Genomic DNA, 72089 nt, shown 5'->3' on the forward strand with positions numbered 1-72089 from the left:
TAGCTCAGACCTGGGACCCAGCGGGGAACTCTCCCCCCATTTGGCCGCCAAGTCCCTGGCGAAGGGCACTAGCAGCTGCTGTTTCCTCAAGATCTTGATGGTCTGCCTGAAGCCGATCTCTGCCAGACGTTCAGGCAGGCTGGGCACGGAGGCGAGTTTCTTCAGGACCTTGTAGAGCTTGCGTGGCTCTGTCTCCGTGCACAGGCGATCACACAGCTTCTGCAGGACTGCCTGGGAAGAGCCAGCCTCCATGTCCACGGCTGAGAACAGGTCTGGGCCCCACCGGGCAGACAGTACGTCGGACTGCTCTTTTCCTCTTCCTCTGGTGGTGGCTACCTGTGTCTCTGCAGCAGATTCTGGGCTAGGCTGCTGGGAGTCTTCCAGCCTGCTGCCTCTCTTTGCCTCACTGTGGAGGGGCGCATCCCTACCCTAGATATATATACAGGGGCTGGACCACGCCTTGGCTCAAATCTGCCCAGTCAGCGGCCGAGGCTGCTGGTTCTGGGCCCGCCCCTTCTGAGTTCTGCGTCCCTGTGCCACGCCCCGTCCACAGCTCAGGAAACATGTTCTCTGACGCCAGAGCCCACTCTGGCCAAATCCCGGGGGTTCACAGCCCTGACTTGCTTCCAGGCGAGCTCTGGCAAATGGGGGCTTCCTCAAGGTCTTTGCTGGGGCTCTCGGGATAGTCTGCTCCCCGCTGTAGCACGCCAGCTTCGGGAGCCTGCCAGAGACTGCACATGCTCACACAAAAGCAGAGGGAAGTAAAACCAAGTCAATCAATCAATCAATAAGGAAATAAGTAAGTAAGTAAGTAAATAAATAAATAAATAAAGCTGAGAATCCGCTCTGGGCTCCAATTTCGCACAGTGCATGCAGGGTGGATGGGAGACACATCCCTTTCACCCCAGCGAGTTGAGCCTGTCGGGGAAAGTGGATTTCTGCTCGGAGCCTGGAAATCCTGTCTTGCACACCTGCCACACCGCCTTGACGGCCTGGGCCCTTCTTTCCACCAACTAGGCTTTCACAGGTGATCACATTGGTGCAGATCCCAAAAGCCGGCCCACAGCTTTCCATTTCTCTTCTGATCCTGGGCAACTGGGTCTTAGCTTTCTGGGTTGCCAAAGGATCCCTTTTTCGCTCTGGTTTATTGCCCACTGCACTCTCTCTGTCTCTGCCTCTGCCTCTGTCTCTGTCTCTGTCTCTCTCTCTCTGGCTCTCTCTCTCTCTGTTTGTCTCAAACTCTCTCTCTCTCTCTCTCTCTCTCTCTCTCTCTCTCTCTCTCTCTCTCTCACACACACACACACATACACAGACCCATGCACACACATGCACACTCACACAGTGGCTATCAACTCTCTATGGCTATGCCTATGAATGACTCTCTCTTTCCAATCATATGTATATACACAGAAATGTTTATTCGTGAACATCTATGTATACAAAGGAGAGAAATGCACACAATATTCATTAGTGCTGAAGCTAACACACCTGACACTTATCCTAAGCAGTTCTCCCTCGGGCAGTTGTGTACCTTGGCGTGGGTGAAGCCCTAAGGCCTGGAAAACTAACTCTGGAAAGAAGATCTGTCCAAGCACTGGAGAAGTCGCAGTGGGAAGTGAGGTCAATGATTGCTTCAGCACAGCCCTCCAGAAGAGGGGGTGAGAATTCCAGGAAATCCATCCTTCCCTTCCAAATCACGCAGGTGTGCATCAGTGGGTCGGCGTGTCTGGCAGTGAGTCCGTTGGGGAGGTGAAGGCGTAGGTGTGAGTTGAGGTGTGGGTGCTGGTCTTTCTTCCTGAAGCCTAGACCTTGAGCCTTCGCCAGAGTAGTTAGGTAGTGGATGTCTGGTGGGCCGAAGCAGGACGGAGTGCTTGCTCTGGGAAGAAGGCTGCAGCCTAGGCTCTCACGGGTGGGTGGAACCCGCCCAAAGCGTGTGGAGATCAGGCCGAGAGGCCTCCAGAGAGTGTCTCCAGAGCTACAAGCGGGATCCCAGGTGCAAGCTCTGGAAAGCCTGGGTTTTCCGTGAGGGAAGAGTGGGTGTGTCCAGGGCCGCCGGGGTGTCCCACGACATGCCTGAGTAGAGAGTGTCCTTCTGGGGTTCACCTGTGAGAGAACCGGTTTTGATAATCTCGGAGAGCCTTGGCCATGAGGGGGCGGGTCTCTTCTTAGCCTGGGTCTTGGTGCAGAGAGCCCGCCGGGATGGGCCGTGGCCAGAGGCCTGGGGGAAGAGGTGCGCTTCGGAGGAGGGCCCCCGCGCAGGGTGTCCGGGCACCTCTGGCTGGCCTGGGCTCCTGGCCTGGGTGAAGAAGGTGACCCTCTTGGTTTGTCGGCGCCCTTGCAGCTTCTTGGCCTGTCTGCTCAGGATGCGGGCTGTGTGGGCTTGCAGCTTCATCTCTAGGTCTGCCTCCTCCATGTACTGCTCTGTCTTGTTCTCAGTCTGACTGTGGGTCTGAGTCTGGTCCCCGCGTGACGAGGTTCCTCCTCTTGGGCTGCTTGGGTTGTGTTGGCTTGAAAGGCGTCCTTGGCTTGGGAGATTCCTTGGAGAGCAGTTTGTTCGGCTTTATCAGCTTCATTCCCTGCAATGGTCTCCATGGCTATAGCCAAAGTTTGAGGTCTTGTTGCTGGTCTTTCTTACTGAAGCCTAGACCTTGAGCCTTTGCTAGATTTCTTGGGTATCGCCTGTCTGGTTGGACAATGCAAGATGGAGTACTTGCTTTGGAAAGATGTCTGCAGCCTAGGCTCTCACGGGTGGGGGGAATATATCCAATGGTGTTGAAATCAGGCAGAGAGGCTTCCAGAGAGTTTCTCTATAAAGGTCGCCCGTGAACAGGAAGTGGAATCTCAGGTGAAATTGTTGGAAAGCCATGCCTCCTCCATAACTCAGGAAGCCTGTTTCAGATCTCAGAGCCCACTCTAGCTGACTCCATGGGGTTCACAGCCCTTCCTTGCCTCCAAACGTTCTCTGGTCAAATGTGTTTTTCTGTATGATCTTTTTGGTACTCTTGGGTTAACCTGCCCACATCTGAGGGTCTCCAACTTTGGAGTCATGAGAGAACCTGGTCTCTTCTTACCCTGCTTCATGCTTTTGTGGCCTTCCCTATAGGGCAGACAGGGATCCATCTGGCATGTGCTGTGTGTAGAGGCTTCATGGAGGAAGTGCTTGTCAGAAGAGTCCCCACCTCTCGCCTGAGGTTCACTCTCCTCCACATCTTGTGACAGATTTTGTGGCAAAAAATAGACATTAAAATATTTAATGTCATTTTGTCTGTGAGTTTCAGTGGGTCTGGGTTTGCATGAATCCACAAGGGGACATGTGGGGCTACCAATCCATGGCAGAGCTTTTGATCTTATCCATTTGAGAGAGAGCTCTAGAGCATGGTCACTCTTTCTCACTATAGGAAATATCAGTAGGTGTTGGGTCAAAACCAACAATTTAGGAGTCACTTTGAGTTAATTTTGTGGTAGTTGTGGAGTTTGTCTATATTTTTTTTTCTTTATTCTTTTCTTACATATCCTGACTGAATGGTCCCCTTCCTCCTCTTTTTTTAAACCCCCAATCTTCTCAATCATGTCCATTGCTCCTCTATTTCCCTTCAGAAAAGAGCAAACCTCCATTGATATCAGCTGAACAAAGCATAACAAGATGCTATAAGAGTATGCATAAACCATCACATCAAGGCTGGACAAAGCACCAAAGTTGGAGGAAAAGAGTTCCATGAGCAGCCAAGAGTCAGAGATACTACCACCCCAACTCTTAGGAGTTCCACAAAAACACTCAAATCAAACAACCACAGCATGTACACACAGGGCCAAGCTCAGGCCCATGCAGGTTCCGTGATTGTTGCTTCAGTCTGTGTGAGTCCTTATGAGCCCTCCTTAGCTGACTCAGTGGTCCATGTTTTTATGGTGTCCTTGACCTTTCTGGCTTCAACAATCCTCCCTTCTCCTCTTTTCCCCGGGTTCCTGAGTTAGCCTAATGTTTGGGTGGATGACTGTGTCTGCTCCTTTCACTTCTGGGGCATCCCCCTCTGATAACTATTGGGCTAGGCAGCATCTATGAATACAGCAGGATATCATAAGATACTATTTCATTGACTTTTTAATTAATGTTAGTCTTATGTGGTTCAACCCTAGGTCTTTGAGGTATCCACCTTTAGGTTCCTGGTGATACAGGAAGTGTGAGGCATGGGCTCTCTCTCTCATGGTTTGGGCCTCAAGCTAGGCCAGTTTTTGTGGATTTAGGCCAGCTTGTGGGTTTTTCATACCCACAAGCTATGAGTCACCACTGCTGCAGCACATCTTGCAGAGGACAGGTTGAAGGTAGAAGGTTTTGTGGCTGAGTTGGTGTCCCAGTACCACCACTGGGAGCATAGCCTGTTTACAGAAGATAGTCTGTTCAGGTTCCATATCCTCTGTTGCTAGGAGACTTTGTTAGAGTCATCCTGATAGGTTCCCAGAAATTTCCCCTGCACCAGGATTCCATATCATCCTCTAAATGCTCAGCAACTCAAGTTGTTTCTGGTCATATTCTCTCTCTCTGCCTCTCCCTCCTCGATTTGGTTCACCCTATTCCTTTCCATTCTCTGTACCCTGCCACCTGTCTAATCCCCCCAAATTTATTTTATTTTCAATTTCCAGGGAGATCTTGCTATCCCACCTAAAACCCTTCTTTTTACGTACCTTCTCTGGTTTTGTGGATTGTAGTGTGATTATCCTACACTTAACAGCTAATGTCTTCTTGCAAGAGAGTACATACAATGTTTGCTTTTCTGGGTCTGGGTTACAACAATCAGGAAGATTTTTTTCAGTTCCATACATTTGCCTGAGAATTTCAGAATTTTTTTCTAACACCTGAGTAATACTCCATCTTAAAATATACATTTTATTTATCTGTTCTTCCACTGAGTGACATCCTGGTTGTTTCCAGATTCTGGCTATTATGAACAAAGATGTTATGAATCTGGTTGAGCAAGTGTCCTTGTGATAAGATGGAGTGTCTTTTGGGCATATGCCCAATAGTGATATAGCTGGCAGTTGAGTTCTCCATTCCCAACTTTCTGAGGAACCAGCAAATTGATTTACATTGTGGCTGTAAAATTATTCTCCCAACAAGAGCAAATTTCCTGTCACTTATTTTGTTGATCTTTTTTATTCTGACATTTGCAAGACAGAATTTCAAACTAGTTTTGATGTGCATTTCCCTGTTGGCTAAGGATATTCCACATTTCTTTAAGTGTTTCCTGGCCATTTGAGATTCACATACTGAGAATTATGTATTTCTGTGCCTCATTTTTTAATTGTTGGATTGTTTAGTTTGTGGATGACTAATTTGTTAAGTTCTTTTTTTGTTTGTTTGGCTTTTTTTAATTTTGAATGTTAACACTCTATTGGATGGGGATTTCATGAAAATCTTTTTCTTTGTTGTAGGCTGATATTTTGTCTTTTGATGGTGTTCGTTATATTTCACTATGCTGAGGTCCCATTTATTAAATGTTGTTATTAGTGCCTGCATGAATCTTATTCTGCTTAGGAAGTTGTCTCCTATGTCAGTGTGTTCAAGAGTGTTCCCTGTTTTTCTCTTCTGTAAGGTTCAGAGTTCTATGTTGAGATCTTTGACCCACTTGAACATAAGTTTGGAGCAGGATTGTAAATATTGGTGTGTTTGCATTCTTCTGCATTCATATATCCATAGCATTTCTTTTTTTTATTCAACTTCAAAATGTTTATTTTCCTAAATTTAAACATATTTAATATGCACAGGCAATTAAATCTTTAATATTATTTTTTCATGGGATGATTGTAATGAGTTTATTCTGTAGGAAAACAAATGGAAACGTTACAAACCAGTTCATTTCTGTTTATATGGCCTATAAAAAAGATTTATTTTCTGGGGTTATCAATCTGGCGCTTTCTCAGACAACTAGGAATAGCGCTTCCCCAAGATCCAGCCATACCACTCCTGGGCATATATCCAAAAGAGGCTCAAATACACAAAAAGGACATTTGCTCAACCATGTTTGTAGCAGCTTTATTTGTAATAGCCAGAAGCTGGAAACAACCCAGATGCCCCTCAACTGAAGAATGGATGCAGAAATTGTGGTACATCTACACAATGGAATATTACTGAGCAATGAAAAATAAGGAAATCATGAAATTTGCAGGTAAATGGTGGGATCTGGAAAGGATCATCCTGAGTGAGTTGTCCCAGAAGCAAAAAGACACACATGGTATATACTCACTCATATAGACATACAACATAGGACAAACCCACTAAAACCTGTGCCTCTAAAGAAACTAAGCAAGAGAGAGGACCAAAACTAAAATGTCCAATCCCCATCCGGAAAGGCAAAGAGGATGGACATCAGAAGAAGAAGAAAACAAGAAACAACCTAGGAACCTACCGCAGAGGGCCTAAGAAAGCCTCTGCCCTAAAGACTATCAAAGCAGATGCTGAGCCTGATGGGCAACTGTTGGGCAGATTGAATGGAATTTTATGTAAGAACTGGGAAATAGTAAGAGCTGGAGAGGACAGGGTCTCCACAAGGACAGCAACAGAACAAGAAAATTTGAACACAGGGAACTTCCCAGAGACTCATACTCCAACCAAGGACTATTCATGGAGATAACCCAGAACCCCTGTACAGATGTACCCCAGGGCAGTTCAGAGTCCAATTGGGTTACATAGTAATGTGAAGAGGGACTGCCTCTGACATAATCTGATTGGCCTGCTCTTTGATCACCTCCCCCTGAGGGGGGGAGCAGCCTTACCAGGCCACAGTAGAGGACAATGCAGACACTTTTGATGGGAACTGATAGACTAAGTTCAGAAAGGAGAGGAGAACCTCCCGTATCAGTGGACTTGGGGAGTGGCATGCATGCAGAGGGAGGAGGGAGGGTAGGATTGGGAGTGGAGGAGGGAGGGGCTTATGGGCGGATGCAGAATGAATAAAGTGTAATTGATGAAAAATTTAAAAAAAGATTTATTTGAGGAATTGCCTTCAGAGAATTGCTGAATGAGTTTCATTTGCAGTATAATATCAGAAAGATAATAGTAATAGTTATGTTCAAAGACCTTTTCTTGGGATAAGAGAATTCATAAATTTTTCCAGTTGGATCTTTTTTTCTTCATGAATTGGCAATGATCTGTGGAACACTATTGTTACTGTCATATTCTGTTAACTATATACCTAAATTTCTTTTCAGCCTAGCACAACCACTCTGGAAATCAATCTGGCCCTTTAATAGACAACTAGAAATAGCATATCGTCAAGATGCAGCCATACCACTTCTAGGCATATATTGAAAAGAGGCTCAAGTACACAATAAGGACATTTGCTCAACCATGTTTGTAGAAGCTTTGTTTGTAATAGCCAGAAGCTGGAAACAGCCCAAATGACCCTCAACTTAAGAATGGATGCAGAAATTGTGGTATATCTACACAATGGAGTATTACGCTGCAATGAAAAATAAGGAAATCATGAAATTTTCAGGTAAATGGTGGGACCTGGAAAGGATCATCCTGAGTGAGCTGTCCAAGAAGCAGACAGACTCATATAGACTTATAACAGGATAAACCTACTAAAATCTATACATCTAAAGAAACTAATCAAGAGAGAGGATCCTGACTAAAATGGTCAATCCACATCCCGAAAGGCAAAAAGGATGGACATCGGAAGAAGAAAACAGGAAACAACCTAGAAACTTGCTGCAGAGGGCCTCTGAAAAGCTCTGCCCTGCAGACTATCAAAGCAGACACTGAGACTCATGGCCAACTGTTGGGCAGAGTGCATGGAATCCATAGCATTTCTTAAAGAAGCATTCTTTTCTCTGTTGTGTCTTTTTACCTTCTTTATCAAAAATCAAATGGGCATAGGTGTGTGGATTTATATAAGGGTCTTTGATTTGATTATAATTGTGTGGAAATTTGAGAATTGTGTTAAATCCGTAGGTTGCTTTTGGTAGGATGGCCATTTTACTATATTAATTCTATCCATGAGTGAAATCTTTCTATTTTCTGGTATCTTCTTCACTTTAATGCTCTAAACAGTCTAGAAAGACCCTAAAAAAAAAAAAAAAAAAACTTCTTTAACATTCTTGCTGTACAAGTATTTCACTTTCTTGGTTAGAATTACCCCAAGATATTTTATATTAATTGTGGCTATTGTGAACTGTGTGGTTTTTTCATATCTTCCTCAGCTTGTTTGTCATTTGTATATAGGAGAGTTACTGTTTTTTTGTCTGTTTGTTTGTTTTTCTTTTTCTCTGTTTGGTTTTGTTTGTTTCAAGCAACTTTGTATCCAGCTTTTTTTTGAAAGGTATTTATCAGGTGTAGGAGTTCCCTGGTAGAATTCGTGGGATCTCTCATGGATACTATGGTATCATCTGCAATTAACGATACTTTAATTACTTCTTTTCTAGTTTGTATTTCCATGATCTTTTTCATTGCCCTCACTAGAAAGAATTTAAAGTATTCTGTTGGATAGATATGGGCAGAGGAAAGAAGCTTGTCTTCTTCCTGATTTTAGTGGAATTGCCTTGAGTTTTTCACCATTTAATTTGTTGTTGGCTGTAGGCTTGCTGTGAATTTCCCTTATTATATTTATGTATGTCTTGTATATTCCTACTCTCCACAAATGCTTTCTCATTACGTACGGGGTGTTGGATTTTGTTAAAGCCATTTTCAGCATCTAATGATCTCATAATGTGATTGTTTTTTCCTTTCAGTTTCTTTATATGGTAGAATACATTGACAGATTTTATATGTTATGTACTTCTGCTTTGTTGGACTACTCAGGGCTTGCTGTAGTAGGATAGCCAGTGGAATATATCGACCTGGCTGTTATAGATCGTATTCTTATTTATTTATTTATTTATTTATCTATCTAGCTGTTTATTTGTTTATTTATTTATTTGTATTTTAATAATTTATTCACGTTACATCCCAATTGTAGCCCCCTCCCACATCTCCTCCCAGTCCCATCTTCACCTTCTTTTCCACCTTACATCCTTCCTTAATCCACTAAAAATGGAAGTCCTCCTCCACTACCATCTGACCCTAGTCTATCAAGTCTCATCAGAACTGCCTGGATCCTCTTCTTCTGTGTCCCGGCAAGGCCACATTGCCAGAAGGGAGTGATCAAAGAGCAGGCAACAAAGTTTATATCAAAGATAATACCTGCTCCACTTATTGGGAACCCTCATGGAGACTGAGTGCCTATGGGCTGCTTCCTGGTAGGAGATCTAATTCTTCTCCATGTATGGGACTTGGTTGGCCCATCTGTCTTGGCAGGGCTCCTTGGATCAAGATTTTTAACTTTGTTGGTCTCCTTTAGAGCTTCTCACCCCCTTCTATTTCCCCATTCTCCCTTAAGACTCCCTGTGCTCTGCCCAGAGTTTGGCTGTAATTCTCAGCTTCTGCTTCCATCTTCTGCTGGGTGGAGACTTTCAGAGAACATCTGTGCTAGACTCTTGTCCTGTTCTCTCCTTCATACTTCTGGTGTCTATCCTGTTTGCCCTTCTTAATGGGAATTCATCCTCCTCCCTAGGGTCCTCCTTGTTCTTTACTTTCTTTAAGTCTTTGGATTTTAGTGTGGTTATCCTATATTAACTGGCTAATATTTGCTTATAAGTGAGTATGTGCCATGCATATCTTTCTAGTTCTGGCTACCTCACTCAGGATGATCTTTTCTAGTCCCATCCATTTGTCTGCAAGTTTCATGACTTCCTTGTTTTTATTAGCTGCATAGTATGCTGTTGTGTAATTGTATAAGAATTTCTGTATCCATTCTTTGCTTGAGAAAAATATAGGTTGATTCCAGATTCTGAATATTATGAATAAAGCTGCTGTGAATATAGTTGAGCAGATGTCCTTTATGTATGGTGGAGCATCTTTTGGGCATATGCCCAGAAGTAATATAGCTGGATCTTGAGGTAGTTATTCTGAATTTTCTGAGACAGCGCCATCTTGATTTCCAAAGTGGTTGTACATGTTTACATTTCCACCAGCAACGGAGGAGGGTTTCACTTTCCCTGCATCCTTGCTAGGATGTGTTGTCACTTGAATTATTGTTATTAGCCATTCTAATAGAATCTCAGAGTCATTTTCATTTGCATTTCCCAGACGACTAAGGACAGTGAGCCTTTTTTAAGTCTTTCCCTGACATTTAGTATTCCTCTGTTGAGAATACTCTGTTTAGCTCTGTATCCCAGTTTGGTGTTTAATTTCTTGAATCTATATAAATTTTGCATATTAGCCTTCTGTCAAATGTAGGGTTGGTGAAGATCTGTTTTCAGTCTGTAGGCTGTCATTTTGTTCTGATGACAGTGTCCTTTGCTTTACAGAAGCTTTTCAGTTCATGAGATACCATTTATTGATTGTTGATCTTAGAGCCTGTGTTTTTGGTGTTCTATTCAGGATCTTGTCTCTTGTGCCAATCAGTTCAAGGCTCTTCATTCCTTTCTCTTCTAACAGGTTCATTGTGTCTGGTTTTATGTTGAGGTCTTTGACCCACTTGAACTACAGTTTTTCTCAGAGTGATACATATGGGTCTTTTTGCATTTTTCTATATGGAGACATCCAACTAGGCCACTACCATTTGATGAAGATACTCTCTTTTTTTACACTGTTTGGTTTTGGCTTCTTTGTCAAAAATTAAATATCTGTAGGTGTCTGGGTTTATTTCTGGATTTCCCATTAATTACACTAATCCTCTATTCTGTTTCTATGAGAGTACCATGCCATTTTTATTACTGTTGTTCTGTAGTACCACTTGAGATCAGGGATGGAGATACTTCTAGAGGATCTTTGATTGTACAGGATTGTTTTAGCTATTTTTTTTCCACATGAATATGAGAATTGTTTTTTTATTTTTTTCAAAATCTTTAAAGAAGTCTGTTGGTATTTTCATGGGAATTGCATTGAATCTATATTCTTTTGGCTAGAATGGCCATTTTCACTATGTTAATCCTATTGATCCATGGGCATGGGAGATCTTTCTATCTTCTGATATCTTATTCGATTTCTTTCTTGAGAGACTTGAATTTTTTTTTCATACAAGTCTTTCACTTGCTTTGTTAGAATTATACCAAAATACATGATGGTTTTTTGTTTTGTTTTGTTTTGTTTTTGTTTTTTCTGTTGTGAAGGTTCTGTTTGCCTAATTTTCTTCTTTCCCCTTTTATCTTTTGTATACAGGAGGGCTTCGGAGTTTTCTGAGTTAATTTTTTATCCAGTCACTTTCCTGAAGGTGTTTATCAGCTGTAGGAATTCTCTTGTAGAATTTTTGGGGTTACTTATGTATACTATCATATCATCTCTGAATAGTGATACTTTGACTTCTTTTCGGATTTCTATCCCCTTGATGTCCTTTATATTTCTTATTGCTCTAGCTAGGACTTCAAGTAATATTTTCAAGAGATAGGGCAAGAGTGAACAGTCTTGCCTGTTTTATTTTAGTGGAATTGATTTAAGTTTCTCTCCGTTTAGCTTGATGTTGGCTATACCTTTTTGTATATTGCTTTTTCTATGTTTAGGTATGTGCCTTGTAGCCCTGATTTCTCCAAATTTTAAACATGAATGGGTATTGGATTTTGTCTAATGTTTTTTCAGCATCTAAGGTGATGATTATGTGTTTTTTGTCCTTCCATTTGTTTATATGCTCTATTACACAGACAGATTTCCATATATTGAACCACAGTGCATGCCTGGTATGAAGCACACTTGGTCATGATGTATACCTTTGATGTGTTTTATTGTATTTGGTTTGTAAGTATTCAGCATTTTTTGCATCAGTGTTCATTAGGAAAATTATTCTATTTTGTAGAATGGTTTGAAGAGTGTTGGTATTATCTCTTCCTTGAGTGTCTGGTAGAATTTTGCACTGAAACTATCTGGTGCTGGACATTTTTTGAATAGGAGAGTTTTGAAGACTGTTTCTATTTCTTTAGGGGACACAAGACTATTAAACTTGTTGATCTGATCTTAATTCTAATTTTGTAAGTGGAATCTATCAAGAAAATTGCCCATCTCATTTAGATTTCTAAATTATGTGGTATACATCCTTTTGAATTAAGACCTAATGTTTCTTTGAATTTCCTCAGTGTCTGTCATTATGTCCTCCTTTTCTTTTCTTTTCTTTTCTTATTTTGTTGATTTGGATAGTGTTTCTCTGCCTTTTCATTAGTTTTGCTAAGGATTTCTCTATCTTGTTGAATTTCCAAAGATTCAGCTCTTGGTTTCATTGATTCTTTGAATTGTTTTCTTTGTTCTAATTTATTGATTTCAGTCCTGAATTTGATTATTTCCAGCTGTCTGCTCTTCTTGGGTTCACCTGCTTCCATATTTTTCTGGTGTGCCATCAAGTTGCTTGTATGAGATGTCTCTAATTTCTTTATGAATGTACTTCATGCTATGAACTTTCTTTTTATCACTGATTTCATTGTTTTCCATAAGTGTGGATATGCTGTTCCTTCATTTTCATTGATTTGTAGAAAGTCTTTAATTTCTTTCTTCTTTCTTCCCTGACCCAGCTGTCATTGAGTGGAGAGTTGTTCAGTTTCTATGCTTATGTCGACTTTTTTCTATTTCTGTTGTTGTTGAGAGTCAGCTTAGTCCATGGTGGTCTGAGAGGTACAAGGGATTATTTCAGTCTTCTTGTATATGTTGATTATGTTGGTCTTTTTGTATCTGTTGAAGCTTGCTTTGTGACCAACTGTGTGATCTATTTTGGAGAAGGTTTTATGCAGTGCTGAGAAGAAGTGATATTCTTTTGTGTTTGCGCGAAAAGTTCTGTAGATGTCTGTTACATCCATCTGATTCATGACATTTGTTAGTGTTATTAATTCTCTGTTTAGTTTCTGTTTCCTTGACCTGTCCTTTGATGAGAGTGGGATGTTGAAGTCATCCACTATTAATGTATGGGGATTAATATGTGGTTCAAGTTTTATTAATGTTTCTTTTACAAATGTGGCTGCATTTGAATTTGGGGTATAGATGTTCAAAATTGAATTTTTTCTTGGCACAATTTTTCTCTTTTGAGTATGAAGTGTCTTTCTTCATTCATTTTGATTTATTTTGGTTGAAAGTATTTTATTAGATATTAGAATGGCTACTGCAGCTTGCTTCTTGTTGTCCATTTGTTTGGAGAACATTTACTCTCGGGTAATATCTGTCTTTGGTTGAGATGTGTTTGAGTTGTGTTTCTTATATGCAGCAGAAAGCTTGGTCACTCATCCATTCTTTTAGTCTGTGTCTTTTTATTGGAGAATTGACTCCATTGATATTTAAAGGTATTAATGACCAGTGACAGTAAGTTCCTTTCAGTTTGGTGTTGTTTGCAATAGTGTGTTTGTGTCCTTTTCTACTTTTGGTTTTGCTATAGTGAAGTTATTTATGTCCGTTTTTTGTTTGGTGGGGGGAGGGTATGGTTAACCTTGAGTGGTGGCTTTCCTTTTAGTATCATGTGTACTACTGGGTATTTGCATAGATATTATTTAAATTTTGTTCTGTTCTGTAATATCTTTTCTCCATGTATGTTTTCTCCATATATGTTGAAAGTTTTGCTGGGTATAGTAGTATGGACCACTATCCTTTATTTATTTATTTTTTCTGGGGGGTGGTGTTCAAGATATCTGCCCAGACACTTCTTTCATTTATGAGCTCTATAGAGAAGTCACTTGTGATTCTGATAAATTTGCCTTTTTTAAATTTTTTTTTCTGGGCCCTTTTCCCTTTCAGCATTCAATTTTCATTTTCTCTTCTGTTCATTTAGTGATTTAGCTGTTATGGGGCCAGATGATTTTCTCTTCTGGCCTAATTTATTGTAGGTCTCTTGTATCCTTGTAAGCATTGCTTTCTTAACATTGGGAAAATTTTCTTTTATAATTTGTTGGAAATGTTTTATGGTCCTTGGACCTGAGAATCTTTTCTTTCTTCTATTTATAATATTCTTAGGTTTGTCCTTTTCACAGTGTCCTTGATTTCTTTGATGTTTTGTGTCACAGATTTCTTAGGATTTAACATTTTTGGTTTGGATGATGCATCAATTTCTTTTTTTTTTTTAGATTTTTTTTAATTTTTTTAAATTTTTTATTTATTTTATCAGTTACATTTTATTAACTCTGTATCCCAGCCGTGTCCCGATCCCTCATTCCCTCCCTGTCCCTCCCTCCCTCATCTCCACCGTGCCCCTTTCCAAGTCCACTGATAGGGGGGACCTCCTCCCCATTCACCTGATCCTGTTTTACCAGGTATCTTCAGGACTGGCTGCAAAGCCCTCCTCTGTAGCCTAACAGGACTGCTCCTCCCTTCGGGGGTGGGGAGACCAAAAAGCCAGTCATTGAGTTCCTGTTAGAAATAGTCCCTGTTCCCCTCACTTTGGGAGCATCAATTTCTTTCATTGTGTCTTCTACACCGGAGGTTCTTTCCTCCATCTCTTGTATTCTGTTGTTAATGCTTACCTCTGTAATTCCTGCTTTCTTCCCTAAGTTCTCCCTCTCTAGGATTTCTTAAATTTGTGCTTTCTTTAATGTTGCCATTTCCATCTTCAGCTTTTGCACAGTATTGTTGATTTCCTACACCTGTTTGTTTGTATTTTCCTGTTTTTTTTTATTAGATGATCTGTCCAATATTCTTCATCTCTTTGAATTCTCCTGCTGATCTTTCAGTGATTAATTTATTTATATCTCTAAAGGTTTCAGACTTTTTGTCTCTATCTTCCTGTATTTCTTTATGGATTTTACTTGTTCCCTCTGTTATCATCTTCATAAGCATAGATTTAAGGTTATTTTCTTCTGTTACGTTTGTATTTGGGCATTCATGGTTACTTCCCTTTGGACCACTGGGTTCTGGGGAGGCCATATAGCTTTGGCTTTTGTTGATTGTGTTTTTATACTGACCTTCAGCCAACTGGCTGACTCTGGCATTGGACATTAGATCCTGTTGCCTACTGAAGTGCTCAGGGTTGTGGATATAATCCTGGACAAGAAACTGGGTATTCCTGCAGGAGCCCTTCTCAGTTTGGTGGAAATAACCTGAGACTGGTGGGTGGCTCTCAAGGAATTTCCAGTCAGAATCATCAGATGTTTGATTCTGGGGAACATGTGGACTCCTCAGGTACTCAAGGATCCTCCTCTCACAGGGAAGACCTGGAGTCAGTTACTCTACTACTGCCTTTATTTCGCTTAAGTTAGTGAGCCCAGTCACTGTGCTTAGACAATGTGCTTGCTGTATGTAACCTTTCTAGAGAACCTGTGAGCTCAGGGGTTCTGCTGGTCTCCATAGGAAGACTGAGTGTGGCTTGGAGCAGTGTCTTAGTTTCTTCTGTGGGTCCCAAGTGTCAGAAGGCCCATGGTTGGAGCCAGGTGCTCAGAATGGTGAGAGTGGTCCCTGAGTTTGGAGCTGGGTGTCCCTGGTACTGTAAGGTATCCCCTTTAAGGACACTGAGAGTAGGTACCTGAGTTTTGAGCCATAAACCAGAATACCCAGAAGGTATTTATGGGACAGTGAGAGTGTGCGTTCTGCTCTGGAGCCTCACCCAGGTACTGGAAGCAAGATATGTACTGCATGGTCAGTGAGAGTAAGCACCTGAAGTAAGAGCTGCAAACCACCAGTACCAGACAGTGAGCTAGGGCAGGAAGCCTATCACTTTGGCTGTGCCAGGCAGAAGCCTGGGAACTATTCCAGGGAATAGCAGGGTGGCCTGAAGGTGGGCCCTTGAGTTTCCCTGTGGGTTCTTCTCTCACCTGCAAAGAACAGATGTAAAGGTTTTGAGGGCCACAGTATTCCCTGCTGGTCACTGTGCTCTCACTCCTGAGCTGCTGTTCAGATCTCTGCATGGTTGGTGACACCATCAGCCATCATGGATCTCTTTATAGACTGTATTCTCGCACTGTTTTTTTTTTTTGTTTGTTTGTTTTTTGTATAAATGTTCCAGGTAATTATTGATTCAGGGCTTATTTCTGAGATTGTCTTACTTGGAGAAGTGTTTTGTTCCATGGCTTCTGTTTCTTCTCATGTGTTGTGAACTATAGTATGCATGCAATGAGCCATTTAAGGAGAAACTGGAAAATGAAAGTGTTGAGCTTAAGAAGATAGTGGTCACAGTGAGGAAGATTCAGTGGGGAAAAGACCACATTAACAATTAGACTAGAGACCATGTGGTTGGAATGGCCCAGATCTGCTCATATATTTGAACACTCAATTTTCAGTTAGTGGAACAGATTTGGAAATATCAATAGATATGCTGTGTTGGAGGAGCTCTTTCACTGAACGTGTTTTGAAACTTCAAAGTCACATGCCAGGATCAGAGTTTCTTTTTCTGCATGCTGCTTGCAGATCTAGATGTACCTTTTCAGCTCCATGTTGTTTTAATGATCAGAAAATCCCAGATGTTCGATTTTACCAATACAAACTCATGAGCTAGATGCTGGCTTGAGAACTCACTGGCTCAGTGAGGAAAGAGAAAGCAACTAGCTGACCTTCAGCTTACATCTCAGATGGCAAAGCCCAAAGCCGACAGCTAAAAACAAAAAGTCGAGACACACCATCAGCTGGTTACTTGGTCTGACTCTTGGTCTAGGGCTAACTGTATTTAATCCTGTTTACAGAAGGCTCTTGGATGAGGGGTGTGTGCTTTGGCTGAGCTGCTCCATGGGTAAGTATTTACAGAAGAAAGAAAGCCCTAGTATTAAAGTTTGAACCATACCACAATTAGAAACAGGGGTTTATACTTTCCAATATGGGGGTTCACAATGGAATCAAATATCCTGCAACAGCTCCTTGCTTGCCTACTGCCATTGTTTTTTCCCATGAGGATAATGAAGTATCCTCTGAAAGTATAAGCAAGCCTCCAATAAAAAGCTTTCTTGTAAGTGTTACTTTGCAATGGTGTCTCCTCACAGGAGAAAAACAGAAACCAAGAAAGGTCGTTTCTCTAATGTCTGTATTCTGCCTGTAATCTGTGTATATTCTGCCCATGTCCTGAGAAACAGAAAGGCAGAATTAAAAAATAAGGAGCTGACATTTTTGAGAAAACATTGAGTCAGTGATTGTGTTGAATAGTTTTATGTCAACTTCACATAAGCTGAAGTCATCTGAGAGGAAGGACTCTTAATAAAAGGCTTCCATAACATGTAGCTTTACGCAAGCATGCAGGGCACTTTATTAATTCGTGAATGATGAGGGAGTGCCAAGCCCAATGTGGGTGATGTAACCACTTTTACATAAACCAAAATGGGAACAGCTATAAACTTTCTGGTGTGACTGAGCCATCAGGATATTACCCCATTTCCACTAAGAAGGTAACACCAGATTTCCAGGGTGTATATATGCTATATTTTACTTTTGGTGGTTTGCTTTATGTGATAAACTTTCTGACTTTCACAGGTTACTAAGGAATTTTCTTAGTCATATGCCTCCAGTGATAGATAACAATCAAAGGATGCTGAAACTTAACCTGTTTTGACTAGGAAGGCTCATGGTAATTTGCATCAGCACAGAGCCAGTCTTGGGAAGCAAACATCCAACAGGAATCAAAATAATAGGTTGGTGGGTTTCAGACACTCTGTTGCCCCTGTAGCCATGACAGCTGGAGGCTGTAGCCTCAGGCAGTGCTGAGTCCTAATGTGCTGTCCCAGCCCCACCCTCCTCATGGAATCTCCTAACCTCTTTTTCTTTCAGATACTTGGGACTCCTTTGGTCCAGTTCACTGCCTACTAGTGTGTGCTGCAACAGGCCCTCCAAACCCATGCTCTTGCCTTCATCTCTAGTTGCTATGATATAAACATACTATAGAAAAAAGAACATGCTAATATCATTTCTTGCTCCATTATATTATGATTTTTCTGTGTCCTATGTCCTATGTCCTATAGGTACTTAGTCTAAGAAAGCATATGGTAAATTATGCCATGCATTCCCTAACCCAGGCAGCCTGACTTATAGAAATCCATCTCTAAAATTGGGAAGTTAACTTGAGTGCTGTCATACATGACTCATATCTAGATTAAAAAAATGTAACAGAGATTAACAGATTATGAATTTGGAGAAACGGGTCAAGGGAATATTTGCAAGAAATATTAGAAGTTTAGCCCACCAGGGGCCCCAAACTCTTCTAAGTTAGTTATTAAAAGTTTGCTGATTGCTTTGGCATGCTGTAGAGAAATATTAATGCAGCGAGATGACTACTGTGGCAAAGGATAATACTAAAAATCAAGGTAACTATTATCTGGATGGAATACAGCTATACCCTTAGTATATAATTTTAACCCATCTGGCTGGAATATACAACCTAAATCCTTCTGGCTGTGTCATTGACCATTAACATTTTCAGCTGGAATTTAGAATTCACCTTTAGTCCCAAACAACAGCATCAATTTAAGGGGCTAAGTGATGAATCGGAGAAGATTAGACAGAATGAGTGAAAGACTGAGTAAGCATAACTTTCAGGAGTGAAAGGCTATTTGAGAGTATTGCAGAGTAAGTGAGACAGTACAGTAGAGTGGAGTACAGTACAGTCCTATAATAGTGTTATTGGAGACAGACAAGTAGAGTTCAGGAGTACAGTACAGTTTAATGAAGTTTGGTTCAGTTGAGTCTGTACAGTCAGTTTGTGGAGTTCAGAGGCATTCTTTTCAAGCAGATCAATGTAGTGTGAAGCAGAGAGAATCCAATTTAAATCACTCAGCTTGGAGAGGAGTTTTGAGCCAGAGCAGCTGAGTTGAACCAGACGACCAGAGTTCAGAAAGAACTAGAAAGGGTGAAATTATTTAGCAGTAAGTCTCAGAAGCTGAAAACACTCTTGGCCTAGGTTAGAAGATGGAGCTGAAAACAGAAGCCATCAGGGTCAGGCTTGCAGAAGATTGGATTGTCTGGAAGCTGGAATCATTCAGGCCTTGACCCAGGCATAGTTCAATAGAAATGCTCTGGGTCCACCCAGGCTATGTATTCATAAAACTTGGAGTTTGACCTAACATCACCACTCCCTTTATTCCATTTAACCTTATAGAATGTTATTTCATCTGTTTATGTCCTTTAATGAAGAACTTAGTTCTATTACATTACCTTGGGTCCTCTTTTTCCTGGAACTGTATACTTTGTACTTTTCCTTGCTCAACCTTTTTCATTATAGATCTGCATAAGACTGGCCATTAACAATGCTGCAGTACACTCAATACTAGGTTGCTTTGAAATGTCCTCTGCTAATTCTATTAATCAAATTCTTGCCCTTGGGTCTTTAGTTTAGCCTCAGGCTGAGTTTTTAGACAATGGCAAAAATCAGCCACATCTTTTGCCAGAGTATTATAACAAGGGGCTCTAGGCCACATATTAATATTGTTACCCCTGAAACTGACCCTCATGGTTCACATCACCCTCAGCCCTACTGACTGCCATGTGCAAACTAGGATGGGCCATTAAGGCCCACATAAAATGTCCAATCTTTATCTAGTCCTGTGTTCCAACATGTTCTATATTCCTCAAAACCAAAGCATATTCAGACCTGTCAGAGCAATACCCCAGTTCCTGTCACCAACTTCTGAAGTCTTAGTCAGTCTTCTATTGATGTGAAGAGATACTGTGACCATTGATCTCTTGTACAAGAAAGCATTTAATTGGGGATTGCTTACAGTTTCAGATGTTTAGTCCATTGTTTTCATGGTGGAGACCATGGTGGCACAGAGTCAGAGATGTGGTTAATAAAAGCTGAGAGTTTTACATCCAGATATACAGGCAGCCGGTAGAGCTGCACTGATTAACTATGTAAACTATAATATTTAATATATATTAAATATTTTAAGATGAATACTTATACATAATTATTTATCTTTGGCTCATGAATCCTAGAATGGCAGTCATCCATAGAAGGGGAAGTTTCCAAGCAATATGATGTCAGTACTAGTGGAACTAATGAAGAGCATTCTCAACAAGGTTGCTTTCTCATGGCCATCTAGCCTTGTAAATCTCAGGTTTGCTTCTACCCTCAAGGGCACAGATTTATGGTATCTGTTCTAGAGATAATATCAGAACAAATTCTTACACAGTTTCTGTAGTTGAAAGAGGAACCATTTTCACCTTCTCAACTTCGACAAGACAATTCTGTTTTGGGTATCTCAGTTACTGTGAGGAAACCACCACAATCAAGGCAACTTAAAAAGGAAGCATTAAATTGGACTTATGTTCTAGAGAGTTGGAATTTCTGATGAGGCACTAAAGGTATGGCACCAAGAATAACTGATGGTTCAAATCCAAAGCTAAGCAGGAAGGATAGAGTACACTTGGGATAGTGCAGTCTTTGGAAACCTCAGAGCCTACTCATGTTATACAGATCCTTAAAGACAGCCATACCTCCAATGCTTCCACCTCATTGGAAAGAAGTATTCAAACAATTGAATCTAAGGGAGTCATTCTCTTTCAAACCACCACACATTTCTTTAATACTTTTCATCTGCACAAACCCTACCATACACTTAAGTGAGAATGTTATGCTTCCACCATACAATGCCACAGACTAAATATTGCCATTCCACAAAGAAAGAAACAGAGGTGTTCCCATTCCTGTGGCTCTGTCACTTGTAACACACAATGTCTTTCAGGCCAGTTCTACTGCACACCTGCTTCCTCAAAAAAAAAAATATCTGACTACAAGTGATGTAAGGAATTAAATTATATTTTAGCTTATAACTCCAGCAGAAATACTTCCTTATGGTGGGAAAGACATGAGGACAGTGTTGGGAGTATACCTCCAGAACTGGGTCTAATGCCAGGTTCAAAAGCAAATAGAAATTTCCAACAGCTGTAAAACCTCACATACTCCACAGTAATTCATTTCCTCCAAGGAGACTCCATTTCCTAGAGGTACTACAAACTGAAAAATAGCATCACCACCTTGAGATCCAATATTCAACAGAAATTTCAGGAGGATTTTTTTTACATTGAAAACATGACAGTTACAGGACCTAATATATGTGACCATAGTCTACCATAGTCTTGTAAGATACTATGATAACCCAAACTTCATGTTCCATATAATAGTCCCAAGAAGTTTTTTTTTTTTAACTTTTTCCTTTAAACTGCAGTAACAAAAGAAAGAATGTTATGAATCAGGATATCTAAAATAAATTATTTGATGCATTTCATAGGGGAGTTACATTAAAATTGAAAAGTATCTGTCATTGTGTTTAGATAGGACCTCATAACAATGTTAGTCTTTCCATGGGTGCCACCGATGAACACTAAGAATGGTAATATAATCCCTCTAAGTGTTATATGTCACTCAGGAAAAAAAATTAGCCAATGTAAGCATTTCATCATTAGGCATTGATTTCATCATTCCATTTGATCACTTTCCTTGGAGCATTTGTAAATGGAAAGGTCATGCTAGTGGGACAAATAATCTATACTAGTCAACATTGAAACATGTGCCTTGCATTTTAGGAAAAAAATCTAATACCAATATGATTTGATAATTAAGATAACATTCTAATTCGGTGGCCATAATTGTTTCTTGTTCGTATAGTGTCCAGAATATTTTCTAGAATAGGAAAGCACATTCACTTTAGTTTATTATGGTCAAATGGAGATTTTGGCAAAGTATAAGGGAAGTTTTCATGAAAATCTAAAAAAAAAAAAAAAAAAAAAAAAACGCAAAATCAAACAAAAAGCAATTTAAAAGACAAAGAAAGTAGATAAGTAGATGTACTTACAGGAAGAAGATTCCCTGTGAGTATTCCTGAGGATTCTGTGGACTCTACTATATGCTCAAAAAGCTCCTAATCCACAACTTGTCATGGTGTCCCCAGATGCTTTGTGCAAAATCCTTTTACTTCATTTGGAGCAGCCTCTACAGGTCACCTCCTATCATAAACATTGAGTATCTCAAGTTTGCTTGTCTAAACTAACAGACCTCATTGTTCCTGTACTTCCAATATATGAATTCAGTTCAAAATTTGTAAAATGATAATGTGCTATTGCCATTCCTTGTGGCAGCCAACATTCTAATTCACTTATTTATTTATTTACGCTGTTTCCAATAAGGCTTAAGAAAATAATAGCACATTCATATTACTGAGTAGCTCTACATCCCTTGTGTATGGATGTGGATGGGATGCTTGCATCTCTAGTAAATTTCACTGTGGAAAGAAAATTTAACACAAATGTTTTTACAACCATACAAATTTATCCCCCTACATAAACTACAGTATTATAAAAAGAAAAAAAAGAAACTCAGTTATTGTCCTTACACTAAGAACACTAATATAGTATAAAACATTTCATCATATATTGAGTAACATTTGCTTAATGTAAAGCATTATTACAAAAATGCAAGTTTAAGTAACCTTATTTGTGTGCCTGAACTGTGTTCTGTCCTGTACTGGTTAGTTGGTTAAGTTTTTGTTGTTGTTGTTGTTTGTTTGTTTGTTTGTTTTCCTTAACTTAAGCTACAAGCATGTGGAAAGAGAGAGTCGCCTTTGAGGAAGTGCCTCCACCAGATTAGTGTTTATGTAAATCTACCGGGTCATTCTCTTCAGCAATGTTTGGTGTTCATGGAATCAGCCCATTGTGTACAGTGCCACCTTTGAGCTGATGGTTCTGGGAGGCAAAAGGAAGAGGATGAAGTGTTTGAAAAGATTGAACACATACTATTTTTCCATAAGACCTTAGAGTAATACCTAGAACCTCATAAGGAAGCTTATAATAGAGCAGACAGTATCAGCCAATTTGTCCTAAGATACAAACTGCACATTGTGTTTCTCTGTCAAAGTCCTGCTTCAAAACCAAAGGGGTAAACTAAGTCAGAGTGTAGATCCCCAGTTGCTGCCTGGTTGGTAATCCAGTAGGCTTTTTCTGATGCTAATTTTTCAGGCTGCAACTGATGGTTACCAACCATGGCTTCCACTGACAGTGGCAAACTGAGGGGGCAGAATTAGATTACTGGTGTAGGCCAGGCCAGTGCTGGTAGCTTCCTAGCATGGTCTTACATCTACTGTGTAAGCATCGGAGATGGCTATTGGCTCTAGCATTGGTGCTCCACTGAAAGTGGCAAAGCATCGTCTTAAAAAGAAAAGGAAGGAGAGAAAAGACCACACACACATACACACTCACACATCTGATGAAGCAAGACAGACTCCAGCAGGTAGGTTTCAACAAGCTTTTCTATCTCCCAGTTTATACACCTAAGAAAATTCTTTTAAACAAAATAAAAATTACAATTTGATTACATGTTATTTTTCTTTAAGTGAATTACAATGAGTATATGCAAGAAAAATATATTCCCCAATACCTTCACATGATCAAGGGTTTTACATATTCTGAGTGAAAAACCAAAAAGCAAAAAAGTTATTTTCAAGAACCCATATACATTTGTAACTAAACAACTTGTTATAAATTAACAAGGTGAGCAAACAAGGTAATTTCTTAGCTACTTTTCTCTACTAGCAGGCTGCAATTTACAGTTACAAAGAAAGAATTAACTTACAAAGTAATCTCTCACAAAAGTCTTAAAAGAATCACAAATCTAAACTTTTATATGAAAACCAACCAGCCATCTCTACTTTAAATCTTTAAGGTGTGCATCTACACATTAATAATTTTGTATTAATTCACTATCAGGAAGCTGAGAGCAAAAGCAAGTATAAGGAAGTCAATTGTTTTGTTGAGAATGTCACCTCAGCCAGTGCTACCTTGGGCTATTGTTCTCACTCACCAACCTTTAAAAGTCCCTGGCTTTACTATTAAGGTGTACTTTCCTGAACTTCAGAATGTTCTCTAAGATAATTTACATCACAGCCATTAACAAAAATATCTTTACTTAACCTTGCTAAACACTCTGTTTTTTCCTAAAATTTTCTACATCATATCCACTGGCAAAAGCATCTTTTCCTAACCTTGCTAAATAAATCTATTTTTCCAAACTCATTGTAAAGTTAATGGCCATTGCTAACAATCTGCATCTGAAGGTTCTCCTCAAAGGTGGTAGTTAAAATTAAATCAGTAATGTCTCCAACAACCTTGCCTAAAAGAGATCAAGCATTCTTAATTTTAAGTGCCAGATACGCTGCATAGTCAGGGGCTGGAATTTCCATTAGAGTTTTCATATGATTCGTATATTAGGAGGATTATAAGGCTACAAGGGTAATAAGCAGAGCTATGGCTCCATAACAGCATGAAGGCTTAGAAATCGTACTTCCTTGTACTTCTGAGCTCTGCCACAAACTGAGACAAACCCATCATGGCTCTGCTAACTGGTTGATTGCATTCCATGCATTCTAGAGCTGTTTGCTATTCCTTTGGCACACACTCCAGCAATTGTCCTCTTGTCTTACGTTTTGTATACTCAAAATTGTCTCCATATTCCATAGTTCTTTGTAAATTCTCAATTCCCCCCAGACTTCGAGTTCAGCCTCAACAACCTCTGCCAAACTCAATGTCTTCTGGAATCAGCACTATACTCAGGACTCTTAACTAAGGTTTTCGTAGGTAGCAGGGAAGCAGATTTCTGCTTCTGTCAGACAAGTCAGCCTGCAAATTGCTTTTCCTCCATTACAGGAGGAATAAACTCTAGATTCATTCACCTTATCTGCCTGTGTCCTTGTGGCTCACCAACAGGGTTTTTCTTCCCATGAACTGGTTCACATAACAAAAAGCAGGCAGGAAGGCTTGAAATCAGAGAATCAACCCTTTGCAGCTTGTGATATAATTTGTGAATATTTAGTAACTGCCACTTTGATTGAGAAATATGTCACTAGGGGATGGGCTTTGAGTTTAAATCCTGACACCACTTCTAGTGACTAGTTGTCTGGCCTGAAGATGTGAGCTTTGAACTGCTTTAGCTGCTTTAGCTGACGCCTGTTTGATGGTGATTCCATGTCCTTCTGGAACCATAAAACAAATTAAACTCTTTGATAAGGTGCCCTAGATATTTTATTTTATCACATCAATGGAAAAGGCATTAATAGACATCCTGGGTGAGTTATTGCATATAAAAATAAAAGAAATGTGAAATCAGAATGAACTACCTCATCATGTAAATTTACAATGTTTTATCCACATGAGTTTGTAGGTACACATGAAGTAAAAATGGACATAGGCTTGAACAGATTACTGACACTTGTCAGATTCTTTTAAATACAGAATAAATAATCCCAAGTAACTAAAACTTAAGTGTGTTGGCTAACAATCTTACTAAATATTTTGTAGTCATAGATTCCCTTCAGTATGCATTATTTTATATAACATGGAAAGGCTTTAATACATTGATTACATTCATAGGGTTGCACTCCAGTTTGATTTTTTTTCACAATTTGGAAGACTATTCTGATGTATAAAAAGCTTTACCGTATTGACTATATTCATAGGATTTTTCTCCAGTCTGAATTCTTTCATGACTTTGAAGATGGCTGTGAAGTACAAAGTTTTTATCTCATTGGTTACATTCATAGGGTTTCTCTCCAAATGGATTCTTTTATGTTTTTGAAGAAAGGTGTGACATACAAAGGCTTTACCACATTGATAACATTTCAAGGATTTCTCTCTGGTATGAATTCTTTTATGAGTTTGAAGACTTGTATGATGTGCAAAGGCTTTACCATATCGACTACATTCATAGGGTTTCTCTCCAGTATGAATTCTCTCATGAATTTGGAGATAGCTGTGACATGCAAAGGCTTTACCACACTGACTACATTCATAGGGTTTCTCTCCAGTATGAATTCTTTCATGACATTGAAGATTACTATTAATGCTGAATACTTTACCACATTGTTTACATTCATAGGGTCTCTTTCCCATATGAACTCTTTCATGACTTTGAAGATGAGAGTGATGTGCCAAGGCTTTGCCACATTGACTGCATTCATAGGGTTTCTCTCCAGAATGAATTATTTCATGACTCTGAAGTTTACCATTACTAAAGAAGGCTTTACCACATTGACTACATTCATAAGGTTTCTTTCCAGAATGAATTATTTCGTGCCTGGAAAGATAAATAGAATGTGTAAACTTTTACCACATTGCTTAGACTGATGAATCTGTCTAACTGTGTAATTTCACAATTTTGTCTAATTGTAGAAAAGAAACAGACCTTAAGATTTTGTTACATTGTTTCATTTATGAAGTACCTACTTATTAGGTGTCTTTTGTGTGTCTGAAAATAAATTTGTGAAGAGTAGAGCGTTTTGTATGTGGTTCACATATACAGTATCCATTTTCCAAGCAGGTATTTTCACATCTTTGAAGAGAACTGGAAGAACTCACAGCTTTACCACAGTGATTGCATTCATAATGTTTTCCTATAATACGACTCAGACTATATTTGTATTTGGAACAACACAAATGGAAGAATTTTCATAATTTAATAACAGGGTTTTACTGCAGTGTGAGCTTGTTAATGTATTCCCAATAAAGTCTGAAACACGATTAATTTTATACATTTACAAAATCTTTCAGAGTGGTGACAATGTCATATCTTCTAATTGTTCTGGGAGAGAGAGTGGAATCTTGCCTTTCTCCATATCCCTAATGTTCATGTTGCTTGTACCTAATGTGACCTGTGATATACATATTAAAGCAAGAATAACAAATAAGTGCTATCCACATTGGATTAATACAGTTTAACTTATTACTCATCACAGACATATAATATAAAGATTAAGGTTTCTCCACAATAACAATTTTGCATCTCATAAACTGCCCATCTCAGTAAGCTTTCATAAGCCACTACAAGTACATGAGTAACATGGGACTCAGCATAAACTAATTGAACACTAGAAGGTTTTGTACATGTAATTTTTGTGTAGGTCTACTGCAATATCTGAGTAGCATCAAACTAAATGAATTGGCAGTTCTACAGAGTAGATCTTATGTTGTGATGATTACAATGTTGATAGCTCTTAAATCATTGATTCCTTGTCTTGTTCCTTGCAAACATGAATCAGCTACTTGACCCTGAGGTATATGAAATATTTACTACTCATCAATGTACTTAAAGCCGTGCTCCTTTACACTGTTGCTTTTCCTTAAAATTTCCAGAACACATTAAAATATCTTTATAAGCACATTTATGTCATCTTGCACATTAAACTCACCTTCCATGTATTTTAGAATTTTGACGGTGTTCTTCAATATCTTAGTCTTTCCATTTGTAACCTAAAATAAATTACCAGAAAATGAACACGACTGATAATTACATAAAATTTAAGTTACTATCCTCAGTAATCCTTAGAACTATGCCTGTTTTATTTACCACATTCTGCTTTTTTCACAATCAAAATTATAGAAGAGCATTGATAATCAAGAAAAACTTTCCCCCATATTTAAAAAGTAGAAGAAAATCAAAATCTTACCTATAGCAGTGAGGTTCCTGTAGGTCTCTAGCATGATATTTACATAGACACTCTTCTGGAAGGATTCAGCAAAGTCCAGTCTTCCAGAGTGAAGTTTATGTGCACATCATTATAGGTCATTACATCCTAAAATATCCCAAAGATGTGTCCAACAGAAAGCATAATTCAGACAATATCGTGAATATATACATCATTTACAACTAAGTTTAAATGATTCAGGTGATTTCCATACTTATTCTATGACATGAAATAGAAGAGGTGGTTCACTCCTGTCATTTCTGTGCCCTTTGAATAGGATAGTGCTTTGCAATGGAAGTTCCTCTTAACAGACATATAGACATAGAAAAAGAAAACCAAACCAACAGATCAATCATAATGAGTACACATCAGAGAAGTTGTATGAACAATTACTAACTACAAAAAAGCAAAACAAACAAAAAACATGGGCAAGCAGGTTATTTGGGCACATGCCTTTATCCCTAGCACTCAGGAGGTAGAGGCAGATGTATCTCATTGAGTTGGAGGAAGGCCTAAACTATGGAATGAGTTCAAGGACAACCTGAGGTGTATGTTAAGACCTTGTCCCTACTCATCCCCACCAAATAAACAAACAAACTAAGGAACAAACAAAAATTAACCAATCAACCAACTAAATAAATGAAAATGTTAGAGAAAAAATTAAAAAAATTGAAGGTCTCACTGAAGTCATTAAAAAGTTATGCATTCACTCTAGCTCTGCTTTTATCTCCCAGAAATATGAATACTCACAGTTTAAACTATTAATAAGATACTACTAAAAGAGAATGCATGTTTAACCAGTTTGAAATGGATAGATGAAAATAAAGCAATGTATATGTAGATCATGAAAAAAAAAAAACAGAAGAGAACCAAAGATATGTCTTGAGAATTAAACGTACTTGTTGGACTTCTAAAGCAGGTGAGTTCAATTGGCAGTACTTATAAGGCACTGAAGAAACTATGGAACAAATACATGTGTTGGTCTAAGAAAATGTTAAATCTAAAAAATTCCAATGACAAAAAATCCAGAAAATCTTAGATATCATGCAAAGACTATATCTAAGAATAATAGGAATACAGAAAGGAGAAGAATAGAAGCTCATTGGCACCAAAATGATTTTAACAAAATCATAGAAGAAAATTTGCATAACTAAAAAAGAAATATATAAATATACAAGAAGATATACAGATCACCAAATAGATTGAACCAGTAAGCAAAGTCTCCTCACAACCTAATAATCAAAATGTAGAAAGAACATTAAAACATGCAAGAGAAAAAAAAACTAACATCTGGAGACAGGCCTATGAAAATTACACCCAACTTCTCAACTGAAACAGTAACAGGCAGAAAGCCTTGGGCAAGATGTACTAAAGAATAAAGAGTCCACAGATACCGGCCAAGATTACTAAACCCAGCAAAACTTTCAATCACTAGAGATGGAGAAAATAAGATCTTCCACAATTAGAACAACATCTATCTACAAATCCAGCCCTACAGAAAGTGTCAGAAGAAAAACTCTAAACAAAGGAGGTTAACTATACATACAAAAAGATAGGAAATAAATAATCTCACACCAGCAAAACGTAAAAAAGGAAAACACACAAACACATGCACACACACACACACACACACACCTCAACTACTACCTGCAACAACAAAACTACAGGTATTAACAACCATTGGTCACAGATATCTCTCAATATAAAAGGCATTGATTCCCTAATAAAAACTTCAGACTATCAGAATGAATGTGAAAACAGGATCCATCCTTCTGGTGCATACAAGAAACACACGTCAATATATAAAAGGGATTGGAAAAAAGATTTTCCAACCAAGTGGACCTGAGAATTAAGCTGGTGTAACTTTACTAATATCTAACACAATACGCTTTAAACCAAAATTAACCAAAAGGAATTGGAAAAGACATTTCATATTCATCAAAAGAAAAATACAGCAAGCAGGTATCTCAGTTCTGAACATCTATGCTGCAAATGCAAGGATACCCATATCTGAAAACAAAAACAAAAACAAAATTATGACTTACCCTTAAACCATACATGTATCCTTACATACTGGTACTGGAAGACTTTAATACCCTAACTTCACCAACCAACACTCGAGCTAACATATATTAAAAACCAAATGGAGTTCCATAGAACATTGCACCTAAACACCAAAGAATATACCTTCTTCTCAGTACCTTGTGGAACTTCATTCAAAACTAATCACATATGCATTTGCTTAAGAAGATTCCACGGATAAAGGAAAATTGAAATATCCTCCAGTATCCAATTAGTCACCACATATTAAAGCTAGGTTTCAACAACAACAAAACAACAAAAGGCCTACAAACTCATGGGAACTGAACCACTCACTTCTTAATGAATATTGGGTCAACATTGAAATAAAGAAAGAAATTAAAGATTTCCTAGAATATAAAAATGACTGGACGACATACCCTACTTATAGGACCCAATGAAAGTAGTACAAAAAAGAAACTTAATATCACTAAGTGACTATGTAAAAAAAATAACAGCTCATCTGAAAAGTATAGAACAAAAGAAGCAAGCATACCCAAAGGAATAGGAAAAACAGAACATTATTTTTAAGAAAATCAAGGTAACAAGAACTTGGCTCTTTGAAAAAAAATCAAGAAGATGGACAAACCCTTATCCAAAGTAACTAAAAGACAAAGGGAGAATATACAAATTAACAAAATCAAAAATGAAAAGACATAACATACACTGAAGAAATCCATAAAATAATCAGATCAGACTTTAAAAAATTTTACACCATAAAATTGAAAAAATAAAAGAAATGGATAGATTTCCCAATAGATGCCATTTACCAAAGCTACGTCTCAATCACACACACACACACACGCACACACACATTATTTAAATAGATCTATAATCTGTAACAGAGGCAGTCATTAAAATCTGAACCCTTTGATTTTCCAAAACCCTAGTTTATTTAGGGTTTTTAAATTCTTCTACCTACCTTCTATCCCACTGATCATAGGAAGGGGAGAAAGAAAGTTATTAGAATAAAGGATTTTGTGGACCTTTTTCAGCAGTATTTCCTTGGGGCAAATACACTCTATGCTTTCCAGATACCAGCATTCCTATCCAATAGACAACACCCAACAACAACATGAATTGGCACAATTCAGCAAAGAAAACAAGACTCCCAAAAAAACAGGGTCAGCAAAATCTGCAAGACTCAGCTGGATTGCTAAAAGAAGTTGTCTGCTCTGCAGTGTTTCTCTTTGAAAAGTTTAGAAAAATGAAGACCAGCAATGAGTAGCAATACAAATGCATGTTTCCCTGTCTGTGGGCTTCTGTTTATCATAGCCCACACAAAGCTGTTTTACAACCTGAACATGCCATGCCCCTTGCACAGGACATCTTCTAGCAAAACATCACTGGCTCTCTCATGTGTCGGTTTTCAGCTGGCCAAGATCATGTGTCCCTTCATGAGTTTGTTTTTAACTGAGGATAAACTACAAACATTTCAACACAAAAAATTTCCAAACCCAGAGACTTGCACATTCACATAGTTTTAGTGCAGAATTTTATTAGACATTCAAAGAAGAGCCAATACCAACACTTCTCAAATTATTCCAAAATATTACAAATGTATATTTCCAAATTCTTTTATGAGGCCAGAGTCACCCTGATATTCAAACCACAAAGATTACACAAAGATTACATAAAGATTACATAAAGACAGAGGATTATAAAAAACTTCCCTTATAAATATACATGAAATATACTCAATAAAATAATTTCAAATCAATTTTACAAACACATCAAAAAAGATTATTCACCATATTCAAGTAGGTTTCATCCCAAAAATTCAGGAGTGGTACAAAATATAAAATCTGTCAGTGCAATCTACCATGTAAATATATTGAAAGAAAAAAATACATTATCAAATCATTATATGCTGAAAAAGGCTTTGAGAAAGTCCAATGCCCCTTCATGATAAAAGTCTTGTGGAGAGTAGAAATACACAGAGTATACAGAAACATAATTAGGGAAATTTACAGCAAGCCTATAGCCAACAGCAAATTAAATGGTGAGAAACTCAAAGCAATTCCTCTAAAATCAGGAACAAGACAAGTTTGTCTCCTCTGTCCATATCTATTTAATATTGTACTTGTAGTTCTAGCTTGGACAGTAAGAAAACTGCAAGAGATCAAAGAAATACAAATTGGAAAAATAGTAGTCAAAATATCAATAATTGCAATATGAGAGATTCCAAAAATTCTGTCAGGGAACGCCTACAGTTGATAAATACCTTCTGCAAAATGGCTGGGTACAAAATTACCTAAAAACAAACAAAACAAAAACCAGTAGCTCTCCTATAAACAAATGAAAAATAGGCTGAGGAATATATCAGGAAAACAACACAGTTGTTCACAATAGCCACAATTAATATAAAATATCTTGGGGTAACTCTAACTAAGCAAGCAAAATACTTCTATGACAAGAATGTTACAGAACTTTTCTTTATCTTTAGCAAATGAAATTTAAAGAAATATCAGAAGACAGAAAGATCTCTCATGCTCATGAATGGATAGGATTAACATAGTAAAAATAGCCATCCTTCTTAAAGCAATCTACAGATTCAACATAGTTCCTATCAAAACTTCAACACAATACTTTTCAAAACTTGGAAGGTCAATACTTAATTTCATATGGAAAAGCAAAAAAAAATACAAAACAAAAACAAAACAAAACAAAACAAAAAAAAAACAGGATAGCTAAATGCATTCCTGAGCAGTATTAGAATTTATGGAGTTATTGCCCTCCCTGATTTCAAATTGCACTACAAAGTCATAGTCATACAAATCTCATGGCATTTGCATAAGAACAGACATGTCAATTAAATAAAATTAAATCATCGACCCACACATAAATCCACACACCGAAGGACAATTGCTTTTTTATTATGAAGCTAGAAAGAAACAATGAAAAAAAGAAAGCATCTTCAAGAAATTTTGATGATCTAACTGGATATATATATATATATATATATATATATATATATATGTAGAAGAATTCAAAGAGATCAATATTTGCACAAACTTATGTCCAAGTGGAACAAAATCTCAACATATAAACAGACACATTGAACCTGACAGAAGAGCAAATAGGGAACAGCCTTGAACACATTGACACAGGAGACAACTTCTTAAACAGAATACTGATCAGGCAGGCACTAAGATCAACAATTAATAAATGGTGCCTAGAATACTGAAATGCAAAGGACACCTTCAATTAGAAAACATGGCAGCTTACAAAAGATTTTCATCAAATGTGCATGCAATGAAGGGCTAATATACAAATTTTAAAAAAGTACTCAATAAATTAGACAACCAGTAACTAAACAATCCAATTAAAAATGGGGCAAAGAAATAAACAGGGAATTCTCAGAAGAGAAATCTAAATGGACAGGAAACATCCTTAGCCTTCAGAAAAATGCCAATCAAAACTAGTTGAAATTCCATCTTACACCTGTCAGAACAGCCAAGATCAACAAAACAAGTGACAGGCAAGGATGTAGAAAAAGGCAAACACCTATTCATTTTTGTTGGGAAAGCAAACTTTACAACCACTATGTAAATCAATTTGGTGGTTCCTTAGAAATTTTGGTAATTGAGACATCAAGATACAGCTATACCACTATTGGACATATAGCCAAAAGACACTCCATCTTACCACAGGGACACTTGCTCAACCATATTCATAATGGCTTTAATTCATAATAGCCAGAATCTGGAAACATCCTAGATATTCCTCAATGGAAGAACGGATAAAGAAAATGTGATATATTTCAAAAATGGAGTATTACTCAGGTTTTAGAAAAAAAATAGGATCATGAAATAGGCAGGAAAATGTATGGAACTGAAAAAAATCTTCCTGAGTTATGAATTATATAAAGTTGATGGGCTGCTTGATCTTTCTGTGGGTTCTCTAGCAACTAGAGGTGGGGCATCTCTAACTTGGGCTCTGTTGCCTGCCTTTGAATCCTTTTCCCCTAGCAGGGCCTTGTCTTGCCTCAAGGGAAGAGGAGGCACTTAGTCCTGATGAGACTTGATGTGCCAATGCAGATTGGTATGCTGTGAAGGGAGACTCCATTCTCTGAGTAAGAAGGGGGAGGGGGATAGTGAAAGTGGATGGGAGGGTTGGAATGGGGAAGAGGTAGTAGACCTGCAATTGTGATGTACAATGAACAAATAAATTAGTGGAATAAAATAAGGACCATGAAATTCACACACAAATGAATTAAGCTAGGAAAAAAAATTATCCTGAATGTGGTAACCCATACACAGAAAGACAAACATGATATGTATTTAGAAGAAGATATTAGCTGTCAAGTGCAGGATAATCACACTGCAATCCACACAATAAGAGAGGCTGAGTAAAAGGAAGCGTTCTAGGTTGGATAGCAAGAATATCCTTGGAAAGTGGAAATAAAATAAATATTGAGGGTAGACAAGTAAGGGGGCGCATGGTGGGGATAGGAACAGAAAGTGAGAAAGAGGCAGAGGGAGAGAGTATAATGAGAGACAACTTGAGTCTCTGAGCATTTAGGCGGTAACATAGAATCCTGGTGCAATGGAATCTTCTGGAAACCTATGAGGGTGAACCTAAAAAACCCTCCTAATAATAGAGTATATAAAACCTGAACATAAACAGGTAAACAGGTTAAGTTCCCACTTGTGGGACTGGGACACTAACTCAGCCACAAAACCTTCTAGCCACAACCTATTCTCTGTAAGATGTGCTGCAGCAGTGGTGGCAGAGTTTGTGGTTATGGGTAACCAATGACTGGCCTAACTTGAGGACCAAGCCATAAGAGAGTGTCCATGCCTGAAACTTCCTGGATGACCAGGAACACAAAGGTAGATGCCTCAAAGATCTAGTGTTAAACTATGTAATACTGATTTTTTAAAAAAAGTCAATGAGGTGTCCCGGAGTCCCAGATTCGCGCAGCAGCTGCACCATCCTCCCAGGGTGCGAATCTGCTAGACACCATACTAACTCCACAGGATCGCCATCACTGACGGTACTGCCCGCCCAATCCCACAGTGACAGAGAATACACTATATACTCACCAAAACCAGGCAGAAACATCATACAACCTGGACACACCAGGCGCTGGGCCTCCCAAGCTTGGAGAGCACAGTGAAGAGACCCCAGGACTTCCCAGAAAGCATTGGGACTAGCGACCCAGTCTCCAGTTACAGCGGGACTTGGCGGTGGAGCAGCACTGAACTGGCGGGGCACCACAGCCCTCCAGTTTAAGATTAACCAGGGCCAAACCAGAGAAGAGAGAGCCTGGGTACCCCATCCCTGCTGAAGTGACCACCCTGAAATCTCCAGCTGCAGCAAGACCTCAGAATCTGGCAGTGACAGTAGCACACAACTGGTGGAGCACATCAAAGAAGCAGGGCCAAACCAGAGAGCAGACAGCCCCGGATACCAGGATCTCTGCCAAGAGACCTGCCTGTAAGTGAGTGCACCCTTGAGAATCTGCAGTTCCCCAGATCCTGGGTCCTTCTTAATCAGAAGCCAGGCATCGAACTCCCCTCCCACCCACATACCCACTTTGGGAAACAGAGAGGCACTAGGGACATTGAAGTTCCTGCCCTGTGGGCCTGATTGAGGAGTTAAGGCAGTTAATGCCAGAAATTGTGCTGCTATCATCTTTAGCACCTGGGACATATACAGTGCAGAGCCCCTCCCACACACTTAAGGGTTCAACATTAGCCATCACTCTGTCCCTCGAGAAACACTTCCACGCACACTTACACACACAGACACACACACGCGCGTGCACACATGCTTGCATTTGCCCCGTTTGTGCCTGCGTACTTTCCTCCCACAGGTACAGCTAGTCCTCAGCACATGCCGAGAGTGCTCAGCTTCCTGAAGAACTCTCCAGACACCAGAGAGAGACAGCACCAGTCTGATCTGCAGAATCCAAAAACAAACAGGGAAGGTTTCAGATAAGCCAATGGCCAGGGGTAGGCAAAGAACACTTCCACCATAAATCAGGATATCATGACTTCACCAGCAAACCCCCAAATCGATGGATACTCCAATTCAGCAGAAGCACAGGAAAATCATTTTAAAGCCATGCTTGCCCAATTATTTGAGGCTCATAAGGAGGAAATGAACAAGTCTTTCAAAGAGATGGCCAGTCAATTGGAGGCAAAGAAAGAAGAAATAGACAATATCCTTAAAGAAACACAGGCAAACATAGCCAAACAAATAGATACACAAGTAGAGGAAAAATTAGTGGCATATAAGAAGGAAATGAAAAAAGAAATAGAGGCCATCGTAGAGAGACAGGAATCCCAATTCAAACACATGAAAGAAATGGTGCAAAGCATGAAAACAGAATTAGAATCAATAAAGAAAACACAAAATGAGAAAACCCTTGAGCTGGAGAACTTGGAGAAAAGATCAGGAACCACAAAAGTAAGCATCACCAACAGAATACAAGAGATGGAAGAGATAATCTCTGGAGCTGAAGACACACTTGCAGAAATGGATACTTCTCTCAAAGAAAAAGTAAAATCAGAAAAGTTCCAATCACAAAATATCCAAGAAATCAAGGATGCTATGAAAAGACAAAATCTAAGAATAATAGGAATTCATGAAAAAGAAGACTCCAGACTCCAAGGTCCAGAAAATATTTTCAAGAAAATCATAGAAGAAAATTTTCCCAACTTAAAGAAAGAGATGTCTATAAATATACAAGAGGCCTACAGAACTTCAAATAGATGAGACCAGAAAAGAAACACATCACGTCACATCATAGTCAAAACACTACATCTAGAGAACAAAGAAAAGATATTAAAAGCAGCAAGGGAAAAAGGCCAAGTAACATATGAAGGTAGACCTATCAGAATCACACCAGACTTCTCATCAGAAACTATGAAAGCCAGAAGGGCCTGGGCAAGTATCATGGAGACTCTAAGAGATCACAAATGTCAACCCAGACTACTATACCCTGCAAAGCTTTCAATCAACATAGATGGAGAAAACAAAATATTCCATAACAAAACTAAATTTACACAATATCTACACAGCAAACCAGCCCTACAGAAGATACTAGAAAGAAAACTCCAATCTAATGAAAACAAATTCACCCAAGAAAACAGGGCATACAGATAATATCCCAAGAAAAATGAAAAGAAAACAAGCAATGAAACAGGGTTAGATCACCGACTCCATTACAAAAGGAACTAACATGCATTGGTCACTATTATCTATCAATATCAATGGACTCAAATCACCAATAAAAAGACACAGGCTAACAGAATGGTTAAGGAAACAGGATCCAACATTCTGTTGCATCCAAGAAACCCACCTATGCAACAAAGGTAAACACTACCTCAGAGTAAAGGGCTGGAAAACTGGTTTTCAAGCAAATGGTTCCAGAAAACAAGCTGGAATAGCCATCCTAATATCTAATAAAATAGACTGTTAACCCAAGTTAATCAAAAAAGATAAGGAGGGCCACTATATTCTCATCAAAGGAAAAATCCACCAAGAGGACATCACAATCTTGAATATCTATGCGCCAAATACAAGAGCACCGACATTCGTAAATGAAACATTATTAAAGCTTAAATCATACATTGATCCTAGTACCTTAAGAGTGGGAGACTTCAACACTCCACGCTCACCAAGGGACAGATCAACTAGACACCAAATAGGGAAATAAAAGCACTCACAGAATCCCTAAATCAAATGGACCTAATAGACGTCTACAGATCATTTCACCCAAACTCAAAAGAGTACACCTTCTTTTCAACACCGCATGGAACCTTTTCCAAAATAGACCACATAGTGGGTCACAACCTCAACAGATACAAAAGGATTGAAATAATCCCTTGCATACTATCTGACCACCATGGACTAAAGCTAGACATCAACAACAAGAGAAACAACAAAAAGCCGACACGCACATGGAAACTGAAAAACTTACTACTCAATGACAGCTGGGTTAAGGAAGAAATAAAGAAAGAAATTAAAGACTTCCTAGAATTCAATGAAAAGGAAGGCGCACCATACCCAAATTTATGGGACACATTGAAAGCAGTGCTCAGAGGAAAATTTATAGCACTAAGTGCCTGCAAGAAGAAATTTTTAACATCACATACAAACAACTTAATGGCCCAACTGAAAACCCTAGAAAAAAAAGAAGCAGATACACCCAAGAGGAGCAGACGGCTGGAAATAATCAAACTAAGGGCTGAAATCAATCAACTAGAAACAAATAAAACTATCCAAAGAATCAATGAAACAAAAAGCTGGTTCTTTGAGAAAATCAACAAGATAGACAAACCCTTAGCCAAACTAACTAAAAAGCAGAGAGAAACTATCCAGATCAGCAAAATCAGAAATGAAAATGGGGACATAACCACAGACACGGAGGAAATCCAAACAATTATTAGGTCATACTACAAAAGCCTATATGCCACAAAATTTGAAAATCTAAATGAAATGGATAATTTTCTTGAAAGATTCCAGCTACCAAAACTAAGTCAGGTAGAAAGACTGAATAGCCCTATATCTCCCAAGGAAATCGAAGCAGTCATTAACAGTCTCCCCTCCAAAAGAAGCCCTGGATCAGATGGCTTCAGCGCAGAATTCTACAAGACCTTCAAAGAAGTGCTAACTCCAATTCTCCTCAAGCTATTCCACAAAATAGAAACAGAAGGAACACTACCGAACTCATTCTATGAAGGCACAATCACCTTAATACCTAAACCACACAAAGACCCAACAAAAAAAGAGAACTCCGGGCCTATCTCTATAATGAACATTGACGCAAAAATACTCAATAAAATACTTGCAAACCGAATCCAAGAACATATCAAAGATATCATCCACCATGACCAAGTCGGCTTCATCCCAGGCATGTAAGGGTGGTTCAACATACAGAAATCCATCAATGTAATCTACTACATAAACAAACTGAAGGAGAAAAAACACATAATCATCTCCTTTGATGTCGAAAAAGCATTTGAAAAACTCCAACACCCATTCATGTTTAAAGTCTTGGAGAGATCAGTGATACAAGGCACATACTTAAACATAGTAAAGGCAATATACAGCAAGCCTCTAGTCAACATCAAACTCAATGGAGAGAAAGTTAAATCCATCCCACTGAAATCAGGGACAAGACAAGGCTGTCCATTGTCCCCATATGTCTTCAACATAGTACTTGAAATCCTAGCCAGAGCAATAAGACAACTAAAGGAGATCAAGGGGATACAAATCAGAAAGGAAGAGGGCAAAGTGTCACTATTTGCAGATGATAGGATAGTATACATGAGCGAACCCAATAATTCAACGAGAGAACTCCTTCAACTGATAAACACCTTCAGCAAAGTGGCAGGATACAAAATCAACTCAAAAAAATCAGAAGCCCTCCTATATACCAAAGACAAAAAGGCTGAGGAAGAAATTAGGGAAACAACACCCTTCACAATAGCCACTAATAACATAAAGTACCTTGGTGTGACTGTAACCAAACAAGTGAAAGACCTGCTTAAGAAAAACTTCAAGTCTCTGAAGAAAGAAATTGAAGAAGATATCAGAAGATGGAAAGATCTCCCGTGCTCATGGATTGGTAGGATTAACATTGTGAAAATGGCCATACTGCCAAAAGCAGTCTACAGATTCAATGCAATTCCCATCAAAATACCAACTCAATTCTTTACAGACCTTGAAAAAAAGATTCTCAGCTTCATATGGAGAAACAAAAAACCCAGAATCTCCAAAACGATCCTGTACAACAACAGATCATCTGGAGGTATCTCCATCTCTGATCTCAAGCTGTACTACAGGGCAACAGTAATAAAACCTGCATGGTATTGGCATAGAAACAGAATTGAGGATCAATGGAACCACATAGAAGACCCAGAAATAAATCCACATACATATGAATACTCGATATTTGACAAAGAAGCCAAATCCATTCAATGGAAAAAAGACAGCATCTTCAACAAATGGTGGACCAACTGGATGTCTACATGCAGAAAAATAAAAATATATCCATATTTATCACACTGCAGAGAACTAAAGTTAAAGTGGATCAAGGAGCTCAACATAAAACCAGATACCCTAAATCAATTGGAAAAAAAAGTGGGGAACAGCCTAGAACTCATTGGCACAGGAGACAACTTCCTGAACAGAACACCAACAGCACAGGCTCTAAGAGCACCAATCAATAAATGGGACCTCATGAAACGGAGAAGTTTCTGTAAAGCAAAGGATACTATAAATCAAAACAAAATGAATGCCTACAGATTGGGCAAGAATCTTCACTAACCCTGTATCTGACAGAGGACTAATATCCAGTATATACAAAGAACTAAAGAAGCTGAAAAGCAGCAAAACAAGTAATCCAATTAAAAAATGGGGAACAGAGCTAAACAGAGAATTCTCGACAGAGGAATATCGAATGGCAGAAAAACACTTAAAGAAATGCTCATCCTCATTAGTCATCAGGGAAATGCAAATCAAAACAACCCTGAGATATCACCTTACACCCATCAGAATGGCCAAGATGAAAAACTCAAGCTATAACACATGCTGGAGTGGTTGTGGAGAAAGGGGAACCCTCCTCCACTGCTGGTGGGAATGTAAACTGTTACAACCACTCTGGAAAGCTATCTGGCACTTTCTAAGACAATTACGAATAGTGCTTCCTCAAGACCCAGCTATACCACTGCTAGGTATATACCCAAAGTTCATCCAAGTACACAAAAGGGATGCTTGCTCAACCATGTTTATAGCAGCTCTATTTTTAATAGCCATAACCTGGAAACAACCCAGATGTCCATCAACGGAGGAATGGGTACAGAAATTGTGGTATTCTTACACAATGGAATACTACTCAGAAATCAAAAAGGAGGAAATCATGAAATTTGCAGGCAAATGGTGGGATCTAGAAAAGATCATTCTGAGTGAAATATCCCAGAAGGAGAAAGACAAGCATGGGATATACTCACTTATATAGACCTATAAGATATGATAAACATAATGGAATCTATACAGCTAAAAACGATAATCAATTGAGCGGACATGGGGTAAGATGATCAATCCTCATTTAGAAAGACAGATGGGATGTGCATTGAATGAATGACAGGAGTCTACTGAGCGCATCTGAAAGACTCTAACTAGCAGTGTTTTCAAAGCAAAGACTCATGATCAAACCTTTGGCAGAATACAGGGAATCATAAGAAAGAAGGGGAGTTAGTCTGATGGGGAAAGGATAGGAGCTCCACAAGGACCAAATATATCTGGGCACAGGGTCTTTTCTGAGACTGACATTCAACCAAGGACCAGGTATGGATATAACCTAGAACCTCCACTCAGATGTAGCCTGTGGTAGCTCAGTAACCAATTGGTTTCCCAAAGTGAGGGGAACAAGGACTATTTCTAACAGGAACTCAATGACTGGCTCTTGGTCTCCCCACCCCCGAAGGGAGGAGCAGTCCTGTTAGGCCACAGAGAAGGGCTTTGCAGCCAGTCCTGAAGATACCTGATAAAACAGGATCAGATGAATGGGGAGGAGATCCCCCCTATCAGTGGACTTGGAAAGGGGCACGGTGGAGATGAGAGAGGGAGGAAGGGACTGGGAGGGAATGAGGGATTGGGACACGGCTGGGATACAGAGTTAATAAAATGTAACTGATAAAAAAAATAATAATAAAATAAAAAAGTCAATGAAACGATAGCTTACAATTTTCTGCTATATTCATAGATGCTGCCTAGTTCAATAGTGATCAGAGGGGGAGCCCCCATAGTGAAGGGAGCAAATACAGTAATCTACATCCAAACATTAGGGGGAACTCAGGGAGCCGGGAGAAAGAGGAGGAGGACGGAGGATTGTTGGAGCCAAAAAGTTCAAGGACACCACGAGAACATGGCCCAATTAGTCAACTAAGGAGAGTTCATAAGGAGGGCAATGAAATACTCCAAAAGACACAGACTGAAGTGTTGTATGAAGTTATTAATATTTACTATGGGTTTACCTTGTGGTATTGCTGCTGTTAATCCTCAGCAGCTGTAAAACCAAATCACCACACAGAGACTGGGTTTTTAGTTAACCTAGAACACAATGCTGGGCAATATTTACTCCCTCCTAAACCTCCATGCCCTCAGTTTCCTAATATTTAGATTTCCCACATTATACTTGCTTTTTGTGAAATCTTAGGTCTGGTTCATGCTCCAAGTCCTCCAAGCTCTCCTCCCGCTCTGCTCTCCTAGTTCACCCCTCTCCTCGAGCTCCTCCTCGTTCTCTAGCTCCTCCCCTCTTTCCTGTCCTCTGGCTCCTCCCATTGCACAACATTGTATCCAGCTGTTTTATTTGTGTCCTGTTTACACAAGAGCTGGGACAGGATGCTTATAGTGAGTATCACAATGCAATATCCAAATTGAAACCAGAGAGTTGGGGGTGGGGAAATCAGCATTTAAATTAACAAGGGTAAGGCATATATATTTTAAAAGAACATTATACCAACATTTCCCCCTTTAAGTCCAATAAAAGGCTCTTTTTCTTTCAATACAACAATAATTATGAAATTATGAAAACTGTTAGGTAAGATCTACACGTGCAATGTCTAGTCCATGTGTATTTAGCACATGGAGAGGGTATCTTAGGAGAAAGTGTCTGATTATCCTATCTTGATAAGTTTAAAATTCTATACCTAAATTAACTTTTATCCTTATTGGTATTACCTATATAAAAAGATTTCTTAATTTCTAAACAACTTAAGCTTAAATGTGGTACTGTAATTATTTGGTCTTCAAACCCATCAGAGACTTGAGACAGAATAAAATTAGTTATGAGAGTAAATAGGAAGTGCATGTTAGCAGCTTCCAAAAAATAAAAAAAAAATGACAGAGACAGTTTGCTGCTGAACAGTTAGTCACCCATAACTCTCTATAACATTGGAGCATCATCTTCAGCCTTCTGGCTCAGAATATTTTGACAGACATATACGTGAAGCAGGAACTTTTTAGGACTTGCTTACCCTGTCTTGGCAGAGTTTGGCAGTTGACTTGTCCTGCATTTAAGCTTGCCCATTTTAGGCAGAATTTGTCTGTTGTGAAGCGAGGGTATTTTCTTTACCTGAGTGGCTTGTTTGCCACATTTGAAGCCATCTCCATATGGAGGTTCTTCGATGCTCATTATCTTCTTTCAGGTAGTTGGGGTGCTGCCAGGAAATGACTTGTCTCATTGTCAAAGAATCTTTAAAATGATAAGAACATTTTAAATGCCATATTCTGTAGGTCTCCGAAGTTTTTGAAGACTACCTAACTTTATGTAATCACTTTGTATACAAAATCATATTTATCTGTCAAACCTACAAGATATACTGCTGTGATAAATTAAACTAGTGTCTGACATGACTTTGCGTTGAATAACTAACAATTAACTTCTATACCTAATATCCTAACCACCTTTTAATAGTAGTTTAAAAATATTGGAAGTAACCTTGACTTTTTATCAATATACTAAAGCGTATACCAATGTATTAAAAATACTTATTTTTGCATCAATATGCAAAATCCTATACCAGAGTTAAAATTAACCTTATTTGTGAATAACAAATAAAACCTTAAGTTGAGTAGATTCAATAATCTACTCTTTTTCTATTTCTATAAAATATCCCTGTATATTCCTTGTTTCACTTTGAATAAGACCATTAATAATAAACATCTCCCAATGACAATAAAATTTTGTAGCCATATCAAACAACCAAAAACATACCCAACCCCCTTTAAAGGAAATTGAACGCCATTCTCATGAGTTTCTTCTAGCTGACATTGTGGACATGTAGAAATCCTATCGGGGGCCCAAATAAATATGGTTAATTAAGCAAGTAATAACATTTGTGGTCCAATAACATTTGAATGTTGAGAAATTTCAGGCTTAATAAAAGTCCTTTTTGGAACAGTCCAAAATGCTGGACCAGTTAAAATTAGTGGCTTTCTTCAAAGTTCTTTTGGGAGCAGGCTTTGATGTGAAACGGCAGTTGAAGAAGTTGAGGCAGGTACAAGCAGAATGCTGGAACGTGCAAGATGCTGGAACAGATGTGTCAATTTCTCAACATGCTGAAGAATGATTCTGTTAGGTTTGCTCTAGCATCTCTGCTGTCTAGTTCTTTTGTTCTGCAAACATATAATTTCTCACAAGCATTAGAGTTCTAAAATTATAAATGTATGAGAGGTGCAGGATGAAACTAAAATATAAGCCAATTTTATCTATACAAATTAAAAGTTTAGCATAATACATTTTGAGGATATTATAGCCAAGAATTATTGGCCACGTATTGATGGAGTTCTGACTAGAGACATTTTTTATGTCTGTCAATTTCAGAGGTATTTCCAGGTAAAGGGATTATCAATTTATGTTACCTGTTCTGTTTGATCTTGATTTCTCTCCTCTTCTGAGTGGCTAAGGTCTTCCGGTGGTCTTCCACTTCATTTCTGATTTTTATTAGTTTTGAAGGAACCCATAATTTCTCTTCTCCTGCATGAACATAAGCAAAACCTCTTCCCCAGCGTAACACATTCCCCACTCTCCACTGTGAAGTTAGGGTATCTTTGAAATATATAGGCTGAAATAATTCAGCAGTTTTTTCTATAACCCAGTGTCTCTCCACAGTTGTTGTTTGTTGTTCATTAACATTTAAGAAATTTAAGGTCAACAAAGCACTATGTAATCTGTCTCTGGGGGTTTTTAATACCCCTCTCTGTTTGTTAAGCATGTCCCTTAAAGTACGATTGGATCTTTCAATAACTGCTTGACCAGTAGGATTGTGAGGTATACCTGTGACATGCTTTATCTTGTAATATGTAAAAAATCCTTCCATTTTATTAGAGACATACACTGTAGCATTATCAGTCTTAATTTGTTTAGGTATGCCCATAATTGCCATCACTTCTAATAAATGGGTAATAACCGAATCAGCCTTTTCAGAGCTTAAGGCTGTTGCCCACTGAAACCCTGAATATGTGTCTATAGTATGGTGCACATATTTCAATTTACCAAACTCTGTAAAATAAAGCACATCCATGTGCCAAATTTCATTTCTTTGGTTACCTTTAGGGTTACTTCCTGCAGGGAGTGGAGTTTGGCTATATAAAGAACAAGTGGGGCATTTTCTCACAATTTCTTTGGCTTGTTGCCCAGTGATAGAAAACTCTCTTTTTAAACCTTTGCTGTTTACATGGTGTTTTTTATGAAATTCTGAGGCCTCTAACACGCTTCCTATCAATAGTTGATCAATTTCATCATTGCCTTGTGCTAGAGGACCTGGTAAACCTGTATGAGATCTGACATGTGTTATATACAATTGATTATTTCTATTTCTGATTACTTGTTGTAATTGAAGGAACAGTGAAGTTAAGTCTGAATTATCCTGAATTAGATCAGCAGTTTCTATATGCAGAACAACCCTTTCTGCATATTGAGAGTCAGTGACTATATTAAGAGAGTCCTGAAAATCTGATAACACCAAGAGAATTGCATATAATTCTGATTTTTGAACTGAATCATATGGACTCTCCACCACTTTACTCAGATTTTCTGACTTATAACCTGCCTTTTTTGATTTATTGGCATCTGTATAAAATGTGGGAGCTCCAGAAATTGGAATTCCTTTTACTATATGAGGGAGAATCCAATTGTTTTTTTTATAAACTGAAGTCGCTTGCTTTTGGGGTATTTGTTGTTGATTTCTCCCCAAAATTCACAACAAGCTCTTTGCCAATATTCGTTGTCTGCCCATAATGACAAAATCTCAGCATTGGTAAAGGGCACCACAATTTCAGCTGGATCTATTCCAGCCAGTTGACGAAGTCTCATTTTTCCTTTTAGGATCAGTTCAGAAACCTTTTCTATATAGGTTTTTAGTTTTTAGTTTTGTTTTTGTGCCAAAAATATCCATTCTAAAATACAGTCCTCCCTCTGCATAAGAATTCCTGTGGGAGAATGAGTGGAGGGCAAAATAACCAAAATACAGGCCCTCTTTGGATCAATACGGTCTATACATGCATCTTGTAATTTCCTTTCTACCAGAGCCAATTCCTTTTCAGCTTCAGCTGGTAACGTTCTATTTAAGTCCTTATCGCCCTGTAAGGTTTGAAATAAGTTACTTAGCTCTTGAGTAGCTAAACCAAGGGTAGGCCGTAGCCAGTTAATATCTCCCAGCAATTTTTGAAAATCATTAAGAGTTCTTAGCTGTTTTTTTCTAATTTGTACTTTTTGTGGTCGAATTTTCTGTAGACCTATTTTATATCCTAGGTAATTAATAGAATCTCCTCTTTGTATTTTTTCGGGAGCAATCTGTAATCCCCAACAAGGCAAAGTTCTATTTATTTTATCAAAAATATTTTCTAAGGTTTTCATATCTGAATCAGCTAATAAGATATCATCCATATAGTGGTAAATTATGGATTGAGGAAACTGCTTACGAATTACCTCCAACGGTTGTTGTACAAAATATTGGCACAAAGTAGGACTGTTTAACATCCCCTGTGGTAAGACCCTCCAGTGATACCTCTTTATTGGACATCTTGTATTCAAAGTGGGTACTGAGAAAACAAACCTTTCCCTATCATGTTCATGTAAAGGAATTGTGAAAAAGCAATCCTTTAAATCAATCACTATAATAGGCCATTCTTTAGGTAACAAGGAAGGCAGTGGGATTCCAGATTGTAACGATCCCATTGGCTGAATAATTTTGTTAATTGCTCTTAGATCTGTTAACATCCTCCATTTGTCAGATTTCTTTTTGATGACAAATACCGGAGAATTCCAAGGGCTGTTGGACTCCTCTATATGTTGAGCCTCCAGCTGTTCCAGGACTAGCTGTTCTAGTGCCAGTAATTTTTCTTTACTCATAGACCATTGTTCAATCCAAATAGGTTGGTCAGCCAACCACCTTAGTGATAAGGCTGTGGGAATTTTATTAGCAGTGGCTTCCCAACAGTCAGTTGAAGAGACGGCCTCTGCTGTATTTTGTTTTTGGACAGCCTGGACAGTCTGAAACTGTTTTTGATGACATTTTTTTTAATAATTTTAGTTTCTTTATCAGGAGTATTACCTCGTTTTTGGCTTGTCTCAGAACTTGGGGGGATGTTAATCTGGGTCTTCCATTGTTGTAACAGATCTCTTCCCCATAAGTTTATGGCTATCTCAGCCACGTATGGTCTTAGTTTTCCTATTTGACCTTCTGGTCCTATACATTTAAGCCGTTTAACACCTAACACTTTGTTTCACTTTAGATAAAGTCCCAACTCCTTGGAATTGAATATCCACCTCCTGAAGTCGCCAATTTGGAGGCCAGGATTTACAAGTAAGAATTGTGACATCAGCCCCAGTATCTACCAAGCCTTCAATTTCAATATTACTTAAAATTATCTTTAACTTTGGCCTTTGATCATTTTAGAGGTTTGCCAATATATATATATTTTTGTTCTCCTGGTTTTTTGATTTATCTATAGAATCTTGTTTAGCCTCATTGTCCAAGTTTTTAATGTTTATTCCCAGAGCAGTGGTGTTTAATTTTCTTGTGGAGGAGTATCCCTGTCCTGTTCTGGGGCCTGCAAGAGGCCCCCTTGGGCGTTTAATTTTCTTGTGGAGGAGTATCCCTGTCCTGTTCTGGGGCCTGCAAGAGGCCCCCTTGGGCGTTTTTTGATAAAGGATTACCCCCTTTATCTATGACTGCTCTACATTCACTAGGCCAGTGACGACCCTTGCCACATCTTCTGCATATTCTAGGAAGCATAGGCTCCCTTCTTGAATTATTTTGGTTTTCCTGGTAATTTCTTCTGTAGTAATCTCGCCCATCACAATTACAACATCTCCCAAGGTCTTTTGAGGTAGCTTCTCCTACCAAGGTCAAATTGGGTGAATGAGGTCTAATATCAATCGTATTTCTAATCCATTCGTCTATTGGAGCAGCTCTTGCTCTTAATGGCCTTATTGCCTCTTTGCATTCAGTATTAGCATTTTCAAAAGCTAAAGATTCTATTAGTGCTTTTCTAGCTAGTGGATCTGATATACTTCTATCCACAGCTGAGGTCAATCTTTGCAAAAAGTTAGTAAATGTTTCACTTGGACCTTGTATGACCTGGGAGAATGGCTCAAGCCTTTTTCCTGATTCCTCAACCTTGTCCCAAGCATTTAAGGCTGCTAAGCGACATAATGCTAAGGTTTCTTTGTTATATACACCTTGTATCTCTGTGTCAGCATACTGGCCATCACCAAGCAGCTGTTCCTTAGAAACACCAACACCTCTGGCTCTATTTTCGTGTGCTATCTCTCTAGCCTCTTCTCTCCACCATGATAGCCACTGTAAATATGGCCCAGGTTCTAATATTGCCTTTTCCCATATCCTCCCAATCCTTGGGGATTACTCTACTTTTGATTGACCAGGAAGTCAACATTTGTTTTACAAATGGTGAATGCATTCCAAAATTAGTAACACTTTCCTTAAATTTCCTCAGATCTAGCACTTCCACAGGGCACCATTCAGCTTCATGATAATTCAGTGGATGATCATCATCTGCTGGTTTCTGCTGTATAGTGACTGGATAAGCCAACGTTTGTTTTCTAAACACCTTTGGTTGGCTTTCTTTATTTTTGTCTTTTGCCTCTACCTGAGTATTTTCTTTACTTAGTATTCTAAACTCTTCTCTTAAGGTCTGCACCCATATTTCATACCTATCTCCCTGTTGTTTGTTTTGTTCAATAATCTCTTGAATCTCTTGTTTTATGCTTCTCTTCCAACTTTTAATTTTTTCTTTATATTGTTCTAGTTGTTCTTTGTGCTGTTCCAGTATCTTTTCTAAAACCTCTGCCCTACTTTCCTGTTGTTGATTGCGTTCTGTAAGTTTTTGTATCTCTTGCTTTAGGTCCTGTTTCCAGTCTTCCTTTTTTCCTTTATTTTGTTCTAGTTGTTCTTTGTGCTGTTCCAGTATCTTTTCTAAAGCCTTTGCCTTCGAGAAGACATAAAAGGCTAATGCAATGATTAAGGTTAAATTGAGGACTATGAATGTAAGCATAGTTACAATTTCTAGACTTTCCTTTATTTCAGTCTTAAAACCATAGAATAGATTATCAGCCAAGCTCCAAGAAATCTGTGTTATTGTTTCTTCCATCCTGTTAGACTGTAGTGGCAGCTAGTTTTGTTAGGGAAGTCTCAGGTCTGCCCACAGTAGGCTGCCTTTTGCTCCAAGGCCTGTTTAAGAGTCTCTCTTAAAGAGACAGTAACTGACCTGAGAGTTTTTAGATTTTAAGTTTGGTTTACATCACTGGGAGCTTATTCCCCCCACCAAATTATGATAAAGTATGATTTAAAGGGTGTGGATTCTTAGATTAGTTGGGCGCCATTTGCTGTATAAAGTTATTAATATTTACTATGGGTTTAAATTCTGGTATTGCTGCTGTTAATCCTCAGCAGCTGTAAAACCAAATCACCACACAGAGACTGGGATTTTAGTTAACCTAGAACACAATGCTGGGCAATATTTACTCCCTCCTAAACCTCCATGCCCTCAGTTTCCTAACATTTAGATTTCCCACATTATACTTGCTTTTTGTGAAATCTTAGGTCTGGTTCATGCTCCAAGTCCTCCAAGCTCTCCTCCCGCTCTGCTCTCCCAGTGCACCCCTTTCCTCGAGCTTCTCCTCTTTCTCTAGATCCTCCTCGTTCTCTAGCTCCTCCCCTCTTTCCTGTCCTCTGGCTCCTCCCATTGCACAACATTGTATCCAGCTGCTTTATTTGTGTCCTGTTTACACAAGAGCTGGGACAGGATGCTTATAGTGAGTATCACAATGCAATATCCAAATTGAAACCAGAGAGTTGGGGGTGGAGAAATCAGCATTTGAATTAACAAGGGTAAGGCATATACATTTTAAAAGAACATTATACCAACACTGAAGCAACATCATGGAGCCTGCATGGGTCTGAGCTTGGTCTTCTGTGTACATGCTGTGGTTGTTTGATTTGGGGGTTTTTGTGGAACTCCTAAGAGTTGGAGTAGGGTATCTCTGACTCTTTTGGATGTCAACTTTTTTTTTTCCTCCAACTGAGTTGCTTCGTCCAGCCTTGATACGATGGTTTATGTATAGTCTTATAGAATTTTGGTATGCCTTGTTCAGCTAATATCACTGAAGATTTGCTCTTTTCTCAGGGGAAATGGAGGAGCAATGAACATTGCAGAGAATGGATGGGGGTTGAAAAAAGAGGAAGAAAAGGAGGAATCAGTCAAGATGTATTGTAAGAGAGAAGAATAAAGAACAAGGAAAAAAAGAATTTATAGACAAACTTTAAAACTCCCACAAAATTAACTCAAAGTGACCTCTCAAGTGTAACTGTTTTTGAACCACCAGATACTAACATTTCTTTTGAACAAAGAAGTCCCATGGTCTAGATTTATCTCTCAAATGGATGTGATCAGAAAGGTCTGCCTTGGCTCTGTAGTCATTCATATTCCGTTTTGGTTTCTGGCAAAACTAGAATCAGTGAAGTGCACACACAAAATGACATTGAAGAATAATTTAATGTCTGCTTCCTGCCACAAAAACTATGTCACAAGTTGTGGAAAATGCCTTATCCACTCTCTCAATTCCACGAACACCTGCAGAACCTCTGCAGCTGAGAAACTCCTTTCGTCCTTGGGACTGAAGCTAAGTAACAAGTAGAACTCAAGGTAGGAAGCTTGAATCTCATTGAGAAGGTAGAATAAAAGAGACATCTGATACCTGTGGTGGATATGGATGGGGAATCCAGTGGAAGAAGGGGTTGAAATGAGAATAGGAGAGAAGTGTGTGGAGGATGGCTGAAAAGAAAACTGGAGTTAGTGGATTGTGGATGGAGGAGTAGCACTGGCACAGGCAGTAATCTAGTAGAGTGGAAAATTCCGGGAATCTATGAGGGTGACTCTGGCTAAGATTCCCTTGTGATAGGACCTATGGAGCCTAAACAAGCTATCTCCTCTAAGCAGGCAAGTTGTCATCCTGCCTATAAGCTGTACAGGGACAAGAACCTAGCATAACTGTCATCAGAGTGGCTTCACCCCCTAACTCATGGAAACACATGCAAAAACATGGAGACAAACATTAGGTGGAGTTGGGAATTCCTATGGAAAAAAAGGAAGAAGAATTGTAGGAGGCAGAGGGGTCAAAGACACCGCAAGAAAACCTATAGAAGCAACTAACCTGGACCAATAAAAGCTCAAAGAGAGTATGCCTTGATAGGACCAAGACCCGCTGCACACATGCAACAGTTGTGTAGCAAGGTCTTCATGTCAGACTCCTAATAGTTAGAGCAGGAACTGTCTCTGACTCTGTTGCCTGCCTTTGAATCTCTTTACCTAACTGGATCATATTGACTGGCCTCAATAGGAGAAGCTGTGCCTAGGCAACTGCAACTTGAAATGCCAAGGTTGCTTGTTGTCATTAGGAGGCCTTCCCTTCTCTGAAGAATAGGAGAGGAGGAATTACTGGGGAAAGGTGAGAGAGAAGGACTAAGAGGTGAAGAAGAAAAAAAATCTGTGCTTGGGATGTAAAGAAAATTAACTAATTAATTAATTAATTAAAAACATATCAGAATGCCTCAATAACACTTAAACAGCACTACATAAAAGTATATACAAATGAATAATGGAGAGAGGGCATCTGCAAACAGAACTTAAAACATGGAGTTATTTACTATATCACAGAAGCAGAATGTGAAATCAGAGAGAGAAATTAGGGCTGTAGAGATATTATAGAGAATGAAAACTTTAAATAAATAAAAAAAAATATATCCAAAATTATTTCTTAAGTACATGAGTGTCCTGAAACAGCACATCCTTCTTCAGTGACGGGGTCCAGAAGGGAATGTACCAGGGGATGAGAAAGACTGGTAAAATACAAGGAAGAAAAGATAAAAGCTTGGGTAGAGAGGTCTCATGCCATGCAAGCTTTTTAAGAAGAACATTGTGTCCACTACTTCCAGGTAAAAAATAGAAGGAAATGGGGGATGTTTATGAAGACAGCAGAAACAAGCATACTGTAGAATAAAACACACAAGGAAGTTAAACAGTGCTGCTTAAGGGGAACACACAGGGTATTTCAAAAACATTCTGATCTAGCCCACTGCAGCCATGGAATTGAAAACAACAGCCCTATGTGGAGAGAAGAGTTGGAGGTCTCAGGAACAGACGTGAACCCTCCCCAAATGTCCTGGCACCAGAGCATGACCAATTCTCCCAAACATATTCTTGGTTTTGGAGAAGGAGCTCTCTTAATTATACTGTAACTCAGAGCCCTACAAAAAGTTTCGAAGGCCTAGGCCCCAGGCTGTTACTAGAAAAGCAGGATCCTAAGTTTGAGAAGGAGCTATGTTCCTCCTCTACATATGAAGGATTCAGGGAAAGCCTTGCTTGATCAGGCAGTTGGGTCAGAGAAGAAATAAAGAAAGAAATTAAACACTTCGTAGAAATCAATGAAAATGAAGGCACAACATACTCAAACTTATGGGACACAATGAAAGCAGTGCCAAGAGGAAAGTACATAGCACTCTGTGCCTTTAAGAAGAAATTCAAAACATCTCATTCAAGCAACTTAATGGCTCACGTAAAAGCCCTAGAATAGAAAGAAGCAGACACACCAAAGAGGAGTAGATGGCTGGAAAGTATCAAACACATGGTTGAAATCAATGAATTAGAAACAAATAATACAATTCAAAGAATCAATGAAACCAAGAGCTGTACCTTTGAGAAAATAAAAAAGATATACAAACCCTTAGCCAAGCTAACTAAAAGGCAGAGAGACACTATCCAAATCAACAAAATCAGAAATGAAAAGGGGGACATAACCACAGACACCAAAAAATCCAAACAATAGTTATGTCTTACTTCAAAAGCCTATATGCCACAAAATTTGAAAATCTAAGTGAAATGTACAATTTTCTTGACCAATTCCACATGCCAAAGCTGAATCAAGACCAGGTAAATCAGTTGAATAGCCCTTCCCCTAAGGAAATAGAAAATGTCAACAGAAGTCTCCCATGCAAAAAAAAAAAAAAAAAAAAAAGCCCAGGGCAAGATGGTTCCAGACCTTCAAAGAAGAGCAAACACCAATATTCCTCAAACTATTCCACAAAATAGAAACAGAAGGAACACTACCAAACTCATTCTATGAAGCCACAGTCACCTTGGTACCTAAACCTCTTGAAGACCCAACAAAGAATGAGAATTTCAGGCCAATCTCCCTCATGAACATTGATGCAAAAATACTCAACAAAATACTTGTAAACCGAATCCATGAACACATCAAACATCATCGACTATGACCAAGTAGGCTTCATCCCAGGCATGCAGGGGTGATTCAATATATGGAGATCCATCAATGTGATCCACCAAATAAACTGAAAGAAAAAAAAATGCATGGTAGTCTCTTTAGATGCTGAAAAGGCATTTGACAAAATCCAACATCCATTCATGTTTAAAGTCTTGGAGAGATCAGGGATACAAGGCACATACCTGAACATAGTAAAGACAACACACAGCAAGCCTATAGCCAACAATAAACTCAATGGAGAGAAACTTAAATCAATCCCACTGAAATCCAGGACAAGGCAAGACTGCCCACTCTCTCCATATCTCTTCAACATTGTTCGTAAAATCCTTCCTAGAGCATTTAGACAATTAAAAGAGAACAAGGAGATAAAAGATGATATGATAGTACACCTGAGTGACTCCAAAAATTCTACTAGGGAACTCCTACAGCTGATTCACAGCTTCAGCGAAGTGGCTGGATATAAAATTAACTCAAAAAAATCAGTAGCCTTCCTGTATACAAAAGACAAAAGGTCTGAGAAAGAAATTAGAGAAACAACACCCTTCACAATAGCCACAAAGAACATAAAGTACCTTGGTGTGAAACTAACCAAGCAAGTCAAAGACTTGTGTGAAAAAAATTTGCAGTCTCTGAAGAAAGAATTGGAAGAAGATATCCGAAGATGGAAAGATCTCCCATACTCATGGCTTGGCAGGATTAATATATTAAAAATGGCCATTTTACCAAAAGCAATCTACAGATTCAATGCAATTCCGATCAAATTACCCACACAATTCTTTACATCCTTGAAATAAAAATTCTCACCTTCATTTGGAACAACAAGAATCCCAGAATTGCTACAATAATTCTCTACAATAAAAGATTTTCAGGAGGTATCTCCATCCCTGATCTCAAGCTGTACTATAGAGCAATAATAAAACCTGCATGGTACAGGCATAGAAACAGACTGGTGGATCAACTGAATTGAATAGAAGACCCTGACATAAACTCACACATTTACGGATACCTGATTTTTGACAAAAATGACCTCATTGGCACAGAAGACAACTTCCTGAACAGAATACCAACAGCACAGGCTCTAAGAACAACTATCAATAACTGGGACCTCATGAAACAGAAAAGCTTCTGTAAAGCAAAGGACAATGTCCTCAGAACAAAATGACTGCCTACAGATTGGGAAAGGATTTTCACTATCCCTTTATCTGACAGAAGACTAATTTCCAGTATATGTAAGTAACTCAAGAAGTTAAACAGGATTTCCTCCTTTTTGATTGCTGAGTAGTATTCCATCATGTAAAAATACCACAATTTCTCTATCCATTCCTCCCTTGATGGACATCTGGGTTGTTTCCAAGTTCTGGCTATTACAAATAAAGCTGCTACAAACATTGTTGAACAAATGTCCTTGTTGTGTACTTGAGTAAATTTTGGGTATATACCTAGGAGTGGTAGAGCTGGTTCTTGAGGTTGCACTACTCTTAATTGTCTGAGAAAGCACCAGATTGACTTCCAAAGTGGTTGAACCAGTTTACATTCCCACCAGCAGTGGAGGAGAGTTCCCCTTTCTCCACAACCTCTTCAGAATGTGTTATCACTTGAGTTTTTCATCTTGGCCATTCTGATGTGTGTAAGGTGAAATCTCAGGGTCGTTTTGACTTGCATTTCCATAACGGCTAATGAGGTTGAGCATTTCTTTAAGTGTTTCTCTGCCATTCAATGTTCCTCTTTTGAGAATTCTCTGATTAGCTCCATTCCCCATTTTTTTAATGGGATTATTTGGTTTGTTGCTTTTCTGCTTCTTTAGTTCTTTATATATACTGGATATTAGCCCTCTGTCAGATAAAGGGTTGGTGAAGATTCTTTCCCAATCTGTAGGCAGTCGTTTTGTTTTGATGACAGTGTCTTTTGCTTTACAGAAGCTTTTCAGTTTCATGAGGTCCCATTTATTGATTGTTGCTCTTAGAGCCTGTGCTGTTGGTGTTCTTTTCAGGAGGAACAGCTCTGTTAGGCCATAGAGGAGGTCTTTGCAGCCAGTCCTGAAGATACCTGAAAGAAAACTGGATAGGATGAATGGGGAGGAGGTCCCCCCCATCAGTGGACTTGGAAAGGGGCATGGTGGAGAAGAGAGAGGGAGGGTGGGATTGGGAAAGTATGAAGGAGCAGGACACAGCTGGGATACAGAGTTAATAAAATGTAACTGATAAGAAAAAAATGAAATTTAAAAAAAGAAAAAAGAAGAAGTTGAACAGGAACAAATCAAGTAATCCAATTAAAAAATGGAGTACAGAGCTAAACACAGAATTCTCAAGAGAGGATTATCGAATGGCAGACAAACACTTAATGAAATGCTCAACCTCATTAGCCATCAGAGAAAGGCAAATCAAAAGGACACTAACACTTCACCTTACACCGATCAACATGGTTAAGAGGAAAAACTCAAGTGATATCACATGCTGCAGAGGTTGTGGAGAAAGGGGAACCCTCCTCCACTGCTCTTGGGAATGTAAAATTGTACAACCACTCTGGAAAGCAATCTTGCACTTCCTCAGAAAACTAGGAATAGTACTTCCTCAAGATCCATTTATACCACTCCTCAGTATATACACAATGAGGATCAAGTACACAATAAGAATATTTGCTCAACCATGTTTGTAGCAGCTTTATTTGTAATAGACAGAAGCTGGAAATATCCCAGATGCCCCTCAGTGGAGGAATGGATACAGAAATTGTGGTACATCTAAACAATGGAATATTACTAAGCAATAAAAAAGAAGGAAATCATGAAATTTTCAGGTAAATGGTGGGATCTGGAAAAGATCATCCTGAGTGAGCTATCCCCCAAACAGTAAGACACACACACACACGGTATATACTCACTCATATAGACATATAATATAGAATAAACCTACTAGAATCTGTACATCTAAAGAAACTAATCAAGAGGGAGGACTCTTGCTAAATTGCTCAAGCCCTATCCAGAAAAGCAAAGAGAATGGACATCAGTAGAAGGAGAAAAGAGGGAATAAGTCAGGAGCCTGACACAGAGGACCTCTGAAAGGCTCTGCCCTGCAGACTATCAAAGCAGATGTTGAGACTTATGGCCAACCTTTGGACAGAGTGTAGGTAAGCTTAGGAAAAGAAGTGGTACACAATAAGATATGGAGAGGACAGGAACTCCACAAGGAGACCAACACAATCAAAAAATCTAGGCACAGGGGTCTTTCCTGAGACTGATACTCCAACCAAGGACCATGTATGGAGATAACCTAAGACCCCTGCACAGATGTACTCCATGGCAGTTCAGGGTCCAAATTGGTTCCATAGTAATAGGAACAGGGACTGTCTCTGACATGAACTGAATTTTCTGCTTTCTAATTCCCTCCCCCTGAAGGGGAACCAGCATCACAATGCCGCAGAAGACAATTCAGCCACTCCTGATGAGACCTAATTGACTAGGATCAGAAGGAAGAAAAAGAAGACCTCCCCTATCAATGGACTTGGGGAGAGGCATCCATGCAGAGGGAGGAGGAAGGGAAGGATTGTGGTGGGGGGGAGGGAGCGTAAGGGGCATAAAAGTGAATAAAGTGAAAGAAAGAAAGAAAAAAGAAAGAAAGAAAGAAAGAAAGAAAGAAAGAAGAAAGAAAGAAAGAAAGAAAGAAAGAAAGAAAGAAAGAAAGAAAGAACATCGTGTCCACTACTTCCAGGTAAAAGTTGAAGGAAATGGTGGACATCTATGAAGACAGCAGAAACAATCATACAGTGGCATAATCACGCAAGGAAGTGAAAGAGTGCTGCTTAAGGGGAACACACAGGGTATTTCAAATACATTCCTGATCTAGCCCATTGCAGCCTTGGAATTGAAAACAACAGCCCCATGTAGAGGGAAGAGTTGGAGGTCTCAGTAACAGAAGTGACCCCACCCCAAATGTCCTGGCACCAGAGCATGTCCAACTCTCCCAAACATATTCCTGGTTTTGGAGAAGGAGCTCTGTTAATTTCGCTGTAACTCAGGGCCCTACAAAATGTTCCCTAGGCCTAGGCCCCAGGGTGTTACTGGATCTGAAAAGCAGGTTCCTAAGTGTGAGAAAGTGCTATGTTTCTTTTCTACACATGAAGGACTCAGGGAAAGCCTTGCTTGATCAAGCGAGTTCAAGATCAAGCTTGATCAAGAACAGCAGTGTTCGTCTTTCTCAAATAGTTGTCACCTGGGATCTTCTTGACTACCTGGCAGATCTATGCTTTTCTCAGGAAGAAAATTTGACCTTTAGGGAACACCAGGTCTTAATGTTGGTTGTGACCCTGTAATGCCCCTTTGAGAAGCTTGTTGAGTCTCCTTCTCATTTAACATGGGGATTTGCTAGTGGTGGGTTGTAAATCAGTTGCCTGCTTTTCCTATGGTTGGGGCAGTCTTAGTGAATGAACATATTTTCTAGGACCTAATCTTTAACAAGCCTGGTTAGCCTACCACATATTTTGGAGTGTTGTAGAAGCAACCCTCCTTTAGGTAATTTCCCCTTTGTGTGACTGTCCCTAAGCATTGGTAAATCCTTTCCATCATCAATTCTAATCTTGCACATCACAGCTTAGTAGTAAAGATTTCTACCTCCACAAAATGAAGTCCAAATGGATCTCACCCCCTTCTCCAGGAGCAAAGACATGACAACATAGGTCCTTGGAGGGTGAGGGGGATGAATTCCTCTTTTCATTGCTGTTGAACAGGGATGCCAGGGTGGGGATGGTGACCTGCTTCCTTTCCCATGGCTGATGATACTCATTAGCCATCCTATCATCATAATGGGGCAGCTGGCTCATCTGCAGGTAAAACTCACACAGTGCTCTGAGTCAGAGTCCATGCTCTGGCCTTTGGGCTCACAAGTGGAGTCATACAACTGGATGCCTTTGTGTTGGGTCCTTACACTCTCTTACCTCTTGAATTCTGGCAGAATCCTTTGGGCTAAACAGGGCTCCCTGTTGCCAGTACTTTGCCCCTTTCCTGATTAGCTCTTCAGCTCATTTTTGGCATCAAAGGGATCTGAGTAGTCATCAGCTATGGTCATCTTGTCTTTCTAGCCCACTCAGCTCTCCTCTGCATCTCACAGCAGGTCACTGGGCTCCAGTTATAGCCAACACAGCTCACACCTCTCAGTCCCCACCCCAAGGGCCTGAACTCAGGCCACTTTGATAAGCTAGTACTACCAGGATATGTAGTGCACCACTACTGGGGTAGTGGGCTGCCATTTGCTGCTGCTACAGTAGAGGTGCTGGGCATTGTGGGATGAGCACAAGCACAGGGACTAGGACGCTGATGTGGATGGTCTGCAGCCCTGATCCTTGCAGCAGCAGCAGTAGCAGTAGTGAAGACATGCTGCCCCTAACAGGACTCCACACCACCAGTGCAGTAGTTGAGATGGCACAGGGTGTACATTTTGTGCAGTCAGGAGCCCAGCACCATTGTACAGGTCCTCATCTGAGCATGGTAGGCACGGATAGGATACCCGTGCTGCAACTGTGCTGTCTTAGGGCAGAAATCCTGACAATGCCGAGAAGCAGGCCCCAGTGGACCCTCAGGATGCCTAGGATGCGGATCAGCCCTGCTGTAAGGCCTAGGGAGGAGGATAGTTGTGCTTCTCTCCCATGTGCCTCTGCTTGGGGTTGTCGGGACTTGGCTCTTGGTCTTGCTGTTACCAAAACTTAAGTATCTGTTACAAGAAGCCTCCTAGGGCTATGGCTTGCCAGCCTGATCCAATGCTGCAGCCAATTGAGGATCAACGCCCCTGCCCAGTCCTGCCAAATTCAAGTTCTTGTGGCTACCACCTGGCTAGGGCCTCTACTGCACAGCCCTCAGCTCCATGCTCCATCACCTGAGCTTGGAATCCACAGCTTCTCACAGGTGGGTCTCATAGGAGCCCCAGATGCCAAGAGCAGAAAGCTGGGCGCCCCTGCTGTGTTCCTTCCTGTGGCCAACTGCAAATTTCTCCAGTTTGCCTGGGCTAGGCCAGCTGCTTATTGGAGGGGAACACCAGCTAGGATGTTAGCACCCAACACCAGGCAGGACATGCCCCTGCAAGTCCCAGCGGCACCTGCTGCTGCAGCTGCTGCCTACCTAACCGCCATGTGTGTCACACCACAAGCATTGTAATGTGGAGTACTAGGATATGTCTACACACAGCCCTGTTGCCAACACACAGAGGCAATGCACAGAATGAAATTATTCAGAGTACAACGTGTGGGTCCTGATAGTTGCTCAGACCACATTGGGCCACTACTTCACATGGAGCCACTAGGAGGGTCCACCGTGGGAGCTCCCAAGGCTCATCAGCCCACTCCTCCCCACATGGTGGTCCCTCACTTACCATTTTGAGGTTTCCAAGCTCATACTCAGAGCCCTTGCAGCTCCAGGCAGAAGCTCAGTATCACAAGCACTTACTCAGCTACAGAATCCAGTCTTGGAGGATGTTGACCAGGAAATCCTGCCGTCTTGTCTGACTGGCAGTTCACCTACACATTCTGATTGGCTAGTGAGGGCTGAAACAAGAGCATTTACCTTAGGATTGCTGAAGGCACACAGCACAGTGTTTCCTGGCACTGGTTTCAGGCCCAGGCACAGTATTTTCCTAGATCTGCAGAGACTTGCATTTCAGTAGCACTAGCACCAGAACTCCAATAGCTGGCCCTTCTGCCTTCTTGTACTCAGTAGGTGTTGGTTTCTAGGAGGAAGCCTAGAAAACCCACATCAGAGACATAAACTAGAAAAAGTAGGCTTTATTTTCTGCCTGCAAAAGGAGGTGGTCTGCATGGGATCAAAACAGCATCCCTGAGGAGATGATGTGTTGCATAATTAAAGGGTGAATACCTCAAGGTGAGGGGTATTTTGCTGTGTGGTGTGGTCATTCAATCAAATTTTAACATTATGGGTTAAGCAAGACAGTATCTGTTAGAGACTGGGCCTGATCCAAGACTTTTTGCCTCAAGGCCCCTTATTAGTACACTAGACATTGGGTTCTGGATCCAAAGAAAGAAAGAAAGAAAACAATACACTACCCTAACAAGTGTACCTACGTGTGAAGGTGTTAGTTATTTCCAGATGGAGTCAGTTGAATTAGCAAACTTTGCCATTACAACAGCCAAGACAGAAGGGCTGAGACTTAGTTCTTTCATGAAACAGGCAAGGAAAGCCTGGAATCATTTCTAAAGCAACAGTTTGACTCAAAAAAGGAAGCATGGGGAGTCTTGACAAATTCATGTAGAGCTCTCCTATCACTATTTGCAGATGACATGATAGTGTATGCAAGGGACACCAAAAATTCTACCAAACAACACTGAAAACTGATAAACAGTGGCTGGATACAAAAAAAAATTCAAAAAACCAGTAGCCATCCTATACAAAAGCAACAAACGGATGGAGAAAGAAATTAGGGAAACTACTCCCTTCACAATAGTAACAAATAATATAAGTTATCTTGGTGTAACTCTAACCAAGCAAATGAAAGGCCTGTCTGACAAGAACTTTACGTGTCTGACGTATGAAACTGAAGAAGATATTAGAAGATAGAATGATATCACATGCTTGTAGACTGGTGGGATTAATATAGTAAAATTGGCCATCAATCGACAAATTCAATGCAATCCCCATCAAAATACCAGCACAATTTTTAATAGACCTTGAAAGAACACTCTAAACTTCATATGGTAAAACAAATATAGATTCTTATTTATGCCCCTCTACAAAACTCAAATTCAAGTTGATTGAAACCCCAATATAACACCAAATACAATAAATCTATAAAAAGAGAAAGTGGAGGAGCACCTGGAACTCATTGGTACAGGAGACAACTTCCTGATCAGAATATCAGCAGCACAGAATCTAAGGTCAATAACTCAAAATTGGCACTTCTTAAAACTGGAAAGCTTCTATGAGGCAAAGGACACTGTCAATAAAAGGAAACAACAGTCTGTAGATTAGGTAAGGATTTTCACCAATCCTACATCCTACAAAGGGTTAATATCCAAAATACATAATAAACTCAAGAAATCAAACACCAATAAAGAAATAACCTATTTAAAAATGGGGTACAGAACTAAACAGAAAGTTCTCAACAGAGAATTCTCATGGCTGAAAAGCACTTAAAGAAATGTTCAACATTCTTGGTCAACAGGGAAATGCAAATCAAAATGACCCTGAGATTCCCTCTCACACCTGTCAAAATGGCTAAGATCAAATTCTCAAGCAACAGCACATACTAGCAAGAGTGTGGAGAAAGGGGAACACTGCTCCATTGCTGGTGGGAGTGTAAACTTGTAAAACCACTTTGGAAATCAATCTGGCAATTTCTCAGAAAATTGGGAATAGCTTTACCTCAAGACCCATCTATAGCACTCCTGGATATATACCTGAAAGACAATCCACCAGACAAGGATACTTGCTCAACTATGTTCACAGCAACTTTATGTGTAATATCCAGAATCTGGAAACAACCCAGGTGTGCCTCCACCAAACAATGGATAAAGAAATTGGTAAGTTTACACAATGGAATACTACTCAGCTATAACAAAAAAAAAAAAAAAAAAAAAAAAAAAAAAAAAAAAAAAAACGATGACATTTGCAGGGAAATGGATAGAACTCGAAAATATCATTCTCAGTGAGATATGTCAGATCTGGTAATACATACATGGTATGTAATCACTTACAGGTGGATTTTAGCCATAGAGTACATGATAAGCATACTGTAAGGCACTGAACCAAAGACAGTAAGTAGAACAGAAGATTCAAGAAGGGATGCATAAATTCCTCTCAGGAATTTATTTGCAATAGACAGAGGTTATAGGCTAAAGACAAGAACAAGGTGGCAGAGGGGTCGCAGTGAAAAGAGGAGGAGGTCAGACCTGGAAAGAGCAAAGGCGAGAGTAAAGAAGGCCTGTAGAGAAAAGAAACTCTGAGCATGGGATGTGTCTGTGACAAGCTGGAAACCTAAGTCAGGGTAGGCTCCTGGGAGGATATGAGGGGTACACAAGCAGAGACTCCTAATGGCAGAGGCAATAGGGACTAAAGAGGACACCCACTAACTAGACTAGTCTCCTAGCAGAGTGAAGGGAACACCAACGCACTCACAAAAACGTTGAACAAAAATTTACCCTGCCTATAATATGTGCAGCAAAGAAGATAAGCAGAGAGAGCAGAGACTGAGGGAATGACCAACCAATGCCTAGCCCAACCAAAGACCCAACCTACCAGAGAGTGCCAACCCATGACACTATGAATGATACTCTGCTAAACTTGCAGACAGGAACCTGACAGCATTGTCCTCTGAGAGGTGTTAACCAGCAGCACCTCAAATCACATGCAGTCTCAAAACCAAACATTGGGTGATGCATAGGGACATTTGTGGAAAAGAGGGAGGAAAGAGAAAAAGACCTGGAAAGGACAGGAACTCCACAAGAAGACCAACACTGCCAACTAACTAAGACCAAGAGGTGCCTGCTGAGACTGAAGCATCAATCAAGGATTATGAATGAATTGGACCTAGGCCTTTAAAACAGTGTATCAGTTAGCTTGAGTCTACAACAAGAAGGCAAAATGAATATAAATTTAAAAAAATTAAAACCACTCACAGGTATATCCAACTGTGTGAGTTAATTCCAGATGTAGGCTGTTTTACTACTAAGCTTGGCTATCACAAGAGCCAAGTCAGAACAGCTGAGACATTTCCTACCTGAAATAAGCAAGAAAAGCATAGAGACATTCCAAAGAAATGCTTTTTCTCAAAGAAAAAAAGAAAAGAAAGAAAAGAAAGTGGGGGGAGCATTGTATAGCTGAGATAAAAAGTTAATAAACTATAATTCATATTAATTGAAATAAGTTATTTCTACACATGCTAAGTTAACAGTTCCACATTTGAACATGGTCACAATGTAAAAGCTAGTATTTGGGGAAATTTTACTCAAAGTCATGCATAAAGGTGATAGAAAGACATATCTCTGCCATTTTCTTCTCGTACTCTAACATCTAAATGATGATCAAGTAGTAATCGCCTCAGGAAAGAATAAGGCCACTACCACAATTTTGCACATTATTTGAAGCAAGCTTGATTATACTGGTTTATATCCAAAGGCTGGCTAAGACTTCTCCTAATTCCAGTTTAAGAGTGCAGCAATGGATTCATTTCCTGGGACACTTTTAAGGAGTAAAATCACAGATAGTTACAAAAGTGAAAAATTTCACTTTTAGAAAGGTTTACTAAAGTGAAAAAAATGGGGCAGTAAAGTGATACAGTAAAATCTCAAATTAACACCAATTTTTCGCTATGTGATTAGGAAGGGTAATGAGGGGGAATCAGGGTGTTCTCAAAAACAAGTCAAGGTCAAGATTTGGGGCAAGGATGGCTCCAGAAAATGGACTTAAAAGCAGCAACTCAGCTCATACAATAAATGTAACCATATATTTACAAATACGGGGGTCATATCTTCTGTATTGAAAATGGAGACAGACAGATTCCTTACAAGTCAATGACACTGAGACAGTAGATTGCTTTTGAGCCAATGCTATTTGTTAACCATGACTTATGATCGAAATGTAGAGATATCAATGTCACAATTTTCACAAATAGGAAGAACCAAAACCACAAATAAAAAAATCATCTAGGAATAGTCACCTATTAATTAGCACCATAGACATTGTTCAACAATGCATGGCTGTGATGAGCCAGTGTGTCCTCAGAACAAAGATGCTTTTGCCACTGAGCAGGCTGGTCACAGAAGAAGGTCACAGCTGCTTCCATGCAAGACCAGACAGAGTTCATTTTCAGTAGCCCTGGCTGCTGTGTCAGGAGTGTGACATCACTGTAGAAAATTCGTTCTACTTCGTGTTTTACCCTTTATTTTTATTTTAGTTATATGGGTGTTTGCCTGCATGTGTCTCTGTGAAGTACCCACAGAGGCAAGAGCAGGGTGGAAGATTCCAGCAAATGATCTTACAGCACATATGTGTTCTGGAAATAAAACCAGGGCCCTCTGGACAGCACCCCAGGCTGTTAACTGCTGAGTCATTTCTAGACCAACTTTCTAAATTTAAATTGACTTATATAATCTTTGATTAAAATATAGTACATCACTTTCCCTTTTTCTTGTCTTCTATCCATGCCTTCCAAATCCTTCACTTCAGACTTCTTCCTTCTTCTGTATGAAGAAGTATGTTGTAATACATGATGACAACCAGCTAAGTTTGGTTTTGTTGATTGTGTGTATATGGTTTAAAGACTGATTCAATGCTTTATATCTTGTATAAATAATGATGGCTGAAGCTGTTACAGGCCCCTTGCTTGAATGAGTACTGGTGGTTAGTGTCTTCATTCTCACAAACTGCATACAAATGTCCATGGTTAGACAACAATGCTGGAGCAGGACATCTGCAGACATCACCTAAAGTGGGCCAGCACATAGTAACCATCAAACTGTGACCATCATATTTTTAGTCATCAAAATTAGCCATCATGTATTATCAATCACAGAGTGGCCATCACATAATTCCGATCACATAGTGTCCCTCAGTATGATCATTACACAGCTGGACATTAACATAGGACCTTTAATAAATTGAGCATCATTAAGGCTATCACAGAGAGCATCAAACAATGCCCATCATGGAGAATAAATCACAGAGTTGGCCCTTAAACAGTGGACATCACACAATGGCCATCAGTCACTGGACTTCCCATTGTATCCATAGAAGAGAGTCCATTAGAGTGGCTATCAAATAGTGATGTTCACTTAGTGTTCACCATATATTTCAATTAAAGAGTGACAGTCAAAAGCAAATATCGAATCAGACAGTGTTCACAGTGTGGCCATTGCAGAGTGACCATCAGAGAGTTGGCTATCTCATTGTGTCTATAACACATTGGGCATCCTATAGGGGTTATGATCCTCAACCATCACACAGAGGATATAAAACTTTGGTCAACACATTATGTTGATTACTAGTGACCTCCATATGGAAGCCATCGCATAGTGATGATAAAAAGAGAACATTACATACTTTCCACTCCAAGGTGGCCATCACACAGTGACCATCACACTATGTCCATCACAAAATGATGATCACTCAGTGAATTACTCACAGTTGTTCATCACAATGACTATCACAAATTGGGCATCATTTGTGGCCATCACATGCTGGTCACAACATAGTGGATTTTACAGTATCCATCACCCAGATATGACCACAGAGATGCCATTACAGAGTGACCATTATGCTGTAGCCAGAAAACAACAGCTATCAATCTACTTTCATATTGCAATGATAATGAAAATGTGGAGAGTATAAAATGATAAGCATATGTTGACCAACACAGTGACCATCACGTCATGGCCTTCACACAGTGTCTCTCACACTGTGACCATCAGAGAGTTGGCCATCACCATGTACATTAACATTGGCCATCACTCAGTGTCCATCACATGCCATCTTTAACACTCTGGGCATCACCATGTTTATGACATAATCACTATCACACAGTGGCCATCATATAATGAATATTACACAGTGACAATAAAACAGTATCAATCAAAATGTTCATCACATATTAGTGATTACAGAGTGACCATTATGCAATTAAATCACACAGCTAACCATCAATTATTAGCCAGCACAGAATGGCCATTACAAAACAACCGTCAGTCACAGGCCATGGTAGTGAAAATCATGTATTGGCGATGAAGCACTGATCTTTGCACAGTGAACATAACTCAATGTCAATCACACATTGTCCAACACAAGGTCAAATTTACACAGTGATCATCACACCATATAAATCACATAGTGGTATATCAAACAGTGAGCATCAGATAATGACCATCACAGGGTGACCATCACAGTGGCTATCAAACTTTGACCATCACATAGAGGGATCCCACAGAATTTATAATTCAGTGACCAACACACACAGGCCATCATTAAGTGGCCAGCATACAGTGACCATCAACAGTGTCAAAAAACACATTACTGTCAATCAGAGGCCCTCAAAAAGTGGCCATAACACAGTAACCATCACAGAGTAACCATCACACAGTGAACACAACACAGTAGCCATTAATTATGACCATTTCACAGTGGCCATTACATTGTAGCCCTCACAAAATGATAATTACACAGAGTTCTCACCCAAACGTCACATGGATTAAATTAGAGTGAACAGCACAAAGTTGAATATCATGACAAGTCCATCTCATAGTGTCAATCAACTCATGGTCATACATTGTCTCCATTAGATAGGGAAGACTACATTGAATATCAAACAGAGATCACATATACAGTGTCCATCATACAAAGGGATATATATATATAATTTATGATAATTTAAACAGAATATTATATATATATATATATATATATATATATCTCACAGCAGGCATCACACAGGTGCAAGTAACCTCTGATATATATATATATATATATATATATATATATATATATATATATATGGGTACATTTATATATACATTTAAATATATGAATGTATATCACATATATATATATATGGTTGAGAAGCCTGAACCTGGGCACTCAGAAGAGGAGTCCCAGCTTGGGAAACTATCCCAGAGCCAGATTAAGAGCAAGACACACTTGAAAATGAAGGAGTCACAAGAGCTGAGACTGCAAACCCTGAGAGCCTGCATACAGAGCACACAAGCCAAGAAGCTGCAAGGATGCAGACAAATCAAGTTGGTCACTTTCCAAATCCAGGCAAAAAGACCAATGCAGAAAAGGAGACTGAACCTCAGGTGAGAGGTGTTGACTCTTCTGACAAGCACTTCCTCCATGAAGCCTCCACCCACAGCACATGCCAGAGGGATCCTTGCCTGACTATTGGGAAGGCTACAGAACCATCAACCAGGCTAAGAAGAGACAAGGTCCTCTAATGACCTCAAAGCTGGAGAACCACAGTGGTGAGCAGGGTAACCTGAGAGCTCCAAAAAGACCATGCAGAAAAACACATTTGACCTGAGCACATTTGGAGGCAAGAAAGGGCTGTGAACCCCATGGAGTCAGCTCGAGTGGGCTCTGGGTTCCAAGAACAGGCTTCATGAGCTATGGAGGAGGCATGGCTTTCCAGCACTTTAACTTGGGATCCCACTACTACGTGATGGGCAACCATTCTGGAGACACTCTCTGGAGGCCTCTCTGCCTGATCTCCACACTCTTTGGGCGCGTTCCTCCAACCATCTTCCCAGATCAAGCACTGTGTCTTCCAATGGCCCACCAGACTCCCACTACTCAAGGACTCTGGCGAAGGCTCAAGGTCTAGGTTTCAGGAAGAAAGACCAGCACCAAAAACTCACAAAATGTCCTTCACCTCTCTGAGGGACTCACTGGCAGACCCGCCCATGCATGCTACTTCCCGATGCACACCTGTCTGAACTGGAAAGGAAGGATGGATTTACTGGAATTCTCACCCCTCTTCTGGAGGGTTGTGCTGAACCAATCATTGATGTCACTTCCCATTTCCAGCTCTCCTCTGCTTGGACAGATCATCTTTTCAGAGTTAGTTTTATATCCCTTAGGGCTTCGTCCTTGCCAAGGTACAGAAATTCCTGGGGTAGGACTGCTTAGGATAAGTGCCAGGTGTGTTCGTTTCAGCACTAATGAATATTGTGTTCATTTCTCTCCTCTGTATAACAAGCTGTTCATGAATAATCATCTATGTGTATATACATATGATTGGAAAGAGAGAGTCATTCATGGGCATGGACATAGAGAGATGATAGCCTCTGTGTGAGTATGCATGTGTGTGCAAGTGTGTTTATGTGTGTGTGGGGGGGAGAGTAGTGGGAAATAAACCAGAGAAAAAAAGGGATCCATTTGCAACCCAGAAAACCAAGACCCAGTTGCCCAGGATCAGAATGGAAATGAAAAGCTCTGGGCGGGCTTTTGGGATTTGCACCAGTGTGAACACCTGTGAATGCCTAGCTCCTGGGCTGAAGGAGCCAGGGCAGAAAGGTGGTGTGATAGGTGTGCAAGACAGGACATCCAGGCACCAAGCAGAAATCCACTTGACCCAAGGAGGCTCCACTCACTAGGGTGAAAGAAATCTGTCCCCTCCAAACTCAGCCACAATGCACTGACTAAAATCGGAGCTCAGAGCAGTTACTAAGCTTTTTTTTTCCCTTCCCCCTGCTGTTGTGTGAGCATGAGCAGTGTCTGGCAGGCACCCGAAGCTGGTGTCCCACACTGGGGAACCGGCTATACCGAGAGAGCCAGCAAAGACTTTACCGAAGCCCCCATTTGCCAGAGCTTGCTTAAAAGCCAAGCAGGGCTGTGAATCCCCTGGAGTCCTCCAGTGTGGGCTCTGGGGTCAGAGAACAGGGTTCCTGAGCTGTGGACGGGGCGTGGCCCAGGGAAGCAGAAGTCAGAAGGGGCTGACTCAGATCCAGGAGCCTCAGCTGCTGACTGGGCAGATTTGATCCCAAGGCGTGGTCCAGCAACTCTATATATATCTAGGGGAGGGATGAGCCCTTCTGCAGTGAGGCAAAGTGAGGCTGCAGGCTGGAAGACTGCCAGCAGCCTAGCCCAGAATCTGCTGCAGAGACACAGGTAGCCACCGCCAGAGGAAGAGGACAAGATCAGTCTGACATGCTGTTTGCTAGGTGGGGCCCAGTCCTGTCCTCAAGATGCAGGCTGGCTGTTCCCAGGGAGCCCTGCATTAGCTGTGTGATCACCTGTGCAAAGACAAAGAGCCACGCAAGCTCTACAAGGCCCTGAAGAAACTCGCCTCCGTGCCCATCCTGTCTGAACGACTGGCAGAGATAGGCTTCAGGCAGACCATCAAAGTCTTGAGGAAACAGCAGCTGCTAGTGCCCTACCCAGGAACCTGGAGGCCAGATTGTGGGAGAGTTCCCTGCTGTTGTCCTGGTCTGGCTCAGACCAGGACTCCCCTGACTCTGCCTTGGTGCTGAGCATGAAGACAGAGCAAGGAAGAACATCTCTGGCAGAGGAGCACCGAGTATCCACGTCCAGCGAAGCCCAAGACAAGCATACAGAGGCCTTGCAGCTGAGCAGGTGAAGGCCCAGCCCGAGCAAGAGGCGAAGCACATCCCAGAGGCCAGAGGCAAGTGACACAGGCCATGGAAGCCTGGGACCAGCAACCAAGAGGATCCAAAGGTGAAGACAGTGGCTCTCCTCTGGCCCAGGAGGATGGTCGCGCTGACTCTTTGGGGGCTTGCCTCAACTCTGACCAAGCCCGCTACCCCCTGGGTGTCCCGGGTCCCTCTTAGGGCCAAAATGACGGAGAAGTGCAGCTGTGGCCTGTCAGGTTGGATTCCAAGACACTGGTCTACTCAGGTCCCAGGAGTCCCGTTCTCCAGCAGGAATCGCCAGGAGGTCTCCTCCTTGCAAAAGATCCCATGGGCACGTGAGATGCTCAGTGCCAAGCCACGGAAGCCACTGAAGCCCATGCAGCTGATGCAGCCGAACAATCTGCTCTCCAGGGAATCTCCCAAGCCAAGGATGCCTTCAGAGCCAACACAGCCCAAGCAGCCCAAGAAGCAGAACATGGGCAAGCAGGGGACGAGCCTGAGACCCACAGCCAGACTGTGACCAAGACACAGTGGCAGATGGAGGAGGCAGACCAAGAGCTGAGGCTGCAAGCCCTCACAGCCCGCAACCGGACGCCGACACCCCAGATGGCCACCTTCTTCACCCAGACCAGGAGCCGAGGCCAGCCGGAGGAGCCCGGACCCCTGGTGCGGGGGCCCTCCTCTGAAACACACCTCCTCCCGGAGGCCTCTGGCCACGGCCCAATCCAGCGAGCTCTCTGCACCTCGACCCAGGCTAAAAAGAGAACTGCCCCCCTCGTGGCCAAGGCTCTCCGGGATAATTGCACCCAGTTCTCTTGCAGATGAACCCCAGAAGGACACTGTCTGCTCAGGCATGCCTTGAGACTCCCCGGGACTGTACACACCCACTTGTCCCCCACAAAAAAGTCAGGCTTTCCAGAGCTTGCACCTGGCATCCCACTTGGAGCTCTGGAGACACTCTTTGGAGGCCTCTCTGCCTGATCTCCATACTTTTTTGGCAGGTTCCACCCACCCGTGAGAGCCTGGGCTGCAGCCATCTTCCCAGATCAAGCACTCCGTCTTCCATTGGCCCACCAGACTCCCACTACCCAAGGACTCTGGCGAAGGCTCAAGGTCTAGGCTTCAGGAAGAAACACCAGCACCAACATCTCACACCTTGGCCTTCACCTCCCCGAGAGACTCACTGGCAGATAAGCCCACCCATGCCACGTCCTGATGCACACCTGCGTGAATTGTAAAGTAAGGATGGATTTCCTGGAATTCTCACCCCCTCTTCTGGAGGGCTGTGCCAAACCAATCATTGACCTCACTTCCCATTTCCAGCTCTGTAGTCCTTGGACAGATCTTTTTTCCAGAGTTAGTTTTCCATCCCTTAGGGCTTTGCCCATGCCAAGGTACACAAGTGCCTGGGGGAGGACTGCTTAGGATAAGAGCCAGATGTGTGTGTTTGAACACCAATGTTTTTATTTTCCTCTTTGTATTCACAGTCTTTTAAGCATGATTATGTTTAGAATGATAAATTTTAATTTGATAACCATTCAGAGATATTTGCATTGTATTTGTACATATCGTTCCAATATTTTTGAATGATGAGCATGCGTTCATATAATTTAACAGAGTAACCTATGGATTCATGTAATTAAAGAGGCATAGGGGAGTAACACATCAAAATGTGATCAAATTTTGGCATGCAAACATCCTTTCCGTTCTGAATAAAGTTTCAATAAGTTCATCTTCTCGATATTTGTAATAAAATTAAAGGTAAAACCAAAACCATAAAATAAAATGTGTGAATATGTCTGTTTTTTAAAAGAGGTGGGGGAATTGATGCAGAAAAAAAATGAGGCCAAAAGAGACCAGACCTATGACAACCCACACTTTGGGGATGCCCTGTGTTTCATGGCCACAGTGATCAGGTGAGAAAACCTGATGAGAAAAACAGAGGAATATGCTTTAATTTATAAAGGAAGTTGGGAGGGTCCACAGACAGACAGTGAAGAGGTGAAAGATATGGAAGAAATAAAATAATAGTGAAACACTGACAGTTACAAAAGGAGAAAGAGAGAGGAAAAGAATGGGGGGACTTAAAATGTCATGGATAAGCTGCAGCAAGGATCCAATGTCCCAATATCAGAAAAGCAGTGAAAAGCCATAGATGGGCTTGAGGTTGTGCTTCTCTGTGGATGGGCTCCTAGCTATGTGCAAACAGCTTGTGGGAAGAAAGAGTTGGTGAGCATCAGCCAGCAAGGTGGTGAAGCAGGCTTGCAAGTTATGATATCCAATCCCATTTAGGAAAACCCCTTGCACTGAGGATGCCTATCATAGATGCCTGGTGTGAGTGTGTTTGAACACTATTGTTTTCTTTTCTGTACTTTGTCTTCAAACCTGTTGATATATATTTGCACAAAATTAATTGACAGTAATATGCATAGTTATTTAATTGGTACTTGTACTTAGTGACAGATGATACATCATTGTATGTATATTTACATATAGATTAATAAACAAATAAATATATAGCTTGATAGATACAATGAAAATTGACACACTAAAATGTAATGGTAGTTCAGCATGCATCATGCAGACCATGGACAACATAAGTAAAGATTAAACAAGTAAATGTAATGGAGGATAAATATTAAAGTAAATGAAGAACAACAAAATACCTCCAAATAGTGTGTGTGAGAGAGAGATGAGGGAGAGAGAGGAACAGAGACAGACAAAGGGAGGTGGGCAGACATGAAGGAATGAAGACAAGTTAATATGACATAAATTTTCCTTTTAGGGCTTTATTTGTAAACTGAGAATGTAAATGTGTAATTCTCTTACAGCACATTTGATGTAACTGAAGTAAACGTTCAGGTAAAGAAATAGACATTTCCTCAAAATCACAACACAATATGAAAGTTGAATGAGTTGTCCATTGCATATGCATTTTAAGCTTTGGACTGTCTGCAAATAGAAATTTATGGAATTTTATCATTTGTGCATGAATGACAGAGACCTGTGTTCTTCATCAGCAAGAAAGAAACTATCCGAATGCAGAAGGATGCATCTGAGCTCTTGTCTGGCCTTTAATGCTTTACTGAAGATGAATGCTAATATTCTCTAAATTACCATGGCCATACAGTTTCAACTATTTCTATAGACACATTTTTTTTTCTAAGAATTTCAGTAAATTTATAAAAAGTACATAAGATTTGATTTTTTTCCTATATTACAGGTGACAGTGAAGATTTCTTTTCAGAATGATTTAATGTTACCTGAT

The sequence above is a fragment of the Meriones unguiculatus genome, chromosome 4 (genome assembly GCF_030254825.1).
Source record: "Meriones unguiculatus strain TT.TT164.6M chromosome 4, Bangor_MerUng_6.1, whole genome shotgun sequence".
Lineage (NCBI taxonomy): Eukaryota > Metazoa > Chordata > Mammalia > Rodentia > Muridae > Meriones > Meriones unguiculatus.